The sequence below is a fragment of the Lissotriton vulgaris genome, chromosome 11 (assembly GCF_964263255.1).
Source record: "Lissotriton vulgaris chromosome 11, aLisVul1.2, whole genome shotgun sequence".
In the NCBI taxonomy this organism is placed as follows: Eukaryota; Metazoa; Chordata; class Amphibia; order Caudata; family Salamandridae; genus Lissotriton; species Lissotriton vulgaris.
In genome coordinates, this window is record NC_141699.1 from 1,069,031,043 (window position 1) to 1,069,103,131 (window position 72,089).

At 46.5% G+C, this 72,089-nt stretch overlaps 1 protein-coding gene across 3 annotated transcripts; it reads left to right on the top strand.

Annotated features, from left to right (window-relative positions):
- The first annotated feature begins 1,421 nt into the window (after positions 1–1,421).
- On the top strand, positions 1,422–31,689 carry LOC147684099 (mitochondrial ubiquitin ligase activator of nfkb 1-A-like). Of its 3 annotated transcripts, none has more exons than XM_086944455.1 (5): positions 1,422–1,567; positions 11,048–11,187; positions 20,565–20,652; positions 22,027–22,147; positions 30,409–31,689. In XM_086944455.1, exons 2-5 carry the CDS (start codon positions 11,071–11,073, stop codon positions 31,142–31,144), a joined length of 1,062 nt encoding a protein of 353 aa, XP_086800581.1. In that variant the 5' UTR covers positions 1,422–1,567; positions 11,048–11,070; the 3' UTR covers positions 31,145–31,689. The 3 variants fall into 3 exon arrangements, with proteins under 3 accessions (XP_086800581.1, XP_086800583.1, XP_086800582.1); XM_086944457.1 differs by having other exon boundaries at positions 1,527–1,801; XM_086944456.1 differs by having other exon boundaries at positions 1,554–1,828.
- Positions 31,690–72,089: the final 40,400 nt, after the last annotated feature.

Consider the following 72,089-nt stretch of genomic DNA (forward strand, 5'->3'; position numbering starts at 1 on the left):
CTTTTGTAAATCGATTTTGGCCACTATAGGTGTGGCAGGGTATGCTCAGACATGAGTCCCTTTCTCACTGCTCCATCAGGATTCAAGCAAGCCGGGCCGAAGAGGCTGAAATGCCAGAAACCGGTCCCCGGTAGCTTGTCTCCTTTCTGGTAAAGAATTGGCTTGGTAGTTTAGTCTGCCCTGTTCCCATGATGCACTGGGCCAGGGACAGACTGATTTGCATATAGCCAGATTCTGAGCTGGGATGGGGCAGTGAGATAAATAACGGTGATGGATCAAGCCCTGATCTTTGGACTGGGTAAGAGTGGTCTGCTCAATTCAGACACTCTGTTCATCACCACCCCCTTTTGTAAATCGATTTTGGCCACTATAGGTGTGGCAGGGTATGCTCAGACATGAGTCCCTTTCTCACTGCTCCATCAGGATTCAAGCAAGCCGGGCCGAAGAGGCTGAAATGCCAGAAACCGGTCCCCGGTAGCTTGTCTCCTTTCTGGTAAAGAATTGGCTTGGTAGTTTAGTCTGCCCTGTTCCCATGATGCACTGGGCCAGGGACAGACTGATTTGCATATAGCCAGATTCTGAGCTGGGATGGGGCAGTGAGATAAATAACGGTGATGGATCAAGCCCTGATCTTTGGACTGGGTAAGAGTGGTCTGCTCAATTCAGACACTCTGTTCATCACCACCCCCTTTTGTAAATCGATTTTGGCCACTATAGGTGTGGCAGGGTATGCTCAGACATGAGTCCCTTTCTCACTGCTCCATCAGGATTCAAGCAAGCCGGGCCGAAGAGGCTGAAATGCCAGAAACCGGTCCCCGGTAGCTTGTCTCCTTTCTGGTAAAGAATTGGCTTGGTAGTTTAGTCTGCCCTGTTCCCATGATGCACTGGGCCAGGGACAGACTGATTTGCATATAGCCAGATTCTGAGCTGGGATGGGGCAGTGAGATAAATAACGGTGATGGATCAAGCCCTGATCTTTGGACTGGGTAAGAGTGGTCTGCTCAATTCAGACACTCTGTTCATCACCACCCCCTTTTGTAAATCGTACCACAATTTACAAGCATGTAATAAGGTGCATCCTTATTCAAATATAAAATGTTTAACAACCACTGTAAAGGCATTACATATTGTATAAATAGATTAAAATGATAAAGCAAATAGCTAGTAAAGAGTGTGCACGCGAACGTTGTGAGTTATTTCTAAAAACTCTCACTACACGTCCGTTTCAGTTGCTCATTCAAAGAGGGCCACAGCATCTAGATGACGTGATGACGCGTTCTACTGCGGCCTTGCGTCTGGGTGCTCCGTCACCAGCTCGCGCTATTCGTTCACTGGGAGTTGTAGTTCACGCAGAAATTGTGACACCGTGGCGCAGAGACGGGGGCGCTGGGAGTTGTAGTCCTACCAACGCCATTTTTACTGGATTCTGCAGGACATGGAGCTTCTGCGGACTACGAGTCCCAGTGAGACGTGCTGTTGACCGGCTCACCTTGGCTTCGGTTACCGGCGTGCAGCGGAACCTGACTACCGGCCCAGGTGGAAGAGTGCCGAGCAGGCCAGGAGTGGGGTAGGGTGATGCCTGGATCAGGGTAAAAGGTGGGGGAGTGGGCTTCAGTCTGTTCGGGCGAACTAGAGAGTTTAGCGTAGAGAATTAATCAGAGGAAAATGATGCCGTCACTTGCTGGAGTGAACGAGCTTAAAAGGCCCTTAGCAAGATTTTGCTGTTAAAAATGAAACTCCCTGTTGCGACAGAAATCTGTGACGTCACGTCTGGGATGAGTGACGGATGTGACCCATAATGGTTAGTAAGGGGACGCAAGGGTCACAGGTTAGTTTAACAACCTGCAGTTCTGAACAGTTTTTTTTTTTACTTCAGCCTCCACCCGAAGATACATTTGTTTGAGGTTTTAAGGTACGCATTATAGCTGTTTGTAATAGCTAGTCACAACAATTTTCAAATATTCCTTTCTAAACACCGATGTGACCATAATGAGCATACAGGTGGACTTTAATCCATTGTAGTAGAACTTTACCCAAAAGCTCTCAATTATTTTAGGTCTCTGAAGCAGGCCCGGCTTCAGGAATTTTTATTTGGGTGGGCCAATGGTGCATTAGGGTGGGCCACTGCGGCACTCGCGGCCGGCATGACTCGCGGGGCAAGAGAGACGGGGCAGGGGGTTCACGCGGGGTGGGGGCACGCGGGGTGGTGTTTAATTTAATAATAATTATTATTAAAAAATATAGCTTACCTTTCCATTGGCTGGGACCCACATCTTCTCGGCTCCTGCTCTCCTGCCTCTGGCAGGAACAAGATGCAGGCAGCCAAGCTCCCTCCCCAAAGCCAAACACAACGCTGCAAGCAGTGTTGTGATTGGTCGGGACACCGCCCAGCCAGGGCCTTATGTGGAGGCCATGTTCTCTATGCAGGCTGCATTGCAGCCAATGCAGCCTCTATGGAGAAGGACAGAGTGGGCATGACTAGTTTGGGCAGCCCCAGAGGGCCTACCAAACAGTCTGTGCACTCATGACTTGACAGCTAATTAAATATACAAAAACCGAAAGGGCATGACAGGGCCGGCTTTAGCACTAATGCGAAAGTCTTGTTTCGCACCCCACCAATGACCTCTTCATCCGTAGATACCATTACTACCACCCTTCAACAGTGCCCTTCATCCCTCTGTAGCCCCTCTCTCATATGCATTTCATTTGTTGTATAGCGCTACTCATATCAGTGTAGGGTGTCACAGTACTTCACATCACACACACATTATACAGAGATAATGAATGATGCAAGTAGGTAAATCAGTCTATAGGGAATGTCGCATAAGCCAATGAGGATTAGAAAGTTTAGGACTCGTATCATCCATACTGTTGGGCAATATATTCTAAGAGGGTATGGTCTGGAGAAGCACAAAATCAGGATTTAAAGCATACCCTAATGGTTGGTGGGTTGGCTATACTAATACAAATGTATATCTGCCCAAGCTAACTCTTTTTAGCAACATTAGAATAATGAAAGACTGAGGAAGTTCTAACTATATCCCAACACAAACAAAATGTGAAGTTCTAACTAAACCATTCAGGTTTGTATGCAGCTCTTTGATGACAGTTCATAGGTCACTGTTCTATGTTAGGATTGTAACTTCTGAGCTGCAAGTAAAACAAGAATCACTGTGACAAAGACAGTACCCACTGAGCTATCCACATAAAATACAGTTGATCTGCATTTCAAAACTACCAACAAAGGATTGCTCTCCAGTAGGATCAGTAATCATCAGTTATCTGGACATTTTTATTGTTGCCTTGCATCCATGGTCAATATAATGATAACAAGCATTTACAATGCAATAGGTCTCGGGATAATTAAATTTGAGCTATTGGCATTGCTAAATAATGCACCCCAATTGCAACAAAAGTCAATAAATTGTAGGCCAAAAAAATGTGTATGTATTTTTGTAGCAATGGTGCTTTAGATGAATATGTTTAAAAGTAAAGTGCGCCACACTGCGATTGCTACAATAGTTAATTGTGGATGCGTTAACAAATTATGTGTGCACTAACGGCTGGTGGTGTGTGTGCCTGTAGAAATTGTGGACTGATGGCTGGTAGTGTGTGTGCCTAGTGAAAGCGTGCAGTGACGTCTGGTGGTGTGTGTGCCTGGTGGAAGCGTGCACTGACGGCTGGTGGTATGTGTACCTGGTGGAAGTGTGCCTGGTGGAAGCGTGCACTGTCGGCTGGTGGTGTGTGTGCCTGGTGGAAGCGTGCACTGAGGTGTGGTGATGTTTGTGCCCGGTGAAAGCGTGCACTGACGGCTGGTGGTGTTTGTGCCCGGTGAAAGCGTGCACTGACAACTGGTGGTGTGTATGTCTGGTGATAGTGTGCAGTGACGGATAGTGGTGTGTGCCTGGTGAAAGTGTGCACTGACGGCTGAAGAAGTGTGCCTGCTGAAAACGTGCACCTCCTACAGCACCACTCAACCCCCAACCCCAACCCCTACATCACCACTCAATCCCCAGCATCGCTCAACTCCCAACGCCTACAGCACTGCTCAACCCCCACCGCGTACAGCACCACTCAACCTGCAACGCCTACATCACCACTCAACCCGCAATGCCTACAGCGCCACTCAATCCCCACTGCGTACAGCACCACTCAAGCCACGAACTTCTGAATGCAGGATCTCTTCCTGTGTACCCTCTCAACTCACCTGAAAGGACATCTGCATGTAAGCAGAGGCCAAGTTGGCTGAGGTATGGGGACTAATGCGCCCATTTTACAAAGACTTCCCATACCCTTTGATAAAAACAACCATCCCAGATGTGTTAATGGGTACCTGGAGGTACCTCTGTGTGTGAGTTCAAGGAGGGGGTCTAATGTGATTTCATTTATGGAATAACTTGAAGCATCATGATGACAAAAAAATATTTTTTTTTTAGAGGCAATGTAAGGATGTTGAGTTTTAAAACGTGTACTTTTAATGGTCATAAAAAATGTCTGCAATAGGTACAGTCTGGTTAGCTATTACTGCTGCTAAAGCACTTGTTTTATCTGATACAGGACTGCTGGAATTATGCGATTCTGCATCTGTGACATTTTTCACATAATTATGTATTTGCCACATAATCCACCACGTGCAGTATAACATGCAGATTTAAAAAAACAATTGAACCTCAAATGGATCAAAAGTTACTACAAAACATGGTGACGTGTTTGCGCGCATTGGAAGCCCTTTTCAAAGGGTAACTTGCCAACTTTCAGTAGCTTATTTCTGTATTTGGCTGTTAAATTGGTACTAATGGGGTGAAATCTTTACCCAGACAGTTCTACCAAGTAAAAACAATTCAAAATAATTAACTTATACTAGTAAACAATGTGCTGCATTATACTGCATAATTTGTCTATGGTGCTCCCCTTCCACATAATTCCACTGGCCCTGATCACATAATCATTGTGTGGCAACCTATGTTAAACAGTGTTTATTACAATTCTAGAATAATGCCCTACATATTCACATTGCTTTCTGTTACATGCTGGGACCGCAAAACTATATAAATACACGTCACTATTATGCACTGCACCATCCTGGATTCAATTGTGTGACTGTTCTCATACAGACATCCTCGGGTATCACATTAACCAAGTTTCATGATGTGTGTGTCCCATCAATTAGTTTAATGTGCATTTATTTAACACCTCTTTACTCGTATCCGTGAGCATTATTTTAAGTGCAGTTGCTGAACGTGGAAATACAACAAAATACTTATCAAATATTGTGTTGTTTTTAGCAAAGCTGTTGACTTTAAATGAAGACAGCCTAGAAATGCAAAAAAAAAAAAAAAGTTGCTCTTCCAGGCCATCTTCATTCTTCAGTACTTAAAGAGGCATTTGCACCCTCCTGGGACTGCCGCCACTGACCCACAGTTTGAAGACCTCCGCCCTAAGGCCAGGGCCGGAGCTTCCATCACATGCTGTGCCTGCTGGCTTTGGCCCATTGTCATTCTATATGTGACAATGGGCCGCCATAATCTGTGCTGGGCTGCGCAGAGGCTGCAGCAGCCTCTTGAATTGGATTAGGAGAGCCAGCCTGAACACAGAAGGGGGTAAAAAAAACGGCTCACATCCTGTTTGGGTGGGCCAGGCTCATATTTGGGTGGGCCTGGCCCACCCGGCCCACCCTCTAGAACCGGGCCTGCTCTGAAGGAGGAACCTAGCCACTCCTATTTTCTTTGCATTCTTATAGTTTCACTCCTTTGTGTATAACTGGGTAACTAGGACTACAAGTTTAAGAATAAACCTAGATGAAGTACTCAGTTCATGAAAGTAGTGCACATTCATCCCGAAGCTCCCTCGGGGAACTATGTCTCTAACCTCACCGTTCTATCAAATAGTAAAGAAATATATTAATAATATTTAAACTACACCTTTACAAAAAAAATCATGGCGTTGAAGGACAGCATACTTTAACATCTAAAGAAAGGTTGTCAAAAGAGCTATAATAATTGTGGGCTGATAATATTTACTCCCTTAATATTTTCACACTGTGGTGAAAAATGTTTATCTTGCGTACATATAGATTCCTCTCACCACATATCGAACTTTTGAAATAAACTTAAAAATTCCAAATAATTTTAGTAGCTCAAAATGCTTCTTAAAGTACAACATCTAATATTGTCTGAGTCCAACCCTACACTTCAATGGGCAAAATTCAAATTTGAATGATATAATGCTTTTTGGATAATTTGGTTGGCAAACTGAAATTTGCCTGGGTGTTAATCGGATTGACTGAGCAAGTTATTTCACCCATCTTCAAAGACATGGTTTGTAAACCTGCACCTAACTTAAAAAAGAAAAACGCAATTTCGTGTCTATACCTTCCGCATCGGGTTCTAGTATTTCGAGGCTCCCTGGCCTGGCACATTGGTCTTCAGTATACCGCCCAATGACCCAAGCCCGTTTCTTCTTGGCCCTCCCTGATTTTGATATGGATATGGACTATCTTCCCTCCTGACCTACTCTGGACCAGAGTGGTGAAGAGGTTATTATTGCGCTGTTCAGCCTTACCCAGGAACCAAGGAGTAAAGGCTAGCGTGGGAAAGCAATGTCGCCTACCACTCCATTTCCAGCTCTCCACCATTAGTCAAGGTCAGAAGAGTAATGTGTTGGCTATTGTGACCTCTCCAGTCAGTGCTATTTTCCACAGCTATCAATTGACTTTGGGAAAACTGGTTTGTCGCTCTGTGTATCCATCGAAGAGCTATCTAGATGGTGAAAGTAGCACTACTTCCAAAGGCCGAGTCACGTATAGCTGCCTCTTAAGTCAGAAAGCCTCAGATGGGGCTGCATGAGCTGTGGAGGCAGGGTCTGGCCCTGAGCCTCCAGTGTGTGGATCTGCAAAGGTGTCATGGGGCAGAGAGGATTAGTTGCTGGCACAGCCCAATGACCAGGCCCTGCAAGTTTGACCTTGACCAGCGGTTTCGTAAGGCAAGGTGATTAAGCGCATTGCTTTGCCCAGCACCCACAGTCTGCTGGACACAGCTAAAGGCTGAGGCCAGTGGGACTGGGCAAAGTTTGTGATAGAAGGTCACAACCTGTGCTTAGCGGGAACTGCAGCAGGGGGCCAAGTATGTTCTAGAAAAATTAAAAGAATTCAGGTTAATTAATGGCCACTCATATCGCAGAAAAGCTTCAGGTAAGGGACTGTTATGGTTCTGATCCAAGCCCTTATAACCTCTGAGATTCCTCAGTATTAATAGAGATGAGGTAACATTACGCCCAGAGTGTAGTGCTGTAGACTGTCTTACATATGACATAACAAATGGCTTAATTGATGATATGGCATTGATACAGTCTATTACATTATTGAAGCCACACTTGATTGGGCAGTCTGTCTGCGGACTTGGGAAATACAGCCTTGTAGCTAAATGTTTAATATTCATGGACATGTGTATGGTGAGAGATACCGAAGTGTACTAAATACAATGAATATGCATTGCTGTTCAATAAATCTATGTTCATGGACGTTTTGTTGAGTCCTACATCTTACTTTTTGATTACATCCGAGCTCCGAGTCTAGGAGGAGAAAATCTTTGGTTATTCACGTGGGGCATTCAAGTTTGATCATTAAGATTGGTTAATGTCAAATGTTCTCTACTTACAGCAGCTTTCCTGTGTGAAATGGAGTTAAAGGCATGTTAAAAAAGATCAGTATTAATTATGCTGTTATCTACATGTAGTTTGGGAGAGGTCTCCATGCATTATCCATCCTTGGACCCTCAACTCTCCGGTACCTGCCTTCGTTTTGTACACTTCAACGTCCTTTGGTCAGAAGCGATGCTCATCTTTACTTATTCTCATATGTTTGTGTGTGAATCCATATCCATTTTTGTGGCGGAGAGGGAAGGAGCTGCACCAGGATACTTGTAATTTCATTTATTTCACCAACAGTGCAATACAGGATAGACTGCCGACGCATTTCGCCTTAAAAAAAATATACATACATAATATAGATGGCATACATGGTGATATCACGTCTCCATTAACTTCATTGACAACATTAACATTGTTTTTTTTTGCAAATCTTTTTATTACTTTCAAAACAAAGAAAGAAATAGACAGATCAGGTGCCATACATTCAGACATAATAATAAGGCGAGCAGACGTAAAAACAGGATAGATACTAAGCAATGAAGAAATGGTTGAGACACTTACGCTAATGTATATGAAACAGGACGTGCCACTATACGATTCACATTAAGCGCAAGCCCTCAGTCTGCCCACCCATAAAATCAAGATAATAAGAGAAGCATGAGTACCGGATACTGGAATACCAACAAAGTCAGGATGTTCCACCAACTATATTTATAAAAGGAAAGTGAGAGAGAATGTGAAGAAAAAGAAACCATAAAAACAAAAATGAAGACAAAACAATAAACCCATCCCCCATCCTGCACCCCTGCATATGGCTATTGCCTAACCCCAACTAGCAGTGTGCCTGTTGCCCCAACTAACTAAATACTAAAAGTAGAAAATGGAGGAGGGCATCTTCATACATGCCCCCGGTCTCCCCTCCCCTTCGCCAGAGCCAAGAATCCCCAGACTAAGGTCTCGAAATCTATTAAGTTGCAAATAAGTAGTGCAACAGGGGAAGCTCCAGACACCGCCCAACCTCCCGAAAGCATCATGGTTGCAAACCCCGTGTCCAGTGATACCCGATGTCAAACTCAATCACACAGTCTCATCCTTGACCCGTTCGATTAGACATGTGAGCCCCTTCCGGTCAATGCACAAAAAAGCTGTAGCAAAGTTCAAACCTAGACGTAGCAGAGGGATGAAAGTGTTGAGAACTCCGCTAGATCCAAAGACTCCCCATACCGTCATGGATTCCCAAGGTTGTTTCGTCCGCCATCTTAGCTGTGCCGATGTGTAGGGGAGTGACGCAGTTCCAAACCAACAACAGTTCCCATCAAAAGTCTCCGGAAAGGGGGCATCAAATAGTCCTTCCATAGCCGGCAGCGATCGTAGGCCTGACAATCCATTTGCGGCATCAAGATTGCTCTCATCCCCAAGAACACTGATCAGAGGCTCCAACGCCTCCCATAGTACGGGGTCTGCTTCCTCCATCGAAGTGGCCATCTTGGGTATCTCGGGTCGTTTCGTTTCTTGTAGTGGACCAGGGTCCTGTCCCATCTGCTCAATTGCAGACAAACACACTATCATTTTATGAATGTGGACTTCAACGCAAACATGAAGTGACCCTATGGCTGCCAAGACAGTTCGTAGTGACGGGTCACTCTCGGTCCGCTCCACAACACCTCGCTCGGGTTCGGTCATATTTGCGTCCCCAGAGAGCCCAGTCTCCCCGTGGGGAACAGGAGGATGCGGAACGGATGACTTCAGAGGGGTACTTATCGTTGGGAATAACAATCCAAACTCAGCCACCACAGGCGGAGATCCCAACCCAGCGAACACCGGCGGGGCCCTAACCGCGCCAGGGACCTCCGTCCAAGGCTCCAATTGGGCGTCGTCACCCCTCCTTCGATGTTCACCAATTCAGCCAACCATCGTCCACTTCAGTCCAAGAATTTTTCCCACCTCGGTAGACCGGACCCTGTCACACAACTACAGACGATGTTGTTCAACTGAAACCCGGCTGGGCCAGTACTCGAGACCCCGGCTTCCAGGCTGGTCTAGGCCGCAAACTGCCACACAACATATCTTTGTCTACCAAACTGGTAGAAATCTCGGGATTGCACCGTTAAGCTCCAGTCCGGTTCATACACACGGAAGCAGGGCGAAACAACAGAATAAGTAACAGGATCTTCTGGCAGGAGTTGGAGGTCGGCGGAGCCGGGAGCTTACGCGGCCATCTTGTTTGCTAGCGTAGCTCCTCCCCCCAACATCAACATTGTTGATGCTGCACAAATGTCTTTTTATTATTGCTGTATGTTTACAGCAGTGAAGTCCACTCAGGCACACGTTTCGCAAGTGTCACGGGGCACCAACAGTGATCAGGAAGAGAAACAAGACATTTTTAAGGACAGTTCACACTCTGGACAACAGGTCTCACCCTTCGACCCCCACCATCCTACCAAATGGCAGTGTTCAGGAAGACTAATTATCCACGTCTGAAGCAAAAAGACCTTATTGACTTTTTTAAGTGGAAGCCTGCCACCTCTTTTCCCACTTCAGTGCCCATGTTACCTCCCTCCAGATTCAGGAATGACAGTAGTACACTTCCAAAGTCTTGTAAAGTATCTTTATCTCCATCTTATGTACGTGAACAGGTCAAGGGCATCCAGATTGGAACCTACAAATCTCCTTAATTTTGGCTCACTCAGACATGCACTGTGTGTGTAACACACAGACCACACACATACATACAACCACACACATGCCAGAAGGTTAGCACAAGGATTTAGGTTAGCTTGTAGCCACTGAACTTGACACAAGTTGGCCGGTAGGCCAGTACTCCTGCGACCCAGGTAAAAAGGTTTGGACACATTATATGATTTCTAAGACACAATATGTTGCCACCACCATTCTTCATACTAGAACCTGTGACAGGGACCGTTGTCTGCTGCAACTAACTATATGCAGGGGGTGCTTGGTTCACCCATCCCGGTCCAGGATGGTACTCTCATCAAGGGACAGGGCTAGGTATTGGAGCTGACATTAGAGGAGTGTGAGGCCACAAGTCCTAAAACATTGTTCTCTCACTTGGACAGTAAGGGCAGGGGACACTGCACACCAGGCCCTGGCTATTCATGTCCCAAAAAGAAATGTCAGTGCCTTCTAGGTTTTGGAATGTAACTGCAATATCCTTACAGCTGAAGTTCATTTAGGAAAATGTATTATACTTTCATGATTTGAGTGCTTTAACAAAGACTTTTTTCAGTAAATTTGTATTTAGGATCAATACTTTAATTATAACCTTAAAATATTGATAAAGGCCTTTAAAATTCATGGATGTCGAACTACTCCCAGCTCAAGCCAGTACCTTTGAGTATGGAGCAGTGTGATAATATTGCTTCATGTTTTCTTTATATAGGTGCAGACACCCTACCTGTCGCCATGGATGGCCTCAGCATCTCTCCCTTGGAAGCCATCTGCCTCACCTCCAGTGTTGCTTTCTCAGGGCTCTTCTACTACTTGTACCGGAAGAAAGCCAAAGCTGCGAACAAGATCCTGGTAGGAATGAATTCCAAACTACCCCTGTAGGAGCGTGTGTGCCCTAGTTCTAGAGGAACTTCTGTGTGGAGCATAGGGCCTGGGTCTGGACGATTCACACCTGAGCAAAGTTAAGGCTTAGTTGGAACTCACTTCTCTTGCGTCTTTAGGAACCACTTGTGATGGAAGATCATGCCTAGCGGAAAGCGAAGTGGCTAGCAGTGTAGTATCAACATGGAATTTGGAGCTGCCTTCAGGGCAGGGCCGTTAATATTTGCAACCCCGGGCAAAGTGATATTTTGCCACTTATCCACCTCTTACAAAGGGGCGAAATATGCTTAATGCAATGACCATCTGGCAGACCCTTGTTAGTGATATCTTAGGTGAATGTCCAGAATTGTCTTACCTTAGACTGGTCCTAGATCTCCTCTCTGTCTGGAAAATCCAGGATCAATAGTGTAAAACAGATAACGTGTATTTATCTCTTGTTCTGGAGGAACCAGGTATTATTTGTGGTTAAGTACTGTTGGCGCTGACTTGAGTTGGTTTAGAAAGATGAAGGGTTTAAGGTATGGCAGTCCGGCTTGTGTCTGACTTGCTTTCAGTCTGGCTTCCGCAAGGTAATCTTTGTTTAAATTCCAAATCTTCCACACCAGCCGGTGAGAAGATCATGTAAGGCGATGCCGTTGTGGCGATCGCTCGGGTGGAGAAGCGGGGACGTCTCAATCAGTTGGGCGCGGTTCAGTGAGTGAACCGCGCCCGACAAAGATTACCTTGCGCCATTCATGCAGTTGGAGTTTGTCTCCAAAGTAGATAACAGTTGAATGATACACCTACATAAATTGAGGCTGTCCTACCCATTTCCAGTCCTGATAAAGACCCGCCATAGATGTACATAAATCACTGCATTTCATCTAGGGTCGAAACGTCAACGTTCTGTCTATATATCCACCTACACAGAGATTCAACTACTAAAGAAAAATTGTACTCCCTTGAGACTATTATGTTTTGCAGTGGATATGTTGAATAATTTCTGTTTTTGTTTGTATGTATCATTTGTTTAGTACTTGTGTAATCATTTGGAGCACTCAGTCACTTTTCAAGACCCACTCGCTTAATGTGTCCTTAGTTCTTGTATTGTTGTTTTGGACAGCTTGCACTACGCTCTTTGAAATAATATGCTAGAAGGTTAAATACTAAAGATTTACCCTCTTATTTAATTGTGGTCAGTGTTTTTGTTTGGTTTTCTGATTTATCCTACACCAGATAGATCTTTCCTTTTGTATTCAATACGTTTTCAAAGTAATTGCCTTTCCCAACAGAACCACTTTGTTGTTTAATTTCCCTGACCCAGGTTCTGAGGGTTACTTGGTTACCCCATTACTTCTAAAGGTTACCATCAGCTAGGCAGGTAAGTTGGGATTTCAATGGAGGTCTAGGCATCGTCGGCTGAGCTCCCTAAGTTCTGGGGGCTCTGGATGCAGTGGTGCCTTTTGGTGTTGGATTTTCTTTACCGGAGCCAGTCGCGGTTTTCGTATTGAGGCTGCAGGTGTGTTCGTGGAGTCCAGGAGAGAGCAGCCACAGCTGGAGTCAAAGTCAGGATCACTGGGGATACTTCATTGGACAGGTGTGCCACTCTGTCTTGGGCAATGGGCATTGGGTGCAGAGTGGACAGGAAACCCGGATCCGCCTGGATCCAGAGTCCTTGTAGATGGATTCTTCTGGACAGGGCTACTGTCCTTGGGAGATCTGGCATTTGTTAAATAGTTAGCAGTCTTCGTCGGTCGCTTGCCACAGGGCAGGCGTCAACTTCTCCGCAGGATCTTAAAGCGGGAGACAAGCCAATAGGGCTGGGGCCAAGTTAGTAGTCGTCTTCGGGCTTTGCTGCACTGCGTCTTCTTTCATTCTTCTTCTTAGTAGGCTACAGGAATCTGAGGATCAAGGTTCAGTGGTGCCCCTAAATACTGAATTTAGGGGCGCTAATAGCCTAGCAGGTAGTAACCAATGGGCTACCTACATTTTTTGGTGACTCCACCCTTTGTATGTCCCCTCTCTTTGGAGAGCTGGCATCCCCTAACCTGATGGGCTAAAATCCATTCATTCAAGATGGAGGATTTTCTAAGGAGGGGGTCACCTTGATCCAGGGCACCTTAGGGGTGGTCCTCGCTGAAAGGAGACACAATTCTCCTGCTGGATAATTTTCTTTCTGGCCTTGCTGCTGGAAGAGGGGCTTGGTCAAGGGGGGCGGGCATCTCCACTAGCTGGAGAGGCCCTGGCTAGCATAACAAAGGGCTTGAAGCCTTTGAGGCTCACCGGCCTAAATGCTGTTCCTGCTTGTGGGTAGGTGAGAAGCACCTCCACCCCTAGGAGGCTTTGTTTCTGACCCACGAGAACACAAGATCTCCCAACACAGGAAGGTCAGAAACATGTCTGCAAGTGGCAAGCTGTTGCAAACCAGTCAGCCACACACTAGTGGTTCGGTCGTTTTTCAGGGGGCATCTCCAAGAAGCCCTCTGGTGCCTTTTACAATAAATCCAGCGCTGGCATCAGTGTGCGTTTATTATGCGGAGAAGTTTGGTATCAAACCTCTTAGCATTCAGTAAAGCCATCGTGGAGCTGTGGTGTTCGTAATGACAAACTCCCAGCCCATGTGCTAAATATGGCTTCACTGTACTTACAATGCCTAAGAATGGACTTGAACATTGTAGGGGCATATTTACACAGCGCTGTGCCCTCACCTGTGGCATAGTGCACCCTGCTAGAGGGGTGACTTACCCATGCCACAGGCAGTGTTTGGTAGGCATGGCACACAGATATGAGTGCTGTGTCGACTCTTTAAGTTTTGTCTGCACCAAAACACACAGTCTGCAATGGCAGTGTACATGTGTTAGGTGATGGGTCCCTGAGGTGGCACAATACATGCTTGTAGCCCTTAGAGATTCTGTCTGGTCACAAGGCCCTTGGTACCACTGGTACCTTTTACAAGGAGTTTATATGTGGGCCAGAGGTGGGCCAGTTGTGGGAACAAAGGTACAGTTTTGAAAAAGAACACAGGCACTGAGAACTTGGTTGGCAGGGACCCAGGTTTGGCCAAATGTATTCACACCCCTAGCAAGCATGTTTCGTGATCAGTGCATTTTTTACGTTCCAATAAGTAAAAAGGGAGACAATAATGAAAGTGACTTTACATGTCTAAAAAAGCATGTTATTTTACCAAATGAGTTATGTTTGGAACTAAGTAAACCCTTATAGGTAGTCCAAAGGTGTGACCGGTTGTCCAAAATGGATGTATACTTGCCATGTGATGTCAACACTGATGGAGGGTTACGAGGGAGGCCTACGAGGGTGGCCATTGAAAAGAACACACAAAGGAAGAGGGAGAGTGGTGAGAGAGAGGGCAGAAAATAAGGAGGAGAAGAAAATGATGGGGAGGAAAAGACAGTGAAAGAGCTGAGATAGGAGGAGAAAGAGCAAGAGACCTACAGATGAGAGGTCTTAACCCCTTCGCTGCGGGGGTGGGGGGGGGGTGTAATTCCCTCGCTGTGCTGGGGTACGGGGGCGAGCACAGCGCCCCCATGCTCATGACGAGCTGAGCTCATCATGAGGCACGGCACTCCGTTGCTCATTCCCGTGGAACGCTCAGCACAGCAGGGGAATTATCCCCACGTGTGAGCGTTCCACGGCTCATGACGAGCTGAGCTCGTCATGAGCACCGGTGCGCCGGGTCTCATGACGAGCACAGCTCGTCATGAGCCTCGATGGTGTTAAATGATAAGAGAGTGACAGGGAGGTGATAGGGGAGAGACAAAAGGGAAAAAGAGCTGAGAACAGAGGTAACAACAAGGAAGGAGGAGTATGGAAAGGTGACTTGGAAGCTTGAATAGAAAGGGAGTAGAGAGAGAAAAATGTGAAGTTGTGTGGGTGAGGAAAAAGAGAGACATAAAAAAGCAGGATAGAGTGGTGTTTAGTGAGATAAGAAAAAGGGAATAGGGCAGAAAAGAGAACAAAAGTGAGGTGATAGACAGACAATATAAGGGAGCGAAGGGATGAAAGAGAAGAGAGGAAAGAGGACTAAAGAAACAGCTGGAAAAATACTGGCAGGAGATAAAAGAGGGAACACTAGGAAGCACTACAAGGAGATGATGGTGGTGAGGAAAGATGGAGTTAGTGGGGGAGGAAGGGAACATAAGAGGTACAAGAGAGTAAAAAAAGTCTAGGTGGGGCATGACAAAGGAAGACTGAGGAGTGTATGTCACAGTGAAAAATGGGCAGGAGGAAAGGAAGGAGTGAGGATGTCAGGAGTTTTCTGGTTTGCAACCAGTGAAGGATGGCTAGGGCCTCAAAAGCACAATTTTGTTAATGTCTTTTTACAGGGATTTAGATAGTGCTGAGACATCACCTTGGTCACTTTTGAGCACTATCTGAGTTACCTTAAAGTCCAGGAGCCTAGTTTGGAGGTGGGAGGTAGTAGGGAATCCTCCAACTCCTGGTGGTAGTGCTGATTTGAGTTGCCATCCACTGCTCAAAATATCCTGTACCTCTGAGATCGTATGAAGCGAGGGGTGCCTTGGGTGGGTTCCCTCTGGTATTGGCACTTCCTCGAGGTGTGGGAGTATTTCCGCTGCCTCTCGGGTCCAAATCCTGCAAAATAAGAACCCTTTACTTCCCTGGATAGCTATTGGAAGTGGGTGGATGTCAATGTACTCCCAGCACAAGCAGTGCTTAATTTGAGCCGTTGATTTCCAGTGCTCAGCACCTACACTTGAACATCAAAATTTTTCATGAGCACCAGTTAACGGCACATTTATTCATGGGGAGATAAAGTGATTTACCCAGAGTCACAAGATGTTGAGCCGACGCCAAGACTCGAACCTAATTCGCCACCTCCAAAGTCAGCAGTTCTGGCCATTACGCCACGTCCTCGCCCCACTTTCATGGTTAGTAGTTGGTTCTGTTTTAGGTGGCACTAACAGGAGAAATGGGCTGGTGCAAGCTGCCTCCTGACGAGAGCCCTGGCACTTGTATTTTTTGCAAATTAAGCACTGAGTACAAGGACATAGAGTAATTGAAATGCAATGGGAGTGGTCCACTTATGCAAATGGCTGCTATGTGCAGGTTTATTTGGAGAGGATATGACTTACTCTAACAGTCCTGGTCTGAAATCTTCTACTAGCCCAGGGCCCAGAGGCCCACACTGGGAAGAACAGTAGAGGCCATAACTGCCAGGTGCCTCTTTAGAAAGGGATCTGTTAATGACCTCACTTCATTGTTGCTGCTGTTTTAAGGCAGTTTCTAGAAAATTACAGTACACAAATGAGATCATTTCTTGCATGTATCTCATTGCTACTCGCTATGAGTGTCACTCAAAGTGTCACGCAAAAAGCATTGAGATGTCACACATGGAAACGACCACAAGGAAATGTCACACATAGGCAAATTGAAAAGATGGCCTCTATGCACGTGTTTTTTTTTGTTGAGATTGTCGCTTTGTTTTAATTGCTCCACATTCTGGAACTTCCTGTCCAACTTATCTGATGAAACTCAGAACAAATCTAAACATTTCCTTCCTAGCAGACCTTTCTTTTCACAGAGCTGACCTCAGTTCGTTGGTTCGTGTAAGTGTCCCTCTGGCAGCTCGACTGGCAAATAAAACTATATAACCAATAAAACATTGACAACTGTTCTTTTAAGAATGTGAACGTACTGCTGTTTTTTGTGTTTTCATATAATGTGAGGATTAGCATCATGGTGAATAACTCTTGTTAACTGTACCCTTAATTGTGCTCCAAGATGAGGATTGCACAGCCAGAATAGACGATGCTGAAATACCTCAAGATGGGTCTAGAATGGGAGTTGAAAAGAGCTGCCAAAGTGCAAAATAAAGTTTAGCTTGGGGCTGCGAAAAGTCTTGCTAAGAGCCAGCTTTTCAGATGTTTGTGTAAGGCCCGGTAATCAGTCATTGTGAGAGCGACAAGGAGTGTGTCCAAGTCGCCTTTACCCAAGAGTGACTTCAGAGAGATAATCCTTCGTCCAAGACTGACTATTGACAACCGAATCAAAGGAACTCCTCAGGAAATCTTTTTAGATTAAATGATAAATTAAGACAAAGTACAGATTCTGACGCTTCCATATCTTTCTGATTGCTCAGATGTGACTGAAGTTAGCCATCACTGTGTTGGAAATTGCCTGTTGAATAATGTTTGGCCAATGGAAGGCCCCTTGTTATCTGTGTCACATCCTTCGCCTGTCTCTTGCAAGAGTAAAAGCTGTGTCCTTAGTGTCTGCTTCAGCCTGTCTCCTTCTGAATCGCTCATTGGTAGTATATATTGAAAAGAGCTTTCAAGACATTCCTCAATGGCAGCATCGTGTTCTCTAAGGACTGGTCTCTCTTGGGTAAGGGATTGCTTTTATGTTGATAATCCCTTGGTCCATGTTCAGAGGTATGTCTATCATCGGGCTCCCTAAAGCTGTCCGGAGTATACAGCACAGGTGAGCACATTTCCTCTTCAGGAAACAGTCCTCCAATGCATCAATTCTAGTATTTACAGGAATCTCTTAAATTTCCTTATTCTACAACTGACGAATCTTCATTATTCACCTTTTATAAAACATTGGAATGTTGGATGGTCCCTTGGAAGCAAAGAAATGACTCTCCGCTAATATTCCTTCTGCTCCAACTTTCCGATGTTTGTTTTTCTATTTCTCCCTTTTTTAATTTAGCACATTCTACCTTTATTGCGTGGGATGTTCCAATAGACATGTAGCCCTTCTGCCTTGGACTGTTAAATGCCCTCTCCCTAGGTATTAGCATATAACTGGTTCAGGGCTCTAACAACCGGTATTGCCCTCAGCAATGGGCTATACGGCTACAAGATGCTCAGTACTAAATCCTATTGAAAGCTGAAGGTGTGGAAGCTGGTCATAGAAATTGATCACGGGCTGAGATAATGATCCTCTTTCATGGTGGTGCAGAATACACCTAAATATTCTGAAGAACTGAGCCCCCACAGTTTGACTCTTGAAAGACCAACTGTCCATTGACCCAGCTAGCAGTGGACATTCCTTGGTGGGATAGCAGCCATAGAGGGAAACCAGGTGGTGTCTGAAGTCACTATGAGGCTTTGAAAGCTTAGCTCTCTGCAGTGATGCCAGGGGAATGAACGTTCAATGATATCTTGCTTTGGGTGTTAGAAGCGGTCAAGCCCACTGACATCAAGACTTCTAGCTGGGGTGGAGTGAAGTTGAGCGACTGTCACGGCTAAAGAATCACTGCCTTGACATTGCAAATCATTTGCCTTCTTTGTCGATCTCAAAGGATCCTCTGTGGTTGGGCTTATGGGTGGGGCTGGTACCATCTGAGCTGACGCTGGTCTGGAGATCTTGTCGGACAGAGCAAATGGCTGGTAATCAGCTGGCCCTGTGTACTGCAATAACATACCTTAATCTTCCATTTACATTTTCAAATGTAACCTGACGCAACTTGTTTTCAGGATCCTCCTATTGAAGTTCCATCACAGTCGCTACTATTCTAGTTCGATCATCTACCAAAAGCATTGGGCAAGTGCAATTATCCTCTGAAAGTACCAATGTTGATTTTAATTTGTTTTTATTTGAAATAGTACTGTTTGGTTTACTGTTTTTTTTATTTTGTGTCTTGCATTCTGCGACATAGACCGTTCTCTTTGTGCTTAAAAACTACATCAAACCATTAAACAGTCTGAGCCAGGAAGCGCGCTGTGCAAGGAAGAAAAACAGTACTTTGACTAGGAGCTCAAACAGAATTGCAAAATGCTCACTGCTGGAAACGGTGCTCTGCAATGAACATACTTTTATAGCAGTTTAGATTGGAAGGACGGGGGGAGCTGGCGACTTGGTGGTCAAGGGAGAGCTCGAGCAGGCAAACATATACTTTGCAGGTCTTTTATCACAGGCCCTCTGGCACGTGGAGCGAATTTAAAAGCAAACCCTCACAGTTGTACAGTAAGGATAGACATTTTTGCTCACTCTGTTCCCAGGTTTCTTTTCCTGTGATGGTTTATTTTTGCACCCGCCAGCTCATTGAAGCTTAGGTCTTAAATCTGAGGCGGGTGTTACCCCCTCATTTAAGATTAAAAAAATAGAAATAATGGATAAGAACAACCAAACTGCATGTTTAATAGCTTTAGTTCTGCATTTACCACCACACTTTTGCTGGTGGTAATAGCAAATGTTTTTCGCATCTGAGGCAATTTTACCTCCTCAATTTTTCATTAAAGCCACAGCACCCACCATGGTATTCCCGCTGTAGTTTAAATGTGCGTAGTTTGGGAGAAAATGGTTAGTATATCCGAAATGCCATTTAGACCCATTGTATAAGTTACCGTCTTTTGGGATTTGTCTGTAATCTTGATGCCTAAAGGACAGTTTCAGAGTTACCATCTACACCCAGGAGCCCCCTGATGGTTGCTTACTCATTATTTGAAAGTATGTCCATTCTGTTTGTTGTCATATATACATTTTTACTACTAGGAATACACTGGCACATTGTATTGTATTATAATTGCATTTGTATAGCGCTTACTACCCTTGATGAGGTGTTGAAGCGCTTTTTTCGGCAAGTAGCACTCTACTCCGGGACCCATATAGGATTAGTGTTGAATTAGTATAGTGAAACATGCAAGTAAATTTTAAGTGGTGGATAGGTTAGTCAGTTATTTGGATTCAGAAGGAAAGAAGAGGAAAAAAGGTTTGTATTTATATAGCGCTTGTTACCCCTGATGGGGTGTTGAAGCACACTACTCCGGAAACCCATAAAGGATTAGTGGTGAATTAGTATAGTGAAATATGAACGTAATTTGAGTGGTGGATATTAGTCAGTTAATTGGAGTGAGAAGGGTAGCGGAGGGATAGAAGGGGAAGAAAGGTTTGCATTCATATAGCACCTGTTGCTCCTGATGGGTGTTGAAGCGTCATATCAATCCAGAACACTTTCAGTACCCTTGTCAAGAAAAAGCTGAAGATCCTCCTCTTCTAGGAACCAACCCATCCATAAGTAACTACTTTGATTACTTACACTAGATGGACAACAATGAACCAACTATCATGAGATCACTCCTACTTGTTCGCAAGTTTTTCTGTCTCTCGCTTTTATCCCTACCCTTCCTATTGTATTATACATGTTTACGTCAACAAGTTAACCTTACTGTCCTCCCCGTCTAAGTCCGTTTCTTTTGCACAATCTTTCTGGACATACTTGCCTTGTTCTAGGTCTAACATCTGTGTGAAAATGATCTCCCAAGTGTGTAACTAGGCCAGTGTGAGTGACTGTTGATACGCAACCGTTCTCTATGAGCAGACACCGCGCTGAGAGTCTGTTTCTGATGCTCATTCAGTGCTGAATATTATTCTCATCATTTCAGGATATCCCAAAGTTCCATGTAGATGACCAGCTAACTTCCATTTTGGAGGCCACCACAGGGAAATGTCTGTGCTATGTTGCAGTAGAAGGTGAGCGGTTTGTAAAATATTTAATGTCCTGTATGCTTTGGCTGCACGTGGGGCTGTTGATGTCATCTGTCCAGCAAGCCTCTACTCTTGAATCTGAAAACGCTGTTGCTCAGTATTCAATTCTGAACCTACAGTGAAAGAACCTGATGCTGCAGCTGGAAGGAGGTGTGTTTGCAGAATGTTGAGCAGTAGTTCGGAACCTGTGGTCCGGGGATCCCTGGGGGTCCGCAAAGCCTCCTCAGGGGGTTCGCGACTACTTGGAAAATGAAATAATATTAACAGTTTAATAAGACCAAGACTCTGGAAGGAGTTGAAACGCGCTGCGTATTTGTGCCCGATTAAACTTCTTTTGCATCAGAGACTGCAACCGGAGTGGTTCGTTTCTTCACCAAAACCCCAGGTGAGAGGAATCTTGCATATGGTGGTGCGGTGGCGTCCGCACAATACGAGCCCCTGCCCGCTTGGATGGGCGTTCTATGACGCTAGTCTCTGTTCACAGTTTAATAACGTGTATATAAATAAGCTAAATGTACAATTGAAAATTTTAAAACCTACTGTAAATGTGAATGAATTTGAAATTGGAGGCTAAAAATGTAATTAGAATCCTCAGATTGATTCGTGGAAGCAGTGCAGGTGCATACCATGAAATATAGTATGGGCAATGAGTGGCCTCGATTGATTTTAAACCAGCTCAAACATTTCTATTAAAATTTAGTTTTTTTCTTCTTTACATGTGTTTATTTATTAAATAAAACGTGTCACAATTTGTTTGTTTGTTTGATAAATGTTTTTTTCTTCATTTTTTGTGTGTGTGGTTTTGCCGTTCAAATCATCGACAATATTTAGTCGGGGGTCCCCGGCTTCCAGTAATGACTCATGGGGATCCCAGATTCCAATAATGATTCAGTGGGGGTTCCGAGGTTCCAGTAACAATGATGTGGGAGGCCCCAGAAGTGAAAAGGTTGAGAACCGCTGATGTAGAGAGTTAAAGAAAGTAATGCTTAAGGGGTGGTCAAGTGAACTGATGGCTCTTGTGAAGAAGAAAGGCATAGCATAGCTAGTATATCGTGCAGGAGCCCCTGTGTATTGATGCATTTATTTTAACTTAAAGATCATAAATATATTGGTGTAAAAATGCTCAACACTCATCTTGTCTCACTGAAACATGTCCTTGTTGACACTGAGCCTGTGCATGAGACCAGGAAATTTGAGCTGGCATGACCTTTTTCTGAAACACCAGCTAGGTAGTATGGATGTTAAAAGTGTAATCACTCCATCAACCAACATGAGGTCTTCCAAATAGTGTGCAGCTGGTTTTCACACTAATGGTTTGTAGCATTATGTGTGACTGATTATTTTGGTTGTGTCTTCCAGGTCAAGTCCAGCCGGTGGGGAAATCTCTACATAGCCTGCACCAAGAGAACCTGAAGGGTGTGATTCAGAAGCAGGTCCTGAAAGAGCATCGCTTGATCTGGAACAGCCTGGCGCGACACTGGTGAGTGAGCATGGCCCTTAGAGCAGATCTCTGAAGAGCGCAAAAGTGCTCAGTGCATGAGAAGCAGCTCTCTCAACTTAGAAGGGTCTTTGAGGATCTGTGTGTGCATTAGTTATCAGCTCTCCTTCATTGGAGCATAGAGGTGGTGTGATAGCACCCATTTGTGGCCCCAGTCCCAAATTCAAACTGATCAATGTAGTTCCTGAATCAGGGCATCAAACATCTGTTTGTCAAGTCATTAAAGCTGGACCTCACATCCTGGTGTCAAAACAGACTGCCTCTGGGTCCTCTCAGGCTGAATCAAGGGTTAGGGAGGTGTGGGATCCTCCACGGGCATTTATGGTGTACACTCACCCGTGTGTGGATGGCAGGTGAGGCATCAGCTCCACAAGAGTAAAGCTTTTTGTGGTTCCTCTTTTGTGGTTCCTCTTGAGCAGCAGTGTGGTTCCATTGAGGAATTCCTGGTTTGAGGCCATTGCTGTTGACACGCGCTGTCCAGCTGCTCTGCAGGCAGACAAGTCTTCCTTCTTTCCTCAAGTTACCTCCAGATAGATTTCCCACGCTTAAGCTCAGTATGGAGAGACTCCTGCATAGCTTTTACTTCTAGTCCAGTGACCTGTGCAAACCTCCTTTGTGTATAAATGACTCAGACAAACCAAGAATGAGCTCATCTTAGAGTTCTAGTACTTGCTCTCCTTTGGTGCTAAAGCAGGATATCAGAGCAAACTTGCAGTTTTGTAATTTATAAAAGGGTGTGTGGGCTTCTCCTCTTCTGGAGACCCATCCTGTCCTTGTTCATGGACAGATCTGCAGACCTCTGATCCCAGGGTCCTCAGTCAGACCCTTTGCGTGGTCAATGTGGTCTATATATTGTTATTTTGTAGATCTGCTCTATTTGCCACAGGGAATTCCTAAAATACAGAAATGGGTAATGGCAGAGATTCACCCAGGGTTTGGGAAACCTGCTCTTGACAAAGGGGATGTGCTACAAGCATCTCCATTAATTCCCACTTTTTGCCCCCCGACCCCTCCGACTGCCTGTCCTCCCTTACCCCCCACATCCTTTGCCTTTTCCACTTTCCCCTCTCTGCCTCTCGTTCAGTAGATTTTGAGAAATTAAGGATCAAAAATATTTGTATATCTGGCCTATTGGGTTAGAGGGACTCTTGAGAGAGTCCCTCGAAAAAAAAGGGAGGGGGCACATGGCCCCCCTTCCCGAGCCTTTGTAGGCCCCGGGAAACCCAAAATCCCGGGCAGGATCCTTAAAAAAAAATACAGAAGGGTGTGGCACGCAAACCCCCAAGACAAGACTTCAAAGGCCCCGGGGACCCCATCCCACGGGGTCGAAATTAATTTAAAAGGGAAGGGGGGCTAGGGGTGTCCGTCCTTGAGCCTTAAAAGGCCCTGAGGACCTCTTCCCCGGGGCCTACTCAAGTACTCTGTCCCGGAGAGCACACCCCTGGGACAGAGTAGTTTCCCTGCCCACACTAGCACATACAGTGTCACATGTCTCTGCTTCTGCTGGCGGGGGCACTTTTAAAATCCTGCCAGACGGCAGCACGCTTGACTTGAGTGCGAGCAGGGAAGGCAAGTCTGCTCCGAGCTGGTGGGAGTTTAAACATGCTCCCTCAGCTGGGTTCGGACTTCTGTTCTGTTTCCCTGCCAGCATGTCTGTGGGCAAGGAAACAGAACAGATATTGCTCCCACCTGGAGGGAGCACGCATAGATCGTTGTCCCTCCGATGGTAGCAATGACGGCTACAGCACCTTGCAGGGATCTGGCTGGGCGGTGGGGGCCCTGGGGCTCCCCATCGTGTTTGTAGGTGGGCACTTGGTGGGGCACCCACCTGTGACCCCAGGGAATGGAGTCCCTGAGGCCCAATTAGACTCAGAGGGGGGAGATGCATGCCCCCTCCTCTTAAGCACCAACGCCCCGGGGGATGGGGTTCTGGGGAACTAATAAGACCCAAGGAGGGGGGAGGTCCCACTGCCTCTCTCCTTCTTCATTGCTTTTGGCCCCAGGCCCTAATAAGGCTCTGGGAGTGCAGCCACACGCCCTCTCGCCTTAGAATTTGGCCCCTGTGGGTGGGGTCTCTGGGGCCAAAAAGGCTCTGGAGTGGTGCACGCCCCAACTACTCTTTGAATTTAGCCTGGGGGATGGGGTCCCAAGGGTGCACTAAGGCTTGGGAGGTGGGCTGACGCCCCTCCCCCCCCCTCCTTTTTTTTAAAATCACTTTTGGCTCTGGGGCAGGGGTCTCCAAACCGATCCTGGAGTGCCGGATCCATGCCAGTTTTTTTGGATATCCCCTTTGAGATACATGTAGTTATTTTAAAAATCTGGCATGGATCCGGCCCTCCAGGACCGGTTTGGGGACCCCTGCTCTGGGGGATGTTGTCTCTGACCAAATAAGGCTCGGGGAGGGGGCCCTGAGCTCTTCCCCTTATAAAGTGGATTCAGCCCTTGGGGTTGGCTTTCCCTGGACTTTTTAAGGTTGGGGAAGGAGGGGGGCATGTGCCCTCCCCTTAAATTAAAATACAGAACTTGGGGATGGGTGGGGTTCCTCAGCACCATTTGGGCTTGGGGAGGGGCAGTCACTTGCTCCCTCACCAAATAGTTAGGTATTTAGCCCCCAGAACAGGGTCCCTGGAGCGTCTTAAGGCTTGGGGAGGGGGTCCATGCGTTCCCCTCCCTTATAATTCAAGCATGGTCCCAGGGCATGGGATTTCTGAGGCCCATTTGGGCAGTGAGGGAGGACTAAACCCCCCCCCCCCCCCCCCACACCTCCCAAATGTTAATGTAATTGGCCCTGGGGGATGGTTTCCCCATGGCCTCTATAGATTTTGGGAGGGGGACCACGCACCCCTACCCCATATGATATATTTTTTAACCTCTGGTGATTTGGTCCCGAGGCCAATAGTGGCATGGGGAAGGGGGCTGCGGGCCTCCATCCCCATTTTAAAAACAAGGGGCCCCAGGACAAGTTGTGACTTGGTGAGGGGACTGCGCGAGCCCTACTCTGGTGGGGTGTGGGTGCTTGTGGGGGTGGACTCCGGGGATGCCGGACTGCAGCCCAGGCCCTGCGGGCCACCCTGCACACCGCTGAAGACTGTGTGCAGCGTGGGGTTGATTGGCTGCAAGGGTTGGGCGCAGATTTTAAGAGCAGGCCAGGTTGTGCTACTGGAAGAGTTTGGCTTACTTATGGTAATAAAATATTACTTTATGTTGCAAACCCCTAGAAATTCACTGAGAAAAAAAGGTTAAATTGATGTTATAGTTAAGTGTGATCAAAAGGTCTGATTCTATTAAAAAGAAACTAGTAGAAATTCGTTGAAAAAAACAAAGGTTAAAGTGACGTAGTTAGGTGAATATGTCCATCCATGCCGACATAACATTTGAACTAAAAAGAAGCTCAGAATTTCACCAGTTATAGTTAGCAGAGCTAAATATAACTTGCACCCCCGCCATGCACTGCTTATGACCTCACATATTGCATCACCCATTACATGTTCTATGACATCATTTATGATATCACTGATGACATCTCAAATGAATTCACTGATGCGGTCACTGTGATAGCCTTCAATGAGTGTGTTTGTTTTATAGTTTACATAGTGGTGGTAATTACCATAGCACTTCTCTACCTAATTTTGTAATGCCTGTGTCCAACTAATGTGTTTTTAAGTGTTTACAAAATGCAGATGCTCTTAATGCATCATAGGTTTGTAGGGGTCTTTGTATTGAAGAGTAACTCAGTGTATTGGTGACAGTTGATGACTTGTATCCAGTAGTTCCATACAAGTTTTATGGTTCTGCAGATTTTTTTCCTGCAGAGTAAATATTCTACGTAGTAGATACTAAGGGCCCGATGTATCAACATTGGATTTTGTGAGTCTAAAATAGCGGATTTTACCGATTCGTTATTATAGACTCACAAAATGCAATGCATGTAGGTTTTTGCAAGTATTTTGCAATTCCTAAGCATTCCCTAATTGCGACTCACAAATTGCGATTCGCGAATAAGGAATGGCTTCCCATTCATTTCTATGGGCCTAGAGGCCCACTGTTCTTGGTAGATACTTTTTGTTACTCTGTGACGTATTTCCCAAGAGAGTTTCACTGTCCTCAAACAGTGTGGTACAGAGTAAACTCTCTCCATAGACTAAACACGGTTTACAGTATCCACTTTTCAACTCTAATCCACTTCATATCTTGCTGTAGGTTTGGTGGCTGAAGGGTTTGATACAAGTAAAGGCTGTCCATATTAGGGCTTTAGTTATGTGATGGGCATTGATTATCTAGAGTAACTTGGTTTTCTCTGACCAGTTGTATACAGATTTAACACAGTGTACAGCAGAGGTTACCCATCTATGTGTGGTTGTTTGTTAATATGAACTCAGCTACCCATGAAGTGTATGGTATAAGGTCAGTGTTGCACATAAAACAACCTTGCTTCACCTAAGGAGGTTGTATGTGTGATGGCATTAATGATGCTTCAGCTTTATAGCATTATGAGCTTTGTTGTACTTACTTTCGCACCTGGAATGCTATACTTATTTCTAGAGTAACGTGTACAGAAGTAGCTTGGATGATGTCATATGTGATGTCATCAGTGGTGTCATAAATGATGTATTAGAACATGTCAGGAGTGACGTAATATGCACCAGATTACATAACTCAGTGTTTTGTAGCACAGGGAGATCAAATGATGTTCCCACCATCACAGGATGGTCCGCTCAGGCCGGGACTTAAACCTGGATCCCCAATTCCAAAGTCAGCAACTCTCGCCATAAGGACACATCTCCCCCTTCTCTCTAAAGAGTTTTCTGTTCTAGCAGCAGTAGATGCTGTACCGGGGTCTCCAATTTTTTTGAAATGAGAGATGTATGTATGTTCAGTGAAATTTATTGCGAGCTACTAATGTTATCAGTGTTGTAATCGTAACATCCTACAAGATTACAGTAGTGGCCACCCATAGAAGATTATAAGCTGTGATAACCTTGGGGCACCATGCAGTGTAGCCCGCAGTAATGTAAAAAGGCTTTATTCTTTTGGAATGTCTCTGCCTGGGTAATACAAAAGAGCCACAGCTTCAATGCACCAGAATAGTAATACGTCTCCAACGCAGCATGATTTATCCCTCAAACATCAGCCATAAATATAGCATAACGTGTATTTGTAAAGCACACATTCAACCTGAAGGATATCTCCGAGCTAAAATAACAATGGTTTTTACCAAAGGCAGTGATTGGAACTATTGACACAGAAATGTGATTGGAAATTCGGCTGTTACTCTCCAAACATCAGGTTTTGAGTCCTGAAAATACACACATTTTCTTCTTGAATACACGCTTTCAGTGTTGTTATACATGTATTAATTCAATCAAGCAAACGCTTCTAATTTGGAAGCCAGACTGCACACAGGAGAGCTACTTATAGGGAGCTGAAGAACTAATTGTAACTCTCAAGCTACTCATTGGGGAAGCCTGTACTGTACTCAGCCTGTAATCTGGGGTTTCTGCTGTCCAGATCGACTCTTCTCTGCACTCTTTCACACCCACCTATTAGCAGAGGTCAGAACCTCACTGAGACACTCTAGGAAGTAATTGCTGATGACCTCTGGCTGCACACAAGGAGCTGTCCATCCAATCCACAGTCCTTGAGTTCTGTCCTCTGCACCAACACACTGCTGGTAATGAAACTCCAGCTGAAGCACTGTAGGCTGTAGCGGGGCGCACTTCAAGCTGTCAGTATTGAAGCTTCCACACTAGTGCTCCTTCTTTTACCCCTCTCCCTACCACCAGCAGGGGTGATGGGCCCTATTGAGGAATTCCATGGCAGAAACAGGGCCCCCTCTCCAGTCCAGAGTCAGTTTAGGTTATGCTGCTCTCACATTTCAGTCAGCAGGGAATCAATCACTGGACAAGTGTATCCCGGCCAAACCGACCTACCCAAAAAAGGCGTGGGCTACTGCCTGGTTCGATGAATCTTTAACATTGGCAAGGAAGAACTGCAAGGCTCTGGAAAAAGCTTGGAGGCGTTCCTACGTTCCCATAGACAAGTCACAGTAGAGAATCTCGATCATGGCCTACCATAAATTGGTCCGTAAGGCTCGGGCCATTTATTATGTTAATAAAATTAACACGAGTAGAAACCCCACAAAAACGTTTTTCTCTCTCTTAAAAGATATGGTGAAGTTCCCTCCGGCCCCTGATTGTACCATATCCTCTAACTCTCAATGTGAAGTACTGGCCACATATTTAATTGGTAAGGTTGAGCCTATCTATGGCAGTTTCTGCCCAGAGAGCATTGACCCTGACGCTACAAGGGGTCCTCCCACTGATGCTGCAATCCACTCCCTGTCATCCTTTCCTCCTATCTCCTCCGAAGCCTTTGAAGCCTTGTTCTCCTAGGTAAAGTCTGGGTCACCAGGTGATGCTCTTAAACCCGACCTCTTTATAAAGTTCCAAAAATGTGTCCTATCTGGATGCTTGTAACTGACTAATCTATGTTTTTCCTCGGCATCTATCCCGGAATCCTGGAAACATGCCAAGGTTATTCCCCTGTTGAAAAAACCATCATTAGATGCTATCAGGCCAGAAAACTTCAGCCCAATCTTCTTGTTTCCGTTTCTAGCCAAAATAACGGAAGCACATGTCAATACTATCCTAACTCAGTACTTGGAACTTTTTTCAATACTGGACCCCTCCAAAAATGGTTTTAAGCCTCGTCATAGTACAGAGTAGGCTCTGCTGGTGGTCACTGAGCAACTACGAGCCTCTCTGGATGAGGGCAGAACCTCGACACTGATCCTGTTTGACCTGGTTGCTGCATTCAACATGGTCTTCCACAAGATCCTGCTGCACGGACTGCATGAGTTCAGTATCAACGGCAAAGCCCTCTCCTGGTTTTCTTCTTTCTTGACCAACAGGACCTTTAAAGTGATTCCCCCCTTTCCAAACCCTCATTCATCCTTTATGTTGTGGCCTCCCCCAGGGTTCAGATATGAGTCCTACCTTGTTCAATGTCTACAGCCGGCCTTTAGCTCTGGTAGCCAAAGCTCATAACATCTCCATGGTATCGTATACTGATAGCACGCAGCTGGTGCTCCCCTTATCCAATGATCCTAGTCAGGACCCGCAAAATTTCAGGAGGACCTGACCGCCAACTCTGAACAGATGGTGGCCAATTGTCTTCAATTGAATTCTACTATATCAGAGATCCTCCTTCTAGGGAGAGACCTCCAAATCTGGGGTTGCAACTGGTGGCCTCCCGGGCTTGACATCCCCCCCACCCCCCTTCCGCCTAAAACAGTTGTTGAGAATCTAGGCTTCTGGGTGGATAGCACTCTCTTCTTTGACGCTCACACCAAATCAGTTGCAGGCACCTGCTTTGGTTTGCTACGGGATCTAAAGCCCAGTTTAGGACTTTTTGACTCACATCGTCAGATGATTGTCCAAGATCGATTTATGCTGCAAAATTCAACTCTTTGCAATCTTCATTAAGTAACAGAATACGATCGTTGTAGCGTACCATGCAACCATGGATGGTCCAGCATACAAGGCTCGGCTGCTGGCTTCTGAGTCTTTGCTCTCCTCTTGTAAGGCTCCTTGCCTTGACTTGGTAAAATCCAGTTAAGAAATACTAATGTAATCTGCCACCGCCTATCTCTGTGGAGTCTAATGGCATTTACATCAAAAGTCTTTCATGCCTTGTAGTTACTTAAGGGTGTTGCCTTGATAAATGAAAGTTACAGACCTTGTGGTAGTCTCTCCAAGGGTATCCGATGTTATAGGTAGGAAATGCTCGAATGTTGTATTTTCATGTCCTGACCTTACCTCCTCTTAGTCATAGAGTCACTGTCATATGACCTGGCTTGCAGTTTGTGTAGCTGGTGGCCTGGCATCAGAATGGACAGAGAGAGCAGAAGCCGTTGTTGGAGCTGCACGGGTTGGCCAAATTGATTTGGAGTTGAAGAAGTTCAGCAGGTTCAGGATTAGAGAAGGTGAATGCTTGGGTTTCAGAAGGAGTATCAGCTAAGACTAGAGATGTGCAGTGCTTTAATGTGCATACCTGGCAGGAGAAGCAGTGTGTTGTGTAGGGCTCCTAATGTCTTCTGCTCAGTGTTGTCATGTAGTCTTGTCATTAACCAACTGTTTCTGAAGTCTGGTAATCATCTGCCCGCACGTGCCAGTACACAGAAGTACATAATCTTGGGTCATTACTTCACACCTATTACTCCCTGCCTCTTTTATATTTTTTAGGACCGACAGTGAACGAGTGATCCACGAAAGCGTGAATATCGTGCCATTCGTAATAACTCCTGCTGACGGCAAGCCGGGGGCACCGGTGCGAGTGCAAGATCCATTGGAAGCCTCTGGCCTGAAGCTGGAAACGGTCTATGAGCACTTCAGGGTGTCGACGCAGGGATTCACAGATCTGCTTGGTAGTTACCTGAGTGGCGAGAAGCCCAAGGGTCTTCTGGAGACGGAGGAGATGTTGCAGGTGGGTGCCACCCTGACTGGCATAGGACAGTTGGTGCTAGATCCCCACGGAGTCTTGAAACTGCAGCCTCCTGATGATGGCTCTGAGTACTTCCTCGGTCTTGGGGACTGGCGGGCATTGCTGAAGGAACAGGAGTCGGTGGCCTGGTTCTGGAAGGGAGCAGCGATGTTCTGCGGCCTACTGGGGACTATAATTGTGTTCATCGTTGTACGCAGGATGTATCGCCATCTTCGAGAGAAACAAGAGCGGGCAGAGAGAAGACGCGAGTTTGAGTCCATGAGGCCGCCTTCTCACGCTGGGGCGGCAGGCCAGGATGGTGGTGAGAACATTCCAGAGAACGCTTGCATCATCTGCCTGCAGAATCCTCGAGAGTGCGTACTCCTGCCATGTGGACACGTCTGCTGCTGCTTTCAGTGCTATGAAGCTCTGCCCTCTCCCGTCTGCCCAATCTGCCGTTGTCACATTGCGAGGGTCGTGCCACTATACCAAGCATGAGTGGTTTTTTACTCCACCCTGAGACACTGATGTTCCAAGTGGACTCCTGCCTTAAAGTAATGTTGATAGTAGTGCCAAGTGGTGGTAAAAGACAATGGCGGCACTGACCAACAGTGGCCTTCTGTAGCTCAGGGATAGTATCTAATAAAGGCTTCCACAATTTTGGGCCGTGATTGCGCTTCGAAATGTGAACTTAAAAACATGTTGCAGACTTAAGTGGAGTAAGAAAAATAACAAGTGTGCATAAAAACAAACAATTATCAAAAATATTTTTCTGAAAAAAACATTGATGATGAATACAGCACTTTAACCCAAAAGTTTTACTGCACATTTTAAATGTTAAATGGTCCTCCAGATGTCTTCGGTTATCACCTAAACTGAAACAAGCAGTCAATAGCGGTTTAAATGGGTTCAATAATTACTTGTTAAATACAAACGGTTGCATAACCAAATCCTAGGCTGCTGATATTGTTAGAAATGTTTTGTCATGTACTTCTCTTCATCTGTATCCATTAAAGCAATGAAAAAAGCTCCATTTTACCAAATGTGTGAAAGTACTCTGCTCTCTCCTGTGAGTCCATAAACCGTGCCAGTCAACAATATATAAGGATTGAAATATAGCACAAGTATGGTCTCTGAAAGTTCCACAATTACATCTGGAAAATAACTTGAAACATAGTACAAATTACATCAGTGCTCCTAGATTATTGCAATATATTATATATAATTTTTTTTCTTTGAATTACTTTTAAAAAACAATCTTTTTATTCATGTTCAATATAATACAAAACAAATTAGTGCAGCATTGCGCTATCAAGCACCATCACATTATTGGTGTGGAAGGCTTGAAAAAAGAGAGACAGATCAACACCACACATCCACATTCATCCTGGCGTTACATTGGGGAACACTGCGTACGGTCAAGCTATTCGCGATTCATCATCATCAAAATCTTTATTCAGATTTATGTTCAAATCCATAAGAGCCAAAAGATCAGCATTGTACATACAAGTGGCATATATTATCCACCGTTATAAAAGAAATCATAAAAAATATATTGAGAATTTAAAATATTACGATCAATACTCATCGTCTGGCCAACAAATAGTGCAAATTACATATTCCAATTTTTAAAATAATTCCAAAGGGTTATTTATATACATTAACAGACAACCTACAAAAACATTTTAGTGCTATTTAAAAAAAAAAATGTTTTAAACCGTAATAAAATAGAGATCAGCCATGCCCCATCCTGAGAATTGACATATCGCTTCCGCCTTTTCGATATTCTTCGTAGTGCAAACCATCCATATGAGATAGTGATTTTCGCCTACTAAGAGCCATTTTAATGTAAATGAGGATTGTACAATATATCTGCACATTTCTCGGTGATTTAAAAAATATGAGGGGCTCCTGGTGGTAAATAACACATTGTGACAGGAAAAAAGGTAGTAGAATAGAAGATCTAATATCACAGTAAATTTTACAAAATGAGTTGTCGACTGTGTTGCCTTTTCGTCACAAGGGCATCTTGGTAAGTTTCTTGGACCTGAAACTGGTAACTACTTTCCTTACCCCATTTCAGAGAACTGAACGGAGCTATTGAAAGGCATTTGCTTCTGTACAATTTAATGATTTCTCTTATTGGCTTGCTTCCTATTGGCTTAGCATACCTAAAAACAGCCCCAATAGACCTTATACATTTTAACTTGGCGAGTTCCAGATGAGGTAGCCAGTCACCTTTCTGTGAGAAAATAATGCCTAGTTTTTTAACTCTTGTAATGTTTGGCCCTGGAAATAGTGGCTCTTCCCTAATTTCTGCTTTTCCCCCCTCATACAATGGTGTATGTCTTAGTTAAATTCAAGTTTAGATGCCTGCTGGCCATCTACATTTTCTATCCGACTTCGCAGGCCGTTTTCTGTGCTGGCTATGAGCACCGCATCGTCTGCGTAAAGCAAAATGGGAGTAGGGCAAGAGCCCACCATCGGAACGTCGGCTTTCACGTTCTGCAGAAAAACGGTCCACCCCATTTAATTATAATGAAAATAATAATGGTGCAAGCACACATCCCTGCCTAAACCCGCCAAAATTTCTCTGCATTGCCCATTGTTGCCATAGCGCTCTTGAGGTGGTTAAGGAGGCACACAGTTGGGAAAGGTGACTGTCTATATCGCTTGGGGCACCCATATCTTGTAAAACCTGCCATAAATTGGGATGGTTTACGAGATCAAAGGCACTAGACGGGTCTGCAAAACACAAATATATGTGCCCCTCACTTGCCACTGTATATTTGCTAATTATGAGATGTGAGTTAATCCATTGTTCCACTGTGCCCCTTTCTTTTCTGAACCTGTTCGTGATTCATTGCATTACTTAATAAAATTTGAAGCATAACATGAGGTGAAAGAGAAGATGGATGCAGGCTGACCTGACCATGGTTTTGGATGTTGGTCCGTCTTCAGTGTTTGTTGTTAGTGCTTGATGGGTGAGCCTACTGTACATGAAGGAATGATCAAAACCAAGTATAGAGTCACAACACAAAGGAAGGACCATAAATACAGCTTATTCTGAAACCCATGTTCTCCTCTTGGTTGCAGCCTGCCTAGGTGATTGTCAGGGCTATTGGATGCAGTGGGGTTTCTAGGATCCAACTTCCATATGATATAAGGTTCACACACACCTTGCCCTTTTTAAAGCTAAAGACACACTTCTTTCTACCCTAATGCCTTTGTGCAAGCACTTGTTTACCTGTGGGTTTGTAGTGCTAAATAATTACTGTGGTATAATATGGTAACCATAGTCAAGGCCACTGGAATGATACAATTTTGCAGTTGCAGCATTTTCCGCATAATTATGGATTTTACGCTTTTGCCACATAATCCATCATCTGCTACATAATCTGCAGATTAAACAAAATGTTTTTAATTCGTACGGATAAAAAAAGCTGCTAAAAACGCAGTGAGTCGTGTTGCTGCGTTGTGACACGTGTTTAAGGCATTTCACATATTTTGTCTGGCCATCTTGTGTCTTTCCTGCCGCATAATCCTGGTACCAATGACTATATAAGGGAGGGCTCATTTGGAAATATGTAGCTGTAGTGGGCCAGATGTGTTTGCAAGAGTCAGTTTGGTGTCGGCCGGGGCTTGAAGTTCATGTGATTCAGTACGACTCTGCGTAACACTGCAAATTACTACAGGAAATCTAAATCAGTGGAAAAAACCTCTGTTATAACTTTCACATTTCTGTGAGGGGGGGGACGATCTCCCGATCAAACTTTAAAAATCTGCAGACGCAAAAATTAATGTTTCTTCAATTGCATGCATATGCTAAAGAAACATAGTATATCTGAAGGCACCTGCTGTCTCTACTCATTGCAAGCTCTTCTGGAGGTTTAGACCCCTCCCTGGTTTACTTACTGGTTAATTGAATATGCAAGGTCATGGCCCACCTCATATACATCTCCTCAGCCTTTTTTCATGTGTCCTGATATCAGTGACTCAGTCCCACTAACCCACCTCTCTCCTCTGCCTCTCCGTTCCCTGGTGCCTTGTTCTGTGCCCCCTCAATAGTACTGTCTGTCATCTCTTTATGTCCCTAACAGCATAATAGTGCACGCAGGGCCGGTTCTAGGATTTTTGGGGCCCCGGGCGAAGAGGAATGTGCGAGGTCTCTCTAATTTACATAAGTGACACCTTCAGGGCTCCGGAAGCTGCTTTGTGCAGACTCCTCCTGGGCCGCAGCTCCCCCCTCTGCCACCTCCAAGCACCTCTTCACAGCTGAAGGTGAGAGAATAGCTTGGGAGCTGAAAGTTAAAACCATGCAGACAGTAAAGTGTCCTGTGGTGTCTCTCAATGGGCAGCCAGGCTTTGAGGCCTAAGTGCAGGACCCACCTGCAATTAGGCCTTCTTGCACTGGCACAAGATGGAGTGCCTCCTCCCCTAGGCCTCCCCACACCATCCTGGAGAGGCCTGGGGAGGGGCCCCCCTCCTGTAAGCCCAATTGCAAACAGACACCTTTCTTCAATGGGATGGACAGGGGCACAAGAGATTTGGTGGTGTGTTGCACTAGTGCGGGACCCATACTGGTGGGCTGAGTGCAAGGCCCTGGGCAGCTGCCCATGCCTGGCGCCGGCCCTGAGTGCATGCCACAGTCAGTCTTAGTGTGTAGAAGAGATTCTCCGTTTAGTGATAGAGTAAGTCGGACTGGGGGCCTTTCCCTCAGTGACTAGCTATGGATGTGCCTAGTGCACTGCCCGGGATGCACCTCGACTGCCATCACTGACCAAAATGGGCGAGATCTTGGCAACTATGTTAAAAAAACAACCATTCCAGAATGGTTAATGCCAACTGTGAAGTGCCTCTGGTGGGAAGTGGAGGGGGGCTCCTGTACTAGGAAGTGGAGGGGGGGGGGGGGCAGAAAGTGAGAGAAGAAACAAGCATTCTCACTAGGGTGCTGTTACCTTAAAGAAATGTAAAGGTGTACAATTGGTTATGCAGCAAGTCTAAAGGTTCCTTGGAAGTCAGTATATACCTTTAATTGATGGAGTCTTTTGAGGGTTTCTGGTTTGGGGTATGTACAGTTTGATTGGGCCTTACTAAGAACATATATCTTGAAAGCTCGAGTTTTATCTTAACCAGCAAGAGTCTCAATGAGAGTGGGCAGAGGGCGGCAGCCTGCCATTTTTAGAGATCTCTGCCTTCCTGGCCGAGATCTTTGTGTCTTCGTAAGAGACCCCCTGTCCGTCGGATGTATACTCTAGGAAGCGATGCTCTTCTAAAGTGGATGGTTGGCATATGTACCTTTTGGCTCAAAGCCAAGGACAAATGTGGTAAATTCCCTGACTGTTGTAGGTCCCACCGATGAATCTACTGAACAACAGGACAACTGGTGTAGTATCACATACCAGTGTCCATTGCGTTTTCATTCACTTTTGTAAATATTCACTCTCTGTAGTAGCTGAAATGTGATCCTGATGAAGGCCACAACCCTTTTATAGGTCCATAGCCCGAAACATGTTGATCGTTTCCGAATGCTACTGTCTCTAATGTCGGCAGCTACATTACAATCAATCTGTTTAGATCGAGGACTGTGTCGCACTGCGTAGCAGTATGGGCAGAGCTCCGAGATTTAATGTTTCTTAGTTAGGGGGCTTGAACCCGCCCCTCTTCTCCATTGGCTGGCTTCCTAAACGGAGGCCAGCCATTGGAGGAGAGGGGCATCACTCCGTTTAAGCCCCGTCTTTTTCGGATTCGGGGTGTGTTTTTTTAGGTTCTTTGTATCTGTGACGTCTTCAGTCACTCAAACCTAAAAAAAAACAACCCCCAGTCTGAAAAGGACGGGGCTTGCTGCCTCTCGAGCACACAAACTTTGTGTTGGCTATATATATATTGCTGCACTCCTTCGTTTGGTAATCCCGGGATGTTTAGAGCTCCTACCTAATATTTTAATGAGCCAATGTTCCTGGACAGTATCCCCAGTAAGAAATAATTCTCCATCACCATTACCAGACACGAATGTATATGCGAACGCTGAGAATAATCAGCAGCTGAGCACACAAGTGGCTATTGTGTCTCTTATTATCTATCGAGGCTTAGGTTTGATTAAGCGTTGTTACGAGTGCTTCTTCGAAAACACAGGGCGTCTCTTTCACACGATTTAAAGCCAGCAATTAAGCCACGATATAACGTGCTGTATGCCAGAGTCGTTTTAAAGCGTTACAAATGTGCAAGCACTATGCATACAACTAGGCTACGGGTGCATCAGGTAACGACAACATAACATTGCATGCTTTAAAGGTAGCAAACTAAAGTGCACTTAACCTACGCCCAATGTTACGTATTTAGAAATGATTACGCGGGATACTACTACTACAAAGCACTGCGATAGTCAGCGATATTTTGCCTAATGGAACGGACTGCTACACTGCACATTTGTTAACGCAGCGCTAGAGCACGGCTCTACAGGGACCTCTAGTGACGGACTGCGACACTGCACCCCGGTTCAGCCAGCGCTAGAGCACGGCTCTACAGGGACCTCTAGCGACGGACTGCGACACTGCACCCCGGCTCAGCCAGCGCTAGAGCACGGCTCTACAGGGACCTCTAGCGACGGACTGCGACACTGCACCCTGGTTCAGCCAGTGCTGGAGCCTGGCTCTACTGGGACCTCTAGCGACGGACTGCGATACTGCACCCTGGTTCACCGAGCGCCGAAGCCTGGCTCTTATAACAAACTGCCTCTAGTACTGCACTCTAGTAAACCCATGGCAGGTTCCGAGTGACAGCGGGCCTGTAAATTAAAACCTGTGTATACATAACGATAAAAACTCACAAAAATGCAAGGGTATCACTTGGGTTAAAGATGAAATGCGCCGGAAATAAACAGTAACAACGCTGTGCTAGGCGAAAACAAGGCAAGGAAGCAGATTGAATGTTACAGACCACTTTAACAAAAACTTGAGGACACACAAAAATAAACAAGCATTGGCACAACCAATAGGTTTCGCCTACACTAATTCTATTGCATTTGTTAATGTTTTTTTTTAATATATATATTGCATAGCAGTGGAGTATAGACCACAGCTTCTTTGGGGACGAAGCTCTTCAGCCTATTGCAGTGGTTCCTGAGGTCAGTCTCCAGGTGAAGAGGCCGATCAGGGATGCTTCAGATCTCTAGCAGGAGGCCAAAGAATGAAAGGGCACCAGTGTAAAGACCACCGGGCAAAGCAGCAGCAGGAGAGTTCCAAAGCATGGTGTTTTGAAGATGCATAGGTCTCAGGTCAAGCCATTTGGGTCTAGGTTGGTGGACCAAAACGCCATCAAGGGAGGCCTACCTTAGGTGGCACAAGCACATCCGTTTCCAAAGGTAGGATGTAACATCACCCTACAATGCCTCGTTGTTTGTGCTTGCTCTCCTGCCCCCCTCATTGGTTGTGCTTGCTCTCCTGTCCCCTCGTTGGTTGTGCTTGCTCTCCTGCCCCATTGTTGGTTGTGCTTGCTTTCTTGCCCCCTGTTCCCGCTTTGTGAGCGTTTTTTCTGGCCTGTGTGTCTCTGTGTGTGGCTGTGTGTGTGTGTGTGTGTGTGTGTGTGTGTGTGTGGGGGGGGGAGGGGGAGGGCGGGGGGGGGCTCTGTGTGTGTGTGGGGGGGCTCTGTGTGTGTGTGTGTGGCTGTGTGTGTGGGGGGGCTCTGTGTGTGTGTGTATGTGTGGGGCTCTGTGTGTGTGTGTGGGGGGCTCTTGTGTTGGGCTCTGTGTGGCTCTCTGTGTATGTGTGGCTCTGTCTGTGTATGTGTGGCTCTGTGTGTGTGTGTGTGTGTGTGGCACTGTGTGTGTGTGGCGCTCTGTGTGTGCGTGTGTGGGGCTGTGTGTGTGTGTGTCTCTGTGTGTGTGGCTCTGTGGATAGCTTTTTTTTGTAGGTGGCTCTATGTGTGGGTGGCTCTGTCTATGTGAGGGTGGCTCTGTGTAGGTGACTGTGGGTGGCTCTGTGAATGACTCTGTGTGGGTGGCTGTATGTGTGTGTGTGTGTGTGGGTGGCTTTGTGTGGGTGTAAATGCAATAGGTTATGCATTTGCGAACGAATAAGCTATTGGCATTGTAAATGACAATGCCATTTATTTAACGATTAAGCTATTGGCAATGTAAATAAAAATGCTATTTATTTATGATTTAAAAAAAAGAAATGTCATGAGCAATACCAATAGCTCTACCTTTAATAATGCCGAGACCATTGCATTGTATATGCTTGTTTTAATCCTGTCACAGGGTAGTAGAATAAAGTTCGCCTTAGCTAACCTTGTAGTCAGTTTTAAACCACTATTCACTATAGCACTGCACCCCACCTTAAACACACCACGCTCACTTAGCGTTTTAGAAAAACATCCCTGAGCTCCTCCCTTGCAGCGAGGGGGTAGTAGCCCGCGTCACGACTAGGCTCTGTATGCAAGGAGGCACCGCTATGATGAAGCATGACAACTCTGGTGTGTGAGGGGAACCGTCCTTTAAAAGGGATCACCTCCCTAGCATGGTAGGCAGAATCCACACACCCTTTATACTTCCGATTAGGACCCGTGGGCTTTTTTTGTGTTTGGCATGTGATTAAGTGGGGGGTGTGCCCTCGCAGGTCCCTTAAATCTCCTCATAGCCCCCCTTGTGTGAATCTCTTCAGTTGAGCCGCCCTGGTGGCAGCTCCTATGAAGGCACTGAAAGTTTGCTAAGCAGCGGACAGGTTTCATGCAGCCTATCAGGAAACGTCTTTGTTTTTCAAAAACAAACTCCCAAAACAGGAGATTGTTTTTGTGAAACAAAATACCAATGACTCTGACTCATGTGATTTTTCTCTTGGGTCTAGAGAGCATTTTTGTTTTCTATTCAGGAATTCCAGACATCCCTGGCGACCCCGAGCAGAAAAAAAATACTTCTGACCTTGTGCTCTAATTAAGGTTGATGGAGTGATGTTTCTACATCTACACCAACAGCCCCAAGTCAGTTACAAAGACCTTTCTGCTAGCAGAGCCTGCCAGGGCATCACCAGAGACGGTGCAAAAAGGATCGTCTGCTGGACAGGGAGGCAGATATACCTGCCCCCGGTCCACTGGCGTGCCAGAAATGACACAGAGTAACGCTTGGACATCCGAGAGGTCCAAACACTAGCCCTGTTGGGTTTGTGGCACTAAGGTGGACGCCCTCCTATGGGGGCCCCCTGTGGGCCGCGGGCAGCCTCACGGTACTCTGCCGCATTTGTGATGGAGTATCCCCTCTGCAAAACTCGACATGAGACCCTAATCTGTATGTAGTTTTTGCAGCAGCCCATTTTATAGTGTGTGCAATCAGTGGTGTGGATTGCCAGTGCCCGGAGCACGGCAAGTATCCTTCCACTTTTCTTTTTACATTTTGCGACCCTGAGAATTATGTGCTCGGGGCAAATGCCTCTGTGGCTCTGCCCACCAGGCCCGGTTCTAGGGGGTGAGCCAGGCCCACCCAAACATGAGCCTCGGCCCTGGCAGTAAATCTGCCACTGATGTACAAAAATTTAAAAAAAAAATCAGATAACAGGTGATTTATGACCCTTCTGGAGAGCAATCATCTGTCTTTTGGTAGTTTTTAAATGTATATGAACTTTATTTTATGTGGATAGCTTAGTGGGTTACAGACTTTGTCACAGAGATCCTTGTGTTACATGCAGTTCAGAAGTTCCTATCCTAGCATAGGACAGTGACCTATGACCTATCATTAAAGAGCTGCATACAAACTTCGCTTTCTTGTGTTGTGATATAGTTAGAACTTCCCCGGTCTTTCATTATTCTAATAGTTTGTTTGGGCAGTTATACTTTTTTATCAGTAAAGCCAACCCCCAACCTCTGGAGTACTCTTTAAATCCTGAGTTTGTGCTTCTCCGGACTAAACCCTCGTAAAATATATTGCGAACCAGTATGGATGACGTGATTTCTACACCATGTAATCCTCATTGGGTTATGGGACAGTCCCCGTAGACTGATTTATTGTCTCTGTATAATGTGCGTGTGATGTAAAGTACTGCGACACCCTTCACTGATATGAGTAGCGCATTACAACAAACGAAATGATGGAAATAAAACTTTTTCAGTGGAAAATTGATTGCTTTCGAATTGTTCGTCAAATTCTGTAGAAGCGGCCTGAGAGCCAGTGACCGTTTGCATATAAATTATTTTTTACAATAATTAAGATATCCGTTCTGTCCTTCCTACCGACAAACAGTATTCAAATACAACGAAATCGGATAATAGTACCAACTGCTTTGTTACAGCGCTTAGAAACCACAAAAGAGCAGTAGATAACGCTGTATGGTAAAATGTATTGTTTAATGTTACTGTTTTATTTATATTGTGCTGGGGAAACATCTTACTCGCAATGGTTAGTAGCCAGGCTTTCTTTCTAAGACTTCCAGCCTTGACCAGCAGGTGGCAGCATTGGCTACATTCACGGCACTTTGTCTTGGAGACATGTTTGCAGAGCCATCTCTGAAATGGAACCTGGCGGCGCAGGCGGCTGCCTTGCACCCCTGATGCCAGCATCAGTCTAGCAAATATCATACAGAGGGACTCCCCAATTATAGCAGGATTTTTTTCCAGCACTAGTGTAAGAAAGACTTTCAACTTGGGTCAATAAAATGGCATTTGCTGCTTGTTGTCTGTAAACCTAAACCTCTTATCTCTTTGACTGTGTGTGCTAGGTACTGTGTTTGATCAGTACAACTATGCCAATGTAAGGAACAGTGCATCCTGGCCTGCAGGACAATGCAGTGCAAAGTAGTGTATGTGCATGACAAATCAAACAAGCCTTGACAAAGTAAATAAGTGGGATGTATAAACGATTACAGGCCAGGCAGTTTGTCTCTTCCGGTGAAAGTCATAGACCTAGTTTGATTTCTTTCGATAAGCCCTTTGGTTTAGGGTTAGCCACCTAAGGAACTGCCAGTCACAGTAACAACCAAACTACTAACCATCACACATGTACAATTGTGACAATTCAGACTATTCCAGGCCCCCAAACCTGTAAGAATGGCTTTGGTGGCAGGTATTAGTAATGTTTAATGTATATTGAATTAATAACAACTGTTGTTGTACTGGTCTCCAAATTAGACAAACAGCGCCACCATGTGACAAACTCATAAATGCTGGTGTTGGCAATTAAGTGCGGTGCTGAGCACCCAAAACCACCGGATCAAATGAAGAACTGTTTTGGTCATGGCCAGGGTTGGATTGGGATTAAAAATCGGCCCGGGCACGATAGAAAAAAGTGGCCCACATTTGCATATTGCCTTTGCAAAACACTGCTTCGGCGAAGTTTTATAAAAAAAAAAAGGGGGGGTAAAAGAATGCACGGATTAGCTTGCACTGGTGAAACACATGAATACAAGAGAGGCGACTTTTGCCTCCGCTCATGTAAAAGGCCTATCTGCCTCCAGAATGGCCACTCAGGCACCCGCTGGATCGCAAGCCACATCCGAACAATGCAGAAACCGCAACATCACCCCGCAGACTGTTAAAAGAAAAGCAGCCCACAGCTGGAACTGGACACTGGCATTGCCCAAGTGCCCTCATTACCAATCAGATGCTGGTCACAGCCAACAGGAGGCCTATAAGGGTGGACAGAGCAGTGGTGTGCGTTTCTAGGCTGATGACTCCCTGAGGAGTGGGGGTTCCATATGAAAGTTGTTCCTCATGGTCCTAGCACGTTTTGATGTGTGGCAAAGAAAAAGGTCAAAGTGTCCAGTGCGAAAAGTACTCTCCAAGAGGTAGTTGCCCGAAACCAGGGCTCGAGTCAGAGTACCATACAGATGGACGGTGTTTCCCCACGTATTTTACCGGGAGCTCGATAACTGGAGCAAATGGAGCCACACATTCACCCTTTGGTCTCTCTGGGGCGAGATCGGAGTTCATTCAGAACGCTGCTCACGCGCTGGCTTCTCTGATGCAATCGCATCTAAGGGTTAAGCGGAGGATGGCAATGAGTCTGATGGTGCAAGCCACCTTTCGTGACTTCACTTCCTGTCGTGACGTCAGCGTCCCCCCACTTCTTTTTTTAGGACTTGTGCCCTGCCCAAAGCCATCAACAATTTACAGTTCAAAAAAGAGATGAGTGTAGGATTCACCATAAAAAGTCCAATATACAAGATACAATTACTTTTGAGTCAGTATACAAAGGTTTATTGATATTATAAATCACATTGTAAACATACTAGGAAAAAGAACAGTTTCAGTGACAACACAATAAACCCAGTAATCTTGAATATTGGACTTTTCATAGTGCCTCTTCGATTCCTTTTTTGAGTTTTTGAAGTGTGTTTTCTGCCTTGGATACCACTGTTCTCGCAGGACCACTCACTGTCTCCTCTCACCGGCGCATGCGCTTTGGAGTGTCAGGTGTTGACAGTTGCACCACGCTCCAAGCACACAGAGAAAAGATAACTGTTTTGAAGAGAATCCAGTCCTCCTCCTGTCACCATGGAAACCTCTAGCCCAAAGGAGAGGATTTCTCGATGTGTTCCCAATCTTCAGCGCTATCCGCCCCCCTCCCCATCCTCCAGGTTCTAGAGATGCCGCACACAGACTTGGTACATGATGGGGCGCGGGTAGTGTACAACTAGGTTAGAAAACCAAAAAGGTGGTGGGTGGATGATTGCATTCATCAGGGAGCATAACAGTCTATGCTTTTTGGCTCATGGTGCCACTCTAGACAGAGACCATCCATATGCAAATCAGTCTCGGCCCTGCTGTGTAGGAACACTCCAGCTAAAAGTGCGAACCCAGATCAACTCAGGGCTAGGACACCGATAGCCCCAAACCAGTGTTTGACTATTTGGACCTCATCAGAAAGGGGTAGCTTGTTGCTTAGGGCTTCTGACTTAACCCTTTGACCGCGGCGGAAATTCCGCAGAGGTGCTCACGAAATAAAGGGTGGGCCTGGTTTGGACGGCCCTTGGCCGTTCTCCGCACACGCCCACCGTGACGTCGGACGCATCGAGCGGGTTAAATAAATGCTGAAGTGCTTCCACTAATCTCAGGCACTGGTTTACTCAGCCTTATTCTAGTTCATTGTGTTTTTCCCACTGTACCACTCCAAACAGATGCTGCAAGACTGATGTGGGTATGGTCAGGACCGGACTGGCCGTAGTGAGCACCTGGCATTTCCCCAGTGGGCCGTAAGGGTGGGGTCCGTTTTTGTTGCTGGGGGCCGGATTATACAGCAGTGCTGCAAAATCAGCCCCTTGGCTTGCAATCCTCGTCCGGCCATGCATATGGTTCCCAGTAGATGATACTTTGTCAAGCATTTCATATATTATTATTTTTTTTTAATCTTATGCTCTAAGTGGACACAGATGTGTGTCCCGTGCTCATTTTGCCAGAGGTTTCAAACTGCACATTACTGATAAAGCTTAACAGTGCTGAAAATGGACTGCTTTCACTTGATTTCCACGGCAACACAAAAAAAATAATGAATTGAATGCGGAATATTCATAAATATTCACCCCTAATACAGAGATCTGGGCCTAAATCCATTGTTTTTTTGCTCCCCATGCCAAACCAGTTGAAACTCAGCCGTATGCAAATCAGTCTTGACCCTGTTCCTCATGGGAACAGTCCAGCCCGAACTGCCAGGCTAGGTCCTCCCTAGACTGGAAACAAGCATCCTGGGACCGGTTACGGGGTTTCACCCCTTTTCACCCAGGCTAGCTTGAATCCAATGGCAAAGTGAGTTTGTGCTCAACTGTTCCAATGGGAAGCAGGGTCAAGACTGATTTGCATATGGGTGGGTCCAAACCGGAGGTGACAAAGTGCCAAATAATGATGTATTGGGATGCAGCCTGAGCAATTGCCAGTGGCTGAGATGAATCTAAGCATCCAATCCATCACCTTCTTGTTTTTGCATTTGTTCCCTAAGTGCACCGGGTATGTCCATACGTGGTGCCGTGCTCACTGTGACACTGGAAACACGCTTTACCTGACTGATGAGGGGTGATACGCCTAAGCCAGTCCCAGGATCTTGGATTCTGGTCCAGAGAGGACCTGGCCTGGCAGTTCGGGCTGGACTGTTCCCACGAAGAACAGTGTCAAGACTGGTTTGCATATGGCTGGGTCTAAATTGGGACGACATGGTGGCGATTGCCAGTGTCTGAGAATAGTTCAATAATTCCATCCTTCACCTTGTTGTTTTTGCTTGATGTCCAGTCATTGAAGAAGTGGCCTGTTATTTTTGGCTGGACTGCTCTTATTAGAGCAGGGCCGCAACAGATTTGCTTATTTGTGGTTCCTGTGTGGGGTGACGTGGGGGGGGGGGGGGGGGGGGCAGAAAATCAAGTGGGCTGGATTACAGCCTCAAGTGATTGCAAGTGGCTGAGAATTTTGCAGTCATTCTACCCATCACATTTAGTTGTTTTTTTGTAACTCACTAAATATGACAGATGTGGGTTGAATGTTCCCTGTGCTAAGGCATCCGAGCTGCCCCCTCAATGGTGAAGCTCAAAGACTGACACCATCTGGGTCCTGTGACCACTGTGCCATGGACTCTTGCAAGCTTTCCAACCATTTAATTGGGTTGTTTCTTGTTTTAGTGTTCATCTATGACCAGACTGCCTCACCCACCAGCACCAGTGGGAAGACAGGCAAGGATGGCAGGCTTCAACGCCCCAAAACCTGCATCCAGTCTACAGCACCTGGTGGTAGGACAGGCAAGCGTTCTCCCTAGTTTGCAGCAAGGGATAACACTGTCCTTCTCAGCCTGACACACAACAAGCCGCGGGTGTCTGTTCAGAGGAGCCAGGGAATGCAGCGGTCACCCCTAGCTTGCTTGTTGGCACCACTGGCATAGCCCTTGGTACCCTTGGTCTCAGGGGTTTAGGAAGCCAGCAGGAGGAACACAACGTAAACGAGCCTCTGATGTCAGAACTTGAGGCTGTACTTTCTCAGTTACAGTGAGAATCCAACTCTGGGTGTTTCAATTCTTTATTGAGTTTTTCTCATTACACTAACAAGAGTGGCATAATCAAGACAAAGGGGCAGATTTACTAGGAAGTGCCACAGCGCAGCAACGCATGCCCCTTGGCTGCACCACGCTGCGGCACTTCCAAAGCACAGGACTGCAACATATTTACAATAATATGTTGCATTCCTGTGCTGTCCCCTGCACTGGCGCACAAACTCCTACCATGGTGCAAGGATGCCTGCGTCATGGGGAGATTGTTTTTGTTCACGAAGGGTCACCTTCCGGCACAAAAACAATCACTACAGGCATTTTCCTTTTTCAATGAGTGCTGTAGAATGCAGCACACAATGAAAGAGGAAAAACGAGGAGAAATGAAAACGTTTCTCCTCGTTGCGCCTCCCTACCTGAATGCATTCAGATGCATTTCCAGATTTACGATTCCTCGTAAATCTGGAAACGTGTCTTGTTCCATGGGTGTTGCGTCGGAACACCCACAGCAACACCCATGGAACATTCCTTTCACACAAAGTGCTGCGTGTAAAGGGGCAGTATTTACAAAGACAGGAAAAGCCACGCAGGGTGGCTTTTCCTGTCCTTGTAAATATGGAGTAGTAACATGCGCCACCAGCATGTCACGCTACTCTGGAGAAAAGAGAAGTCAGGCGAGAGAGAGAGAGAGAGAAAGAAAAGATCTGATGGTAATCAAGCCCATTGAGCACTGTACTCCTTGACTGCTGTCCTTTTAACTTGCACTGCCTTTCATAGTCCGCAAGGGAACTCAGTAGCTAAGGCCTCAGACCTTAGGTTTGCAGACCAGCCTGTAAATGACCTCTCCATTTTCCATCTACCTGTTCTCCTGAGCTTCCTGGCCAGTGTGTGGCACCTCCGAAACTTGTTAGGGTCTTTGCTAAGTAATGTCCTAACTGGCTGGGAATATATTTCTGTCAGTGGTGGCTGGCAAAGGTAAGAGTGGTGAGGTGGGGGCGGGGCAAGAGCGGGGGAAAGTCGACAGACGACTGAATAAAATTAAAAAAATAACACCTATTCCCGTCTGTCGACTTCCCCCACTGCCGCGCCCTACCACCCCACCGCGCTTACCTGTGCCGACCGCCGCTGATTTCTGTAGGTCTTACAACTGGAGGACACCGATTTGAAACTGATTTCTGATATCTGCTAGCTTGTTTACTTTCTGTAGGTTCCTCTCCTTGCCTTGTTCTTAACCTTAATACAGTGAACAGTAATTTGTTGAGGGATTTAGCTCTAGACAAGTCTTAGCAACACTCTGAAGTTTTGGGTGGTTAAAAGGTCCATGAAGTAACTTTCATTACTCCTGGCATTGAGTGAATCAACATCCTTGGTGCTGACTACAATCTCTCCTTCTAGTGGTCCCAACATTGCTATGCACCAAGCTTACTATCGGATACAAAAAAACACAGTAGAGCGGATTACACCAAATTTGGCAAAAATGTAGAACTTTGCTCAGAAAGCAAGATTCTTGTTTTTTGGTGTAATTTCTTTCAGTCGTCGAGAAATGAGTATTTAAAAAGGTGCTGGGTTGGGCATGAAGGGGTTAATGCTGGTAAACAGTTTGAGATATCTGGACTTTTGTGTGTCCAGATATACTCGTGGGTACTAAAGGGAGTTGGGATATGCTTAACTTTGAATATGATTTAAACAAAAAAAAAAATTCACAGAAAAAGAAGAGTTAAAGTAACATTATAGTTAAGTGCTGAAATGAGATGGGAACAAGCACCTAAATAACCTAAAATGAACCGAAACTGAAAATTATTTGAAAATCATCAGTAATGTTATTGATGATGTCATTTGGGATGTCATCTGTGATGTACTATGTGAGGTCACAAGCAGTGCGTGATGGGGCGTAAGTCATATTTAGTTCACTAAACTGGCGAATATCAGTATTTTTATCCAGTTGTAGGTTTGTTTTGTGATTATCGTCCTGTGCAAAGGGTAGAAAATCTCACAGAAACAAAGGGGACACAAATACAAGCCGAGTTGCCATTCTGGACTGTCCCTCTTAAAAAGGAGCTGCCAGGAAGCATGAAAAACATGCCAGGAGGGAATGGGATGTTTTCCTGCTATCAAACTGTGGTACATGAAAATGAAGAGCGACAGCAGGTGAATGCTTTTCCGCCCGAAACCAAATTCACTAGGGTGTGACTGCATTTCAGAAAACAAAAAAGTGATGGATGGAATCCTTGAATTAACCTCAACCACTGGTAATTACTGTGGGTTGCATTCCAGTCCATTATTTTTTGCTCACTGTGCTACTAGTACTACAGCCATATGCAAATTTCTCTAGGTGCCAATGAGATCAGTTCAGGCTGAACTTCCAGAAAGGTCTTATCTAAAAGGGAACACAATCAATTCCAGAATGTTCTCCCCATCCCTATCACAGAACATACAAAAATAAGAATTAAGTGTGTAAGAGAGAGTAAGAAAGAGAGAGAGAGAGAGACTAAAACCTTCTCTGAGTTCTGAAAGGCATTCGAATGATGTGTTAATAACACAATGATTTCTAATCGCTACACTTCACTGAGCAATTATTGAGGTGTTAATGAATTTATAACACTGCCTGGCTCTGCGTTATATTGGCCTGCCCAGAAGTCAAACTGTTGATCTGAGGGGTGACAAGGGGACACTTTCCAAGTTTAGGCGCTCCCTATAGATCATTGGATGACGCTCAGCTACGTGGACATATCATCCGAGCCTCCCCGCACTTTCCACATTGGTTGTGCCAAGGTGTCCACTGATCTTTCAGACTTCATACTTTTATTTCATAAATATTGTAGCCTTATAGCCCGCCGTAGCGGGCTATACCAGCTTTTAAAGGCCCGCTCCAACGTTAAAGGCCCGAGCCGAAGGCGAGGGACTTTAACAAAGCAGCAGGACTTTAATAGCCGGTATAACCCTGCTGCGAAGGGCTATAAGGCTATTAGAACATTCTCCCACTAGAGGGCAGAATGTTCTAACAAAAAAGAACAAAGCCTTATGGTAGCGTGAGGGGATTGGAATCCCCTCAGGCTCCCTGAAGCCTTTGTTCACAGCCAGAGCTGTGAACAAAGAAACATTGCAATGCAGGAGCTCCAGGCTTATACCGGCCATTATAAGCCCGGAGCAGACCATTGTTTTCAATGGAGCTCCCAACATTCCAATGTTCTAATATAAAATATGGCATTTTATTCCGGTCTCTCAATTGTGAAGTTACTCCCACAGGGTCCCTCTGAATGCTGCTGATTTACACCCCTGGCACTTTCACGCTCACCTGTTTTTTTTTTTTACTGAGCTCACAAGCTCCCTATTTTGTTGGGTCGTCGCCCTGCTTCCTTCGTAGGCTCATTTTTTTCTTCGGAGTAGTAGTGTCAAAGTTTTGGATGTTGCTGCAGAATGGCTAATGACTCAAAGGCGTTGAGTATGCTCTCTCCTTATCACACCATAGCAGGTTGACGTGTATCTTGAGTGGTGGTCAGCGCTGGCACAGCTCTGCAGGGCACCAGACCCATGTGAGTTCAATGCAGCATTTTTCCTGCGGGCTAGATCCGCACTGAAATACCTCCAAGTGAACAGATTTCTGATTGGGCAAGTTATGAAGAAAACATTTTGGGAGAGGATCAAAGAATCGCAAAGAAACCAGCTTAACATTTCAATGTTTGGACTATCCCTGTCCCTAAAAATAAGGACTTTTTGGAGCCTATTTATTGTAATTTTGTGCCCTCTTGTGGATATTTGAGGTAGCGCCGTAAGGCAGTTGGCGACATTGGCCTTCATGTGGCGCTGGACAAGAAAGGGACAAGACTTCCATTTGGAGGCAGCGAGAATTCCCAGAGGTTTGTCAGGATCTGCGTCCTAGTGCAATGCATAGATGTCAAGAAACTTCAAAATCTACTTAATTTACAGGAATCCTACAGTAACAGATCACTGCAGAAAAACTGACTTCATAGGAAATAGGAGCACACAGACACAGCAACAGCAGGCGGGCATCTGTTTCCAGCTAAAACAGTGTAAGTCCTTCCATAAACTCCCATACAACTGTCTGTCAGAGGTTCAGCTTTGTTCCGGGTGTTATCCCTCCCCCACCCCCGCACGTCATCATGGAAGGCAGCGCAACAAAAGAGATATTTAATAGAAACACAATAAGTAGCCATCATTGGCCAAGCCAATACATGTGTCACTGGAATTTAAACACCGACATACTCATAAAAGTATTCCACAAAAAAGGGGGGGGGGACAAGGGGTGCTTAAAGGTCCAGCATACGAGCCCCTAGGGGATCAAGCAAGCAGAAACAGTATGCTGTTCCTAGGGGAGAGAGGAAGAGGCTAGGTTGGTCTGCCACCCTGACCCTGTAGTGGACACAGGGTGTCTCCCAAATTGGGAAATGGGCCACTCACATACCCGGCTGGGTGTCATGCTTCATCGTAGGACATGCTCCTCGTCACGCCGGTGCTGCAATGCCTTACGGGCTCCCTATGAGGGGCTCTTTATATGAGATCTTTTTATCCCAAGCATTCGGGTGCAGTGTGGGTATAGGGCCTTGTGGTGTAGATGTGGGTGAAAGGTTTGCAGGATAAGTGCAGGGAACTCTAAAATGGGGCTCAGTGGTACTTTCAGTGAGTCCACTGGTCCCAAATAAAAACAGCAAAGGTGAGCGACCGCTGAAGTAATGTCCAGTAATGGCTACAAAGTGGTGATCGACATTTTTGGACAGCTTCATGTAGATTTCATGGTCTTTTTTGGCTTGTTTTCACTGAAGCATCACTAACTTTCAACTGTATTTTTAAACTTTGTTTCTTAAAAATTATTGCTTTCACCTGCTATGCACTCATTGTCCATTGCACATAGCCTTTGGCTGTGCACAGGGGCAGTTGGCCACATGGTATGCGGCCAAACTCTACAACCGTCCTTCCATGCATCCAGCTAGCACCTTCTCCCAACCATAGCCGTGTTTTTGTTTTATTTTCGTAACTATAGATTGCTTTCCTTTTATAATGTGACTTTTGAAAATTTTCAGAAAATTTCGATTTTTTTAAAAATCCTGATTTAAGCAAAATTGTGTGTGCTTCAGAATACAAAATGATTTACAAAAAGGGGGTGGTGATGAACAGAGTGTCTGAGTTAAACAGACCACTCTTACCCAGTCCAAAGATCAGGGCTTGATCCATCACCGTTATTTATCTCACTGCCCCATCCCAGCTCAGAACCTGGCTATATGCAAATCAGTCTGTCCCTGGCCCAGTGCATCATGGGAACAGGGCAGACTAAACTACCAAGCCAATTCTTCACCAGAAAGGAGACAAGCTACCGGGGACCGGTTTCTGGCATTTCAGCCTTCTTCGGCCCGGCTTGCTTGAATCCTGATGGAGCAGTGAGAAAGGGACACATGTCTGAGTATACCCTGCCACACCTATAGTGGCCAAAAACGATTTACAAAAAGGGGGTGGTGATGAACAGAGTGTCTGAGTTAAACAGACCACTCTTACCCAGTCCAAAGATCAGGGCTTGATCCATCACCGTTATTTATCTCACTGCCCCATCCCAGCTCAGAACCTGGCTATATGCAAATCAGTCTGTCCCTGGCCCAGTGCATCATGGGAACAGGGCAGACTAAACTACCAAGCCAATTCTTCACCAGAAAGGAGACAAGCTACCGGGGACCGGTTTCTGGCATTTCAGCCTTCTTCGGCCCGGCTTGCTTGAATCCTGATGGAGCAGTGAGAAAGGGACTCATGTCTGAGTATACCCTGCCACACCTATAGTGGCCAAAAACGATTTACAAAAAGGGGGTGGTGATGAACAGAGTGTCTGAGTTAAACAGACCACTCTTACCCAGTCCAAAGATCAGGGCTTGATCCATCACCGTTATTTATCTCACTGCCCCATCCCAGCTCAGAACCTGGCTATATGCAAATCAGTCTGTCCCTGGCCCAGTGCATCTTGGGAACAGGGCAGACTAAACTACCAAGCCAATTCTTCACCAGAAAAGAGACCAGCTACCGGGGACCGGTTTCTGGCATTTCAGCCTTCTTCGGCCCGGCTTGCTTGAATCCTGATGGATCAGTGAGAAAGGGACTCATGTCTGAGTATACCCTGCCACACCTATAGTGGCCAAAAACGATTTACAAAAAGGGGGTGGTGATGAACAGAGTGTCTGAGTTAAACAGACCACTCTTACCCAGTCCAAAGATCAGGGCTTGATCCATCACCGTTATTTATCTCACTGCCCCATCCCAGGTCAGAACCTGGCTATATGCAAATCAGTCTGTCCCTGGCCCAGTGCATCATGGGAACAGGGCAGACTAAACTACCAAGCCAATTCTTCACCAGAAAGGAGACAAGCTACCGGGGACCGGTTTCTGGCATTTCAGCCTTCTTCGGCCCGGCTTGCTTGAATGCTGATGGAGCAGTGAGAAAGGGACTCATGTCTGAGTATACCCTGCCACACCTATAGTGGCCAAAAACGATTTACAAAAAGGGGGTGGTGATGAACAGAGTGTCTGAGTTAAACAGACCACTCTTACCCAGTCCAAAGATCAGGGCTTGATCCATCACCGTTATTTATCTCACTGCCCCATCCCAGCTCAGAACCTGGCTATATGCAAATCAGTCTGTCCCTGGCCCAGTGCATCATGGGAACAGGGCAGACTAAACTACCAAGCCAATTCTTCACCAGAAAGGAGACAAGCTACCGGGGACCGGTTTCTGGCATTTCAGCCTTCTTCGGCCCGGCTTGCTTGAATCCTGATGGAGCAGTGAGAAAGGGACTCATGTCTGAGTATACCCTGCCACACCTATAGTGGCCAAAAACGATTTACAAAAAGGGGGTGGTGATGAACAGAGTGTCTGAGTTAAACAGACCACTCTTACCCAGTCCAAAGATCAGGGCTTGATCCATCACCGTTATTTATCTCACTGCCCCATCCCAGCTCAGAACCTGGCTATATGCAAATCAGTCTGTCCCTGGCCCAGTGCATCATGGGAACAGGGCAGACTAAACTACCAAGCCAATTCTTCATCAGAAAGGAGACAAGCTACCGGGGACCGGTTTCTGGCATTTCAGCCTTCTTCGGCCCGGCTTGCTTGAATCCTGATGGAGCAGTGAGAAAGGGACTCATGTCTGAGTATACCCTGCCACACCTATAGTGGCCAAAAACGATTTACAAAAAGGGGGTGGTGATGAACAGAGTGTCTGAGTTAAACAGACCACTCTTACCCAGTCCAAAGATCAGGGCTTGATCCATCACCGTTATTTATCTCACTGCCCCATCCCAGCTCAGAACCTGGCTATATGCAAATCAGTCTGTCCCTGGCCCAGTGCATCATGGGAACAGGGCAGACTAAACTACCAAGCCAATTCTTCACCAGAAAGGAGACAAGCTACCGGGGACCGGTTCCTGGCATTTCAGCCTTCTTCGGCCCGGCTTGCTTGAATCCTGATGGAGCAGTGAGAAAGGGACTCATGTCTGAGTATACCCTGCCACACCTATAGTGGCCAAAAACGATTTACAAAAAGGGGGTGGTGATGAACAGAGTGTCTGAGTTAAACAGACCACTCTTACCCAGTCCAAAGATCAGGGCTTGATCCATCACCGTTATTTATCTCACTGCCCCATCCCAGCTCAGAACCTGGCTATATGCAAATCAGTCTGTCCCTGGCCCAGTGCATCATGGGAACAGGGCAGACTAAACTACCAAGCCAATTCTTCACCAGAAAGGAGACAAGCTACCGGGGACCGGTTTCTGGCATTTCAGCCTTCTTCGGCCCGGCTTGCTTGAATCCTGATGGAGCAGTGAGAAAGGGACTCATGTCTGAGTATACCCTGCCACACCTATAGTGGCCAAAAACGATTTACAAAAAAACTCATTGCACCATCAGGATTCAAGCAAACCGGGCCGAAGACGGCTGTAATGCCAGAAACCGGTCCCCGGGAGCTTGTTTCCTTCCCAGTGTAAGAATTGGCTTTTGTAGTTTGGTTTGCCCTGTTCCCATCATGCACTGGGACAGGAACAGACTAATTTGCATACAGCCAGGTTCTGAAACTGGGATGGTGCAGTGAGCTAAAAAACGGTGTTGGATCTATCCCTGATCTCTTGACTGAGTGAGAGCTTTCTGCTTAATTCAGAGACTCTGTCCCTCACCACCCCTTGTTGTAAATATTTTTGTCCACCCTAAGCGTGGAAGGGTATTCTCAGATGTGAGACCCTTGCTCATTGCACCATCAGGATTCAAGCAAACCGGGCCTGAAGACGGCTGTAATGCCAGAAACCGGTCCCCGGGAGCTTGTTTCCTTCCCAGTGTAAGAATTGGCTTTTGTAGTTTGGTTTGCCCTGTTCCCATCATGCACTGGGATAGGAACAGACTAATTTGCATACAGCCAGGTTCTGAAACTGGGATGGTGCAGTGAGCTAAAAAACGGTGTTGGATCTAGCCCTGATCTCTTGACTGGGTGAGAGCTTTCTGCTTAATTCAGAGACTCTGTCCCTCACCACCCCTTGTTGTAAATATTTTTGTCCACCCTAAGCGTGGAAGGGTATTCTCAGATGTGAGACCCTTGCTCATTGCACCATCAGGATTCAAGCAAACCGGGCCTGAAGACGGCTGTAATGCCAGAAACCGGTCCCCGGGAGCTTGTTTCCTTCCCAGTGTAAGAATTGGCTTTTGTAGTTTGGTTTGCCCTGTTCCCATCATGCACTGGGACAGGAACAGACTAATTTGCATACAGCCAGGTTCTGAAACTGGGATGGTGCAGTGAGCTAAAAAACGGTGTTGGATCTAGCCCTGATCTCTTGACTGGGTGAGAGCTTTCTGCTTAATTCAGAGACTCTGTCCCTCACCACCCCTTGTTGTAAATATTTTTGTCCACCCTAAGCGTGGGAGGGTATTCTCAGATGTGAGACCCTTGCTCATTGCACCATCAGGATTCAAGCAAACCGGGCCGAAGACGGCTGTAATGCCAGAAACCGGTCCCCGGGAGCTTGTTTCCTTCCCAGTGTAAGAATTGGCTTTTGTAGTTTGGTTTGCCCTGTTCCCATCATGCACTGGGACAGGAACAGACTAATTTGCATACAGCCAGGTTCTGAAACTGGGATGGTGCAGTGAGCTAAAAAACGGTGTTGGATCTAGCCCTGATCTCTTGACTGGGTGAGAGCTTTCTGCTTAATTCAGAGACTCTGTCCCTCACCACCCCTTGTTGTAAATATTTTTGTCCACCCTAAGCGTGGGAGGGTATTCTCAGATGTGAGACCCTTGCTCATTGCACCATCAGGATTCAAGCAAACCGGGCCAAAGACGGCTGTAATGCCAGAAACCGGTCCCCGGGAGCTTGTTTCCTTCCCAGTGTAAGAATTGGCTTTTGTAGTTTGGTTTGCCCTGTTCCCATCATGCACTGGGACAGGAACAGACTAATTTGCATACAGCCAGGTTCTGAAACTGGGATGGTGCAGTGAGCTAAAAAACGGTGTTGGATCTAGCCCTGATCTCTTGACTGGGTGAGAGCTTTCTGCTTAATTCAGAGACTCTGTCCCTCACCACCCCTTGTTGTAAATATCAGAATACAAAATGGCAGCCGCTTAACTGCAATTCAGTGCCGGGATGTGCCCTTGGAGTGACAATGTGCCTTATAAGTACATCATTCATTATTTTCTTTAATAGCAGGTGGTTGTCCACTGTAAATTGTTGCCTTATCGTAACTGTAAACGCTGCTGCCATGTTTCCTTGCTCATGCTAACCTGTTTGAACAAAGCGCCCGACTATGGTATTTTAAGCATCACTTTTTACCTCCTGGCTCCTGAGATGAGAAAATGTTGGTCGGTTTGCTCAGGCAAAAAAAAGCAGACATGCTTGTAACAATGTAGGGTGTCTTCTTTATTTCTCTTGACCTCAGACTCCAGCACCTGTGTCCTTCCTTTATTTGATGATGTCATGTGATTTCCACTGAAAGCCTGTTTATGAAAAACTATATGTTTGTGTTTTGCCCTTGCCCCATCATGATCACCAGGCCACCCACACAGGACTCCTCAAAGTTGACAAGTGCGTAAACTTTGCCATTCAGTGAAGACCATGAAACCCACTTCAAGCACTCCATCTGGTGACTGAACAAAATTAATCAATCAAACATTTATATAGCACAGCAGGTCACGTGTGAGGGTCTCAAGACGCTGGAGAAGCTAGCTGCTGTGTGATGGTTTATTCATTCGAACAACCAAGTCTTGAGTTGTTTCCTCAATTGCTGGCTTGAAGGTGTGGTTCTGAGGCATATGAGGAGGTTGGTCCAAGCCTTGTCTGCCAAGGGCCAGAAGGAGCGCCCACCACTCTGGGTTCGGTGGATCCGGGGGTTCACTGTGAGGAAGAGGGAAGCTGATCGTTGGCTTTCTTGTCAGTTGGTGCCAAGTCAGGCGTTTGTTGATGTATTCAGGAAGGGCTTTGTATGCGTGGGTCAGCATCTTGAACTGGCATCTCTTCTGGATTGGGAGCTAGTGTAGATTTCTGAGGTGGGGTGTGATGTGGGTCCTTTTGGAGAGGTCGAGGATGAGTCTTTGCTGCTGAGTTTTGTATTGTCGCGTGCAGTGATTCCTACGTAGTGTGTGTTACTGTAGTCCAGTCTGCTGTTAACGGGGCCTGGGTGATGGTCCTTCTCGTGTTGACTAAGAACCACCTGAAGATCTTGCGGAGCATGCGTGAGGTGTGGAAGCAGGTGGATGAGACTGTGTTGACCTGTTTCTTCATAGACCGCTTTCTCAAGGATGCCAGCGTGGTCTGTCAGGGTAGGGAGTAGTCCGAGTTCCATGGGCCACTATGTGTCATTCCAAGGCGAGGTATTGTTCCCCAAGATGAGGACTTCCGTCTTGTCCGTGTTGAGTTTGGGACAGTTGTCCATCCAGTCAGGGACATTTTGCAAACATCTGTGGAAGTTGGTTCTAGTGGTGGAGGGGTCTTCTGAGTGTTATCGGAGAAAATGTTGAGTTTGTGTGATCCACGATGTTGGCCAGGAGGGTCATGTAGGTGTTGAAGAGGGTGGGGCTGAGGGACAATCCTTGGGGAACGCCGCAGATGATCTTCTTTAGCTCTAATATGAAAAATAGTAGTCAGATTATTTGAGTTCTTCCTGTGAGGAACAAGACAATCCATTTGAGGGCGTCTCCCTGGATACTGATGCGGTATAGCCTGTTGATCAGGATGTGGTGGGAGACGGTGTCAAAGTTGGCTGATAGATCCAGGAGTATGATGGCTGCGGTCTCACCCTGGTCCAGGAGGGCTTTGATGTCATCGGTGGTTGCGATCAGGCTGTCTCTGTGCTGTAATTGGCTCGAAAACCAGATTGGGAGGGGTCCAAGAGGTTGTTGTGTTCCGGGTGTTCGGTTAGTTGATGGTTGATGGCTTTCTCGAGGACCTTTGCTGGAAAGGGAACCAGCTTGATGGGTCGGTAGCTCTTTGGTTCAGATGGGTCAGCATACGATTTCTTCAGGCGGGACCTCACTTTTTCTAGGGTTTCCAGTGATCTGGGAAGGAGACCGAGGTGATGGAGGTGTTTATCCCTTTCATAAGCTAATCGCCAAGTGTCTTGCTTCAGAGGTTGAAAGCATGGTGGGGACAGGGGTCTTTGGTTGCTCCTGAGTGTACAGAGTTCATGGTGGTGATTGTGCCCTGGGTGGTGAGAGGGTCCCAGTGGGTGAGCTGGTATTTGGGTTCATGGCTGTGAGCAGGTTGATGCTGTCAGCTGCAGGGGTTCACTGTTTTAGTAGATGGCTGGAATATTGTCATGGAAGAAGTCTGCCTGGGTGTTACAAAGTTCTTGTGCGGGTAAAATGTCGTTCTCTGTGGCTTAGGGATTACAAAATTTCTTCACGATGGCAAAAAGTTCTTTGCTGTGGTTTGCACTTGCTTCAATGCGGTTTGCTAGGGTACTCTTTGTTTCCTGTCGGTGGAACTGGTTTAGTGCTGTTTTGAAGGTAGTGTGGTCTTCTCTCTTATTGCTGATGCATCACTTCCTCTCAAGTTGCCAGAAATTGGCCTTGGTTAATTTGAGCTCCTCGGTGTACTAGCTAGCTCGTTTAGTGGGTCTTTTAAATTTTGCTTGCTTGGCGGGGGTGATTCTGTCGGCGCATTCTGTAATCCATTGGGAGAGGTTTTTGCTGCCAGCTCTGGAGCAGGTGTTGTGTCAGGGTGATGGGAGCTGAGAACATTATTCCACTGGCCTTCTGTTATCTCCTTTAAGTTTCTGCGTTTGGAGCTGGGTGGCACTGTGCCAGAGTTGGTGGGCCCTGAGATGGTGAAATGGGCACAGAAGTGGTCGATCCAGGTGCGTTGTGTGATGTGGGTGTACCTGACTCAGTTGCTGTTGGTAATGATGGGATCCAGAGTGTGTCGTGCTATGTGGGTGGGGTCTGTGACTAGCTGCTCGAGGCTGATGTTGTTCATGCTTTCCAGGAGGTCAGTTGTGTTGGTGTTGCTTGGGTCATCTAGGTGGAAGATGAGGACTCCTAGCAAAATGTAGTATTCAGAGTCAATGGCGATCTGGCGATTAGGTCGGGGATTGCATTGCAGAAGCTGGGGTTTGGTCTCGGTGGTCTGTAGGCGACGGTACCTCAGATGATGCTTTTCCCGTCCGTGCGTAATTGGAAGTTGAGGTGTTCCATTAGCGGGGTCGGCTCTCCTGGGGAGGTCGCGCAGCAGATAGTGTCCTTGTAGTCGATGGCAATTCCACCTCCGTGCTTGTTGGTTCTGAAAAGGTGGGAGTGCGGAGGTGAAGGTTAGTTTCTCAACATTTCCTGTACACATCATTAAAGTTGACTAAAAATAAAAACGATTGAGGTAGAGCAAGCCACCAGAATCTGAATATATGTTTATGTGCAATAAGACAATAGGCAATACTCTATGTATTCATGATATTGCTGGTATATGTAACATTTGACCATGATCCAACCCAAGTAAAGAAAGGAGAAACCTTGAATAGAGCAGGCCACCAGGAGTGCTTTGAAGTGTGTAGGATGTGCCCGCCATACCAGGCCTGCAATAGCATTCCATGGAAGGATCATTCTGGAAATGGCAGTGCAAGATTTCTAGATCTCAGAAGCCATTTTGAGGATCGAGGTTATAAAAACCATACATTGAGCGCTACACCCTTCTCTAAGCAAGACGGTGTATCTTCAGGTGCCCGCATCCACAACTTGCGTGAAGGAAACTGATGATCCATGGTGCGACAACTTTGTGGCTTGTGCTCCCACCTGGTTAAGCAGGGTCGGATTGGCACTGCGGACACTCGGGCATGGGCCGGTGTCTCAGTGTACTCTGTGGGCCGGTTTTTTCCCCCTGTACCAGTCCATAGAGAGCACTGAAAGGGAGACTAAAGCAGCTTCGCTGTGCGGCCGGCAATTCAGAGATGATCAGCTGTGGCCTCTCCTTGACCCCCTGCCCTGCCAAGCAATCATGCTGATGGTGGACTGGGCAGGGGTGATTGTGTGCCAGAATCGGCATCCCTGTGGGCCAGGTGTTGCTCAGGCCTTTGAGCCATTTACATCTCGCCCCCCCTGGGGCCCACACAGCCCAAAAACAGTGTTTGCTTTAACACCTTGTGGCCCTTCTCATTCAGGGCATAGTGGGGGAGGAAGAATGGGTCTCTCTGTGGGAGTCAGGTGATGTGGGGAACTCGCACCATCTTCACCTTAGCCTTCGCCTACCCCCATGTATGGCCGAGAAGCTGTGTTTTTTGCTTTATCCCCTCTCCTGCAACGCCAGTGCCCTGAGGTGAAGGGCTGGGGAGGGCTGAGTAATTTACAAATCGCTGGGGCCTCCCCGTTTTCAGGTGCTCCTGCGCTGGAGGGCTGGGGAATAATTTTTTAATAGAAAGGGGCCTCACTGTTTTTCAGGCGCTCCTGCGCTGGAGGGCTGGGGAATCATTTGTAAGAGAAAGGGACCTCGCTGTTTTCAGGTGCTCCTGCGCTGGAGGGCTGGGGAATATTTTTTAATAGAAAGGGGCTTTGCTGTTCAGGTGCTCCTGCGTTGGAGCGCTGAGGAATAATTTTTTAAGAGAAAGGGGCCTCACTGTTTTTCAGGTGCTCTTGCGCTGGAGGGTTGGGAATAATTTGGTAATAGAAAGGGGCCTCGCTGTTTTTCAGGTGCTCAGCTTGTAGGACATTGTCACCTTGACCCTGTGTCCTTCCCAAGAACAATATCCTCCCACTAACATTCCTTGTGTGTTTCATGAAAGGGCATGGGCGCGAATGTGGGCCACGTGACTGCAAATGTGGGCCACGCCCCGCAAATGTGGGCCACGCCCCGCAAATGTGGGCCACTTTTTCCGTTATTGCCCGGGCCAAATTGTGATCCCAATCCCACCCTGTGGTTAAGTCGAGTGGAGATCTGAAACAGAGAACAACAAGCATTTGCAATGCAATGGTCTCGGCATCATTAATGGTAGAGCTATTGGCATTGCTCATGACATTTTTTTTTCTTTAAATCACAAATAAATGGCATTGTCATTAACATTGCCAATACACAGCACTCTGCACTCAACAGCACACAATGCTCTGCACACTCACTGCTCTGCACACTCACTCTGCACTCACTGCTCTGCACACTCACTGCTCTGCACACTCACTCTGCACTCACTACTCTGCACACTCACTCTGCACTCACTACTCTGCACTCACTACTCTGCACACTCACTCTGCACTCACTCCTCGGCACTCACTACTCTGCACTCACTACTCTGCACTCACTACTCTGCACTCACTACTCTGCACTCACTACTCTGCACTCACTACTCACTACTCTGCACTCACTACTCACTATTCTGCACTCACTACTCTGCACTCAGCACTCACTACTCTGCACTCACTACTCTGCACTCAGCACTCACTACTCTGCACTCACTACTCTGCACTCACTACTCACTACTATGCACTCACTACTCTGCACTCACTACTCTGCACTCACTACTCTGCACTCACTACTCTGCACTCACTACTCTGCACTCAGCACTCACTACTCTGCACTCAGCACTCACTACTCACTACTCTGCACTCACTACTCTGCACTCACTACTCTGCACTCACTACTCTGCACTCACTACTCTGCACTCACTACTCTGCACTCAGCACTCACTACTCTGCATTCACTACTCTGCACTCAGCACTCACTACTCACTACTCTGCACTCAGCACTCACTACTCACTACTCTGCACTCAGCACTCACTACTCACTACTCTGCATTCACTACTGACAGACAGAGAATGATCAGCCATGAATAGAGAGTATGACAGTAGGTTTGAAATCAGTGTGAGGTTTAATGGGTTGTCCTGATTACATGTGGATGTTGTGCAAGTATTAAGCAGTGAGTGGTTAGAGGACAACTGCAAGTACAGATGAAGCTGATTGCTAATGTACAGTTAATAGTCTCCAACAATGATGACAGAAATGTTGGGTACTATTGATTTAAGGACACTGTCAATGTTTGTAGCACCTGAAGAGAATTAGAGAAGCAGGACATTAGCCATGAACTAGGTGATTATCATTGCTAAATGGTATTTGAAGAAGAAAGATCGATAGGTGCCTCATTAGGAACAGGACAATACCTACACCGGCACCTTTGTTTATCAGCTGTGGGAAGTCAGAAATGTTTGCATTGGTAACATGGAGAGCTGTATGTCAAACAACCTCGGTCGACGAGGGCTGGGCACCGAGCGGATGGTTGAACCCTGCCCGAGCAGAGCCAAGATGGCGTCGGTGGAACCTGCGATGTGTCGGTGACGACACGGAGAGCGGGCCGGTACGGTGGAATTGAAGTGCTGTGGTCCTTCAGAGAGCAGCGGTGCGGATCCCAGAGCGGACCGAACAGAACAGCTAAGGAGGCGATCGCAGGGCGGCGAGTATTGAGGAAGCCGCTTTGCCCCCGGGAACGCCTGGTGACGCCGTGGCTGTAGAGGAAGAGGCAGACAGCAGTGCGGTGGTCGGCGGCGCTTAATGCTGTCGGAGACCCGCTGGGATATAGCTGGAGTCACCCCTGCCTGGAGCCCAAGACTGAGAGGCTTACTAAAGGGCTGACCAGAGGCTCTAGCCGCCATCGTGGGAGACGTGCTGAGCAGGGGAGCGGTGGAGACCCCAGCACTCATTCATGCCGGCCCCGGATCGGGCGCTCCGCCTCAACAATTCCACAGGTGTCTATGCTGAAGTTGGTGGATTGGGTGTGCCAAAGATGCTGGGAGGTGCCTCTGCGAGAGCGGGTCTTGTACTCACGACGGTATTGGATGGCGGAGGTCAGGGCAGTGGTGTAGCCAGTTGGGGTGCTGCAGAGCGGGGAAGGGACCCTCCGACTTCAGAGATTGGGTCCGCGGTCTAGGCTGGAGGTATGGCGGGGCATCCTGTTTACTGCCATGGTTGTGCTGCGGCCGGAAGTCAGGCACGGTCGCCTGTGACGGGGGCGGGGCCACGTCCAGACCGGAAGAGGAGGCAGGCGGAGTCACATGCGTCTTGCGCCCGGGGCTCCTGTGAGCGGTGTGGAGCCCCGGGGCCGCGCTAGCAGGAGGTTGGACGCCGCGTGCTGAGAGCAGAGTCCCCGACATTGGCCAGGTAAGTTCCGAAAGGCTGGGGGGGCTTGGTGCACTTGTGTGTGTGTGTGTGCGTGTATGCTCGTGTGTGTATGTATGTGTGCGATGGTGGCGGGGGAGGGAGGGAGGGGGGGCCTCGGTGCACGTGTGTGTGTGTGTGTGTGTGTGTGCGCGCGTGTGTGTGTATGTGTCAGGGGGGGTGTCTCTGTATGTATGTATGTGCGTGCGTGCATGGGCGCTTGTGTGTGTGCATGCGCATGCGTGTGTGGTGCTTGAGCTTCCCAGGAGACAGCGCCTGGCCACAGCGCGCGTTCCCGTTTGAAATCGGCTCCAGGGATGCGCGTGGCCGAAACTGTCTCCTGGGAAGCACACTCGCTAACAAAAGATCTCGGCGGAGACGCGCTTCCGCGCGTTTAGCCGAGACCTAAAAAAGGAAGAAGGGATAAGTAACCAGCTTCTCCTGCTTACTGTGTGAAACTAAAGAACGTTTACAGAGCAGGGCACAGTCTAACCTCACAAATGTGGTAGCGTAATGAAGAAATTACGTAGGACTTCAAGAGTTAAAGGGAATAAAGAACTAATTGCTTCATGATTCTGGTGTGAACATTTACTCTTGAGAAACTTTAGCTAATTAAGAGAGCCATTCCAGACCTAAGTACTGTGATTAAGATCTTTCAAGGGCATTACTTCCAATAGAGTGTGATCAAGATAAGATTCTTCTCTGGAAAAAACCACTTACGTTTAGCAACCGAGAAGATTGGTATTGCACAGAAACCTAAGAATTGTAATGCTTACCTGTGAAAACTAAAGAGAACATTTGATGAGGTGCGAATTATGATAAAACTTAAAATGCACAATGAATGTTGAAGAGGCTGTGTATGGCATATTACCGGACTATGAGTGTGTCTAAAACGTTCATCGCCATCACACCGCAAATCTGGGAATTTACAGATAATACATTATTCTTTTGTTAATAAACCCACAGTGGTGGCTGGCATGGATTGGGGGTGGCGGGGGTAACAGGGTCTAAAAAAGGGGGGGGGGGAAACGTACCTCCTCGCCATGTCTCTTCCCCGTCATCTCTCCCGGCTGGTACAGAACAAGAAGCACACGGGCTCCCCTAAGCGAATCACAACGCTGCAATGCTTACTAAGTGTTAAAAAAGACTAATTGGCCACAACAATCACCAATTGATGTAGCAGCTCTGATTGGTGCTAGAGATGCACTTCTGAGTGCTTGTGTTGAGGTATGTCCAGTGAAAACAGACTATACAAAGACTAAACATTTCACACGAACAAAGGGCAACATGTGCTGACTATCCCGATTGTTTGAAAGATATGTTTGATCCTTGCTCCAGTGTTGCTATGCTGCTGAAAATGCTGAAGACGTTTTTGGTGTTGCATTTGTTCAGGGACTATTGCCCAAGACACAGGAGCAGCTGTGACCCATCTGGATAAGAAGTCAGACATAAGTTCCTTCTTAGTTGTTTTCTGTTGAAAATCATTGTGATGCTGTACAAGAAAGACAGAGGGAGTCTACTGTATACGTAATCCTTCCAACAAACTGCACTCAGCACTACTCCACGCCACGCCACTCTGCAACACTGCACTCTCCCACACTATTCTATACCGCTACACTCTACCCTGCACCATTCCAATCTACCCTGCACCATTCCACTCTACACCACTTTACCCTGCTCTGAAACAATCTACTCTATGCCATTGCACTTTACGACACTCTACTCCAACCTGTGCCACTCCACTCTACACCACTGCAATCAACACCGCTCCACTAGACTCAATGCCACTCTACTCTATGCCACTACACTCTACGCCACTCCATGCCACCACACTCTACCCTGGTGACTCTACCCCCACCAATACACCAAACTTTCTACTATACGCCACTGCACTCTATGTCTCTGCACTCTACGCCCCTACACTACTCTGCACCACTCGACTGCAGTCTACACTGCACCATACTACGCCACCCTACACTTCACTACTCCACTCTATGCTAAACCACAGCGCTCTACGCCAATTCAGTCTACACCACTTTACTGAAAAACAATGCACCCTACACCCCTGCACCTATACCAACTAAGTTGCACTAATGCACTTTATGCCACTGTACTGTACAACATTGTACTCTATGCCACTGCCGTCTGCGCCACTGCACACTATGTCAGTCCACACCATTGTGTTCTGTAACTGCACTCTGCGCCACTCTATTCTACTCAGCACCCCTGTACTGTATGTCACTGCTCTCTGCACCACACTACGCTGCACCACTCAATGCCACTGCACTCTAGGATTACTGAACTCTTTGACGCTGCAGTCTACGACATTCTACTCTGCATGACTACACTCTAAGCCACTGCACTGTACATCATGGCACTCTATGCCATTCTACTGCACTCTGCGCCACTGCACTCTATGCCATGCTATTGCACTGTATGTCACTGCACTCTGCGGCACTGCGCCATTCAACTCTATGCCAATGCACTGTACACCACTCTCTCTGCATCAATCCACTCTTTTGCAACTGCACTCTACCCTGCATCACTCCACTCAACTCTGCACCACTCCAGTATACGCCACTTCACTATACGTCACTCTACTTTACAACACTGCTGTCTCCACCACTGAACTCTACACAATCTACCCAATGCCACCCATCTCTGCATTGCTGCACTCTACGCCCCTGTACTGTATGCCAAGGGAATCTAATCTACTCTGCACCACTGCACTCTACAACACTCTTCTCTATGCCACTGTACTCTACGCCACTTCACTCTACTCTGAAACAATCTACTGTATGCCACTGCTGTCTACATCACTCTAATCCACTCTGCATCAATCTGCACTACGCCACCCAACTCGATGCCACACAATTTTATATTGCTGCACTCTATGCCACTGCACTTTACACCAATGCTCTCTCTGCCACTTTACTCAAAACCAATACACTCTATGCCACAGCAATCTATATAATCTAATCTGCACCACTGACCTGTACGCCACTATACTCTACTCTACGACACTGCACTCTACGTGACTCTACACCATTGCACTGTGTTATTTTACTCTGCACCACTCTACGTAACTGCATTCTACACTAATGAACTCCACGCCACTCTACTCTGCAGCACTTCACTCTCTGTCACTGAACTCTATCCCACTGTACTCTATGCCACTCTACTCTGCGCCACTCTCTTCTGTGCTACTCTACTCAGTGCCACTTTATTCTATGAAACGGCACTCTGTTCTGCACCATTCTTCGCCACTCTACTGCACTCTACACTAATGCACTCCACACCACTCTAATCTACTGTGCACCATTGCACTCTGTGATATTGCACTCTACACCACTACACTCTGTACCACTACACTCTACGCCAATGCACTTTACACCACTTCTCTATACCACTCCACTCTACCCTGCACCAATTCACTCTACCCTCACCACTCTACTCTACACCACATCACTCTATTCTGAAACCATCTACTATATGCCACTGCACTTTATGCCTCAGTACTCTACTTTACGCCACTCCACTCTACGCCACTGAAATCAATGCTGTGCCACGCTACTCTAAACCACTGTACTCTATGCCACTGCGCTTTACCCTGCACTACTATACTCTACCCAGCACCACTACACTCTACTCTAAAACAATCTACTCTACTCCACTGCACTCTATGCCACTGTACTCCACTCTGAGCCTCTCAACTCTATGCCACTGCACTCTACGCTGCACCACTCTACATAACTTCACTCTATTCTGTGCCACTACTCTCTTCGCCACAGTACTCCACTCTATGCCACTGAAATCAATGCTGTGCCACTCTACGCTACACCACTATACTCTATGCCACTGCGCTCTACCCTGCACTACTATATACTCTACTCTGCACCACTCCACTCTACTCTGAAACAATCGACTCTACTCAACTGCAATCTATGCCACTGCACTCTATGCCACTGCACTCTACGTCACTCTACTCCACTCAGTTCAAAACTTCATTCTGTAATTTAAAAACAGCCATAAAAGTACATAATGCATTTATTTTTTAAAAACCACAAACAACATAAAAAAATGTCCGTATAGCAGGGTAGGGCTAAGATGCATAGTTCAGGATAACATATATGTTCCATAGTCCAACATAAGCACATCATTTACCGATTTCCAAAAGCCAGTTAAATCTAACACATAATACTCCTAATCTATGCCACTGCAGTCTACGCTATGGCACTGTACTCTAAACCACTGCACTCTACTTCACTGAACCTACACCAACTACTTTGCACCACTGCACTTTACGCCACTATACTCTACAACATTCTGCTCTTTGCCACTGCACGCTGCATCACTCTACACCACTCCACTCTAAGTCACTGCACTCTAGGCCACTCTATTCTAACGTGCACCACTGTACTCTACTCCGCTCTGCACCACTCCACTCTGCGCCACTCCACGCTAGGCTATTTCACTCTACGCCACGGCAATCTACCCCGCACCACTCTACGGCACTGCAGTCGATGCCAATGAACTCTATGCCACTTTACTCAAAACCAATGCACTGTTCGCAATCTACTCTGCACCACTGTACTTTACGCCACTATACTCTACAACATTCTACTCTTTGCCACTGCACGCTGCATCACTCTACACCACTCCACTCTAAGTCACTGCACTCTAGGCCACTCTATTCTAACGTGCACCACTGTACTCTACTCCGCTCTGCACCACTCAACTCTGCGCCACTCCACGCTAGGCTATTTCACTCTACGCCACGGCAATCTACCCCGCACCACTCTACGGCACTGCAGTCGATGCCAATGAACTCTATGCCACTTTACTCAAAACCAATGCACTGTTCGCAATCTACTCTGCACCACTGTACTTTACACCACTTCAATGTAGGCCGCTCTACTACACTACACTCTACGACACTCCACTCCACAATACTCAACTCTATGATGCTCTACGCCATTAAACCCTGCTCCACTGGCACTCTATTCCACTCTATGCCACTTAACTTTACAGCATTCTACTCCACTCTATGCTATTCTATAACACTACTCCACTCTATGATGCCCTACGCAACTCCCTCTATGCCACTCCATGACACTCCACTCCACTCTTTTCTTTGACACACTATTCCACCTCACTCTTTGCCACTCCACTCTATGACAATCTAATCCGTTGTACGCCACTCTACTCTACAACACTCTATGAAACACTCTCTATGCCATTCCACTCTGCCCTATACCAATCCACGACACTCTATGCCACTCCACTCTATTGAACTCTGACAAGTTCTACACTTTACTCCACTCAACTCTCCGCCTTTCCACTCTACGACACTCTACTTCCTCAACGACACTCCAGAACACTTTACGCTACTCCACGACACTCCACTTTACTCCTCTCCACTCAACTCTACTGTACACCACTCCACGCCACTCCATAACACCCCACTCCGCTCCACTTTACAACACTCCATACCATTCACCTTTACCGCACTAACTTTTAGCAATGTTGAACAGCAGCCACTCTGGTGTACAACATTGTTAAAACATATTGGCACGCCAATAGCTCTTGCGTAAGTGAGACCTTTTGGCTTTGCCAATGCTTGTTTTTCAGGTGGCGGGTTTTCGGTATCGGAATAGTAAGCTGTGTTAAGGCTCACATACAGCATCTATCAGCTGAGCTGTGTGTGGGGGGCGGAAGGGATACCAGTACTAGACCAATAAGTGACATTCCAGGTCAGAATCACAGTGCTCTGCCAGGGGGCAAATGTGACTGGGGCGATCGGTGTCTCAGAGCAGGAAAAGAAGTGTTTCTGGTCAGTACAAGGGTGCATTGGCACAGCTGTTTTGGGGTCTCACTAACAGAATGAAGTAGTGTTTTGGGTCAGGACTGAGTGCCAAAGCCCAGGGCTGTATGTGGGTCCCAGTACTGGAATAAGGTGGTGCTTCCTGTCAGAACTGGGGTGGCGTGGTGAGCAAAATAATGATGGATTAAACCCAGATCTGTGACTGGGGGTGCATGTTCTGCCAATGTGCAACATTCCGTCCATCATCTTGTGTGTTTTGCTTCCTGTCAGGACTGGGTCCCTGGGTCCATGACTGTGGGTGGGTCCTCCCAGGTTCTAAAACAAGGATGTGCTTCCTGTCAGGACTGAGTGCATATTCCCTGCTCGGTGTGTGGGTCCCAGTACTAGTTTCCGTGCCTGATTAGTCGGTTGGTTTACACATTCGAATAATTAGCGCCCTAGGAGAGACTGCTAAAACGTGTTGATAACTGCTGAATCTGTCAGCAGCGTCGGCTGCTCATCTGCAAAGATGAGCTATTTTTGTAGCAAAAAGTAACACGGATGGGTGCGAACCTTGCCGCCACACACACCAACAAAGTGGTAAGAGCTGGGGCGGCAGAGCGTGAGGGGGCGGTGCGGTTACACCACCCCGTGTGCCCGAGATCGTGCAATCTGTCCACGCACTGCCACGATAGCAGTGCAGAGGCGCAGTGGTGGAGCCCTCGCGGGCCGAGCAGTGCCATCTTAAAGCATGGGCACCCTGGACAGTTGCCCGCGGCCCTCACGAGCACAGAGGCTCCATGCATACCAGAATTTAACACTAATTTTCCGTTAAACATTTTTATTCCTGTGAGTGGTTGTGTATGCAGGGCCAAGTGCACTGCTTATCCCGGGGCCTATAATGCTGTTAAAACAGCCCTAGGGCTAAGTCCTCCCACTCCCTGTGTGGACGAGAACAACGCGCCCTCAGTGTGGGTCTGAGCACGTGCAACAAGAGAGCACAAAGGGGAGGCCATTTACTAAGATTTTGCGTCACTGCTTGTGTGGTGTAATGCGACGCAAGGCACTGTGTTGATTTACTAACCATTATAATAACCCAAGACACTGTGCAAAATTGTGATGCGGAATGCGACCGGCTCACATGGGCGGAGTGAGACAGAATTCCAATTTGCAATAAGATAGCTAAACAAGTAGGCTGCATTTGCAAACTAAGGTAGTTTTGAACTTGTAAATACACACTTTATAGTATATTTGCAATGTCTTGGAGACTGTATACATGTTTACTTGCTGCAGGCGATGATCTTAGTACTATCAGACAAATCAGCAGTCAAAACCACCCCACCTGATGAAAAAGCAGAAACACAAACCACCCATACGCTGACAACTGACACTGTCTGGTTGCCTTATAGTCCAGTCTGACCCTGTGCCACGAAAGCCTAGGTAAATCTCAGCGGCTGCTCCTCCACTATGGCGGAGGAGCGCCCCCCCCCTGCTGAGAGCCAGCTGAGGGAAACATAAAATGATAATAAATTGATTTTAATATTATTTTATATTACCAGTTTCCCTCTAGAGCCAGACAAGTCTGGGCGGGACCATGAAGAGAGCGGGGGAGGAGTAGTGCACACTGTAAGTGCGCATGATGGTTTGGTCAGCCATCTTGGGCCGGCCAAACCATCATGTGCACTCTGGTTTCTCCAACCCAGCTGTGTTGCCCAGTCAGGTTGGAGAAACATCACAGGTTCCTAGGCACCGCCTGAGCTGCAAACCTCGCTGCTCAGACCAATCCTGGCGCTGCTCTCTTGCTATTGACAGCAGCGCCAGTATTGGGTGGGGAGCCTGTGCTGGTGTTCCAGGGTCTGCTAGGACACCATCAAAAGAGACCCTCAAACTTTTCATACATTTATTTATTTATGTAAGTGTTTTATAGAGCACGAACTTGACCCGTGAGGGTATCAGAGCGCTTTACAAGGTTTACAGAAGAGAATAAACAAAAAGGCTTATATGTACAGGAATATACAAAAACATTGGAGAGGGGCAGTGGTGTTAGATTAGTCAGGCACAGTGTAGTGGTTGACGGCAGAGCCTAGATGAGGAATTTACCCATGATGATTGTTTTGTCCTCATTTTTGAAGCGTGCCAAAGACGGGATTCTTCTGCTGGCAGGTGGGAGAGAGTTCCAAATTCTTGGTGCGGCCCCGAAAAAGCCAGATTGTAGGTTTTTTCTTCTGGAAACGGGCAGGTTGGAGCAAGAGTTCCTGTTTCTTCTGGATACCACTAGTTTCTGTGCCAGATAAGCAGGGGTGTTTGTGTATAGAGCCTTGTGTGTGATGCATGCCAGCTTCAGCTGTATTCTGGTCTCGATGGGGAGCCAGTTCAAAGCTTTCAGATGTGGAGAGATGTGGTCGGATTTCCTGGTGCCAGTAAGCAGTCTAGTGGCCGCGTTGAGGCAGGCTTTTAAGGGTGCCAAGGAGAGCTTTGGTATACCTGCCTCTTTCTTGTACTCTTCTCTCCAGCCCTTCCCTCTTACATTTACTTAATAATATTCTTAGCTTTTTTTTTGATTCTCTGTCCCCTTCATCGCTAAGCTACCTCGTTATCTTACTTCATTTTATCTCCACATTCCATCCCCATCGTAAACAGCTCAGGCCAGTGCAAAATCTTGGCCACTGAACACGCAGGCACATTTTCCAGGAACACCTCCTCTAGGAATGGTGATATACATTCTGCTGCTATTAGTAGCATGGCATCTCCTGCTGGTGTTAGTCAAAGAATCCACTTAATACTCTCTTTACCAAAGTTTTCCTGACCCTCTTCTATGTTTGAACACACATACAAGTACTTCTAGCAATGGAAAGAGTATTTTTATGCATGAAAAATGTTTTTTAAGGACAAGAACCCTCTCCCACCCAGGGTGGCATGATTAATCATTGGGTTCCCTCCTCACATCAGGACCAAATGGTACCTGGTGCGGGCTACAACTCTCCAACGAAGAAGAGCTGAGGTGCTTTTAGTTCAGGATGAGAGCCAGGTATGGGTGAGTGGCGGAGTGCTATGTATGTCATGTGGTGAGTTTAAACATACCTGCTGGTAGGCTCAATGTAAGTTTTATTTTGGTGCCCCCAGTGGATAGGATTAAAAGAAACGTGAAGGGGAATTTGGGAAAAAAGCTCCCCTTAAATGGTCAACATGTTTCTGCCCTAGAGTGACCCAATTCAGTGTTCAGGGGCATTCGTCAGGACTAGTTGGTATAGTCAGTCTGTGATAACAAACACAAACATAAAACTTGGTGCTGGCCTATTGACAGTAGGCCGGGAGATGCAGTAAGTGGCCCACAAATGTCTTTGTTATGGGGGTCCACGGTCGTACTATTGCATGAAGAGAAGAAGGACAACATTAAAAATCATTCAGAACAGATTTCAATAATAGTAACAAGCCCACTACCAAATTAATGTGAGTAGACCTGAGCGAAAGTGCCCACCCCCAATGTACATGCTGGTGCTGGAGGAAGAGTCATGAGCGATATTACCCTCTGAGTAGGATTTCTACTCCCTCTCAAGCCTTAGTAGGTCGCCTAGATCACAAAGCTGTATAACACAATTTGTAACAAACACAATATCAGTAGTGAATTTGGGTTGCATCTAACGGACATATATATTGCGGAGACCAGCCATCGTGAAGCAGCCACAGACACGCTGCTCAATATATGTATAGTGTCATATGTACATAGAATATGAATTGCGATTTTCAAATAGCGACTTTATCCAAATCGCTATTTGGAAATTGCTGTTCTTTATGCATGAAACATTGGGCCATAAGTACGAAAGTACTGAGTTCCTAATTGCGATTTCCTGCGAATCGCAATTAGGAATTTGCTATTTCAAATGCATGAAACTCTTTTGAGTTTCATTTGCAATTTCCAGCGGGTCGCAAATAGACCTGCCTCATGAATATTAATGACTTGGGTCCCAGTCTGCAACCAATTGGGAATCGCTAAAATCACAGTTATGGTGGCCTACTGGGGTCAGCAGACCACTTTGTCTGTGATTGCTTTTAAATAAAGCAATCTTTTTGTTTTTTAATGCATCCCATTTTCCTTAAAGTAAAACG

Bases quoted from the DNA above. Each gene is read 5' to 3' on its own strand.
- LOC147684099 (XM_086944455.1), top strand. From the start codon at position 11,071: ATGGATGGCCTCAGCATCTCTCCCTTGGAAGCCATCTGCCTCACCTCC. The intron at 11,188-20,564 runs GTAGGAATGAAT...TCATCATTTCAG, and splicing joins AAGCTGCGAACAAGATCCTG to GATATCCCAAAGTTCCATGT. The intron at 20,653-22,026 runs GTGAGCGGTTTG...TGTGTCTTCCAG, and splicing joins GTGCTATGTTGCAGTAGAAG to GTCAAGTCCAGCCGGTGGGG.